The following is a 72,089-nucleotide window of genomic DNA, read 5'->3' on the forward strand; positions in this document are numbered from 1 at the left end:
ATTCTTAAACTGTGGCCCCTTGTTCTGGACTCCCCCAACATTGGGAACATGTTTTCTGCCTCTAACGTGTCCAACCCCTTAATAATCTTATACGTTTCGATAAGATCCCCTCTCATCCTTCTAATTCCCTCTCATTCATCCATTCGGCCCATCGAGTCTACTAATTCAACTCCTATTCTTTATGACCTTATAACCGAGGTTTCCTAGAAGCCTTATAACATTCTGCCATACGGAAGCAGGGAGAAGAAGGAGGAAGTAGAAGACGGAATGGCCAGGGGAGGACACGTCTCTGATTATGTTGGCTGCTTTTCGAGGCAGCACGAAGTGCCTAGATAGGGGATGGATAGTAATAGATTTTTGTCCATAACGGGAGCGTTTAAAACAAGAAGGCATAGATTTAAAGTGAGGATTAAGCGGATTATAGGTTATCTGTGGCGTTCTCTTTATATACAAGTTCACACGCTACAGGAGTAGAATTAGACCATTTGGCCCATCAAGTCCACTCTGCCATTCCATCATGGCTGACCTCTGCTTCCTAATCCCATTTTCCTGCCTTCTCCCCATAACCCTTGACACCCGTTTCAAATCACGAATTTGTCTACCTATGCCTTCAAAATATCCACTGACTTGGCCTCCACAGCCCTCTGTGGCAACGAGTTCCACAGATTAACTACCCTCTGACTAAAGAAGTTTCTCCTCATCTCCTTTCTAAAAGAGCGCCCTTTAATTCTGAGGCTGTGACCTCTGGTCCTCGACTCTCCCACCAGTGGAAACTTGACACATCCACTCTATCCGTGCCTTTCATTATTCTGTAAGTTTCAACGAGGTCCCCCCTCAACCTTCTAAACTCCAGCGAGTACAGGCCCAGTGCAGGCGAATGCTCTCTATCCCGCTCAAAGGCTCGTCAGACGGGTAACCAGGTGGGGGCTGGAGACGGCAGACGTGAGGTAGGAGGGTGAACCAGGGTGATGCCTCCAGCACCTTCAAGGTCAGCTGGGGTAGGAGGCACTGCCGGGGCACAAAGATATCCGGATGGGCTGACCGGACTTTGGACTTTGAATAATGGCGCATGTGTGATTTATGAGAAAAGAATTTCAATGTGCAGTTGCAGGTGTAACAAATAAAGCCCAATTGAACAGAACAACCCGTACATGTTCTCCAAGATGCCTCATCTCCAGTCAGTCCCATTTTCCTGCATTTGGCCCGTGTCCCTCCAAATCTTTCCGATCGATGTTCTTGTCCAAGCGTCTTTTGAAAGTGGTTTTTGGACCTGCCTCAACTACATCCGAAGAGAGACACAAAAAGCTGGAGTAACTCAGTGGGTCAGTGTGGAGAGGATGTTTCCACCAGTGGGAGAGTGTGGGACTAGCGGTCATAGCCTCAGAATTAAAGGCCGTTCTTATAGGAAGGAGATGAGGAGGAATTTTTTCAGTCAGAGGGTGGTGAATCTGTGGAATTCTTTGCCACAGAAGGATGTGGAGGCAAAATCGGTGGATATATTTAAGACAGAGATAGATACTGTAGATTCAAGATTTGTACGGGTGTCAGAGGTTATGGGGAGAAGGCAGGAGAATGGGGTTAGGAGGGAGAGATAGATCAGCCATGATTGAATGGCAGAGTGGACTTGATGGACCGATCTGTTCCTAGCTTTTATGATCTTATGATCTTGTGACTGCATCTCTGGAGAAAAGGAATAGGTGAAGGTTTGGGTCGAGACCCTTCTTTAGCTTCTACATCTGGCAACTCATTCCATATAGTCACAGCCAATCTTCCCTGTCCCGCCTGCAATTGGTCCAAAACGCCGCAGCGAGACTCCTGACGGGTACCCGTAAAAGGGACCACATCACCCCGATTCTGGCCTCTCTCCACTGGCTCTCTGTACGGTACAGAATCAACTTCAAGCTCCTCCTATTCACGTATAAAGCCCGAAATGGACATTCCCCCCCTACATCAAAAATCTTCTAACCCCCCTCTCTAACTCCAGGTCCCTCAGGTCGGCCGACTTGGGGCTACTCACTATCCCGCGGTCTAGGCTTAAGCTCAGGGGTGACCGCGCTTTTGCGGTTGCAGCTCCTAGACTGTGGAACAGCATCCCTCTCCCCATCAGAACTGCCCCCTCCATCGACTCCTTTAAGTCCAGGCTCAAAACCTATTTCTACTCCCTAGCGTTTGAGGCTCATTGAGGAGGCGCTGTGAACTGTTTGCATGCTATTGTATGTTTCATTTTTTTTCCTTAGTACCTAATCAGATGTACAGCACTTTGGTCAACGTGGGTTGTTTTTAAATGTGCTATACAAATAAAATTGACTTGACTTGACTTGACCTCTGAGTGAAAAATCTGGCAATTCCATTTACAATTGTGCCACACAATTTAGAGATCTAATGATAGAGATTCTAATGATGTCATTCAATAGTGCCACCATCATTGTCCACAAAACAGTATCTGTAGGAGTCATCTGTGTTTATTTGTTATTTTAGCATATTATATTATTTTGTATCCTGTTGTATTATTTTTGGACACTTGGGGGTTGTCCTGAGATGAATACTTGGCTTACGTATATTGACTGGGAGGAGCCAGGGGAGGAGTTAGAATATGAGTATAATTCAGCCAGCACTGACGTAATGCTTCAGCCTGCTAAGACATAAGGTTTTAGCAAGCCATACAAGTCACGAGAGGAGCCTGCTAAGATATAAGTTTTTAGCAAGTTAATAACAGGATACAAGAGGAACGTGGTAAGATATAAGGTCTTATCAAGCCACGGAAGCTACGACAGAAGTTATACGACAGGAGATATACTAATCTGTTTGTATTGCTACTTCAATAAGCGACTTACTAAACTGACATGTCGTGAAGATCTCCCTGTTGTTTTGCGTCAAGAAATATCGCTCTACTCCTTCATCAACGGTAAGATTAAGGACTTTATTGGGAAGGACTAAAGTAACCTATTGTCTATTGTCTATTGCCTATAACCACCATATTATGAGAACCAGGGTCTCTGGCTCTGTGAGGCAGCAACTCTATCGCTGTCCGCTGTGCCACCAAACTTGACCATAATACCCAGATGGTTCAAATCCCACAGAGGCAGTAGTGGCATTTATCTATATTCTGTCCTATCAACAAGTCCTATCCATCCTCAACAAGCCGTGTTTCAACTCAGTTGTCTTTCCTTATAAATTATTTCCAAGCTTCATGGAGTCGTAGAGTCAAAGAGAGCGGAAACAGGCCCTTCGGCCCAACATGCCCACACCGACCAACATGTCCCATCTCCAAAAGTCCCACTGGCCTGCGTTTGGCCCATATTCCTCTAAACCTGTCCCATCGATGTACCTTTCTATTTGCTTCTTAAACGTTACGATAGTCCTTGCCTCCATTACTTCCTCCAGCAGCTCATTCCGTACACCCACCACCCTTTGCATGAAGAAGTTATCCCTCAGATTCCTATAAAATCTTTCCCCCTTCACCTTAATCCTATGCCCTCTGGTTCCTGATTCCCCCATCCGGAGCGAGAGACTCTGTGCGTCTACCCGATCTATTCCTCTCATGATTTTGTGCACCTCTATAAGATCACTCCTCATCTTTTTCTTCGCATGGAGTCCCTTCATCGTAGGGTCAGAGGTGATTGCTTTCGATGCATTGGTAAAGGGTAATCTGTGAATCAGAAATACTCAACGCTGAAAATAAAGGCAATGAAAACATATTTCATTTCAGACTTGACACTCATTCCTGGGCAGGAATAACAATATGCAATATAACCAAAAAGGAATCCGCATATAAAACCTACAATGATAAATGTGGAACTGATTGCCCTCCGAGGTGGAACAGTTTTCATAGGAGTTGAAACATCCTGAGGATATTCAATCCATTGCGTTATGATATGCTCAGTGTGACGAAGCTAAATCCATTTCTTGCAAATCTATGCTTGTCTATTTTAATTATCCAAAAAGGTAACCACACAATGGTACAGGACTGTGCTTGTACTATTTATTGGGGCAATTTCATCTGTTATAGCTCTTGCTCACCAGCCCATGATAATGCTGAGAGTCTTTCCTTAAGTGGGAGAAGGCTGAGGCTGATCGAAAGAAATGGAACATGAATCAAAATGGGGCGGCGCAGCGGTAGAGTTGCTGCCTTGCAGCACTTGCAGCGCTGGAGGCCCGGGTTCGATCCTGACCACGGGTGCTGTCTGTACGGAGTTTGTACGTTCTCCCCGTGACCCCATGGGTTTTCTCCGAGATCTTCGGTTTCCTCCCACACTCCAAAGACGTGCAGGTATATAGGTTAATTGGCTTAGTGTATGTGTAAACTTTCCATCGTGTGTGTGTGTGTGTGTGTGTGTGTATATATGTGTGTAGTGTGTGTGTGTGTGTGTGTGTGTGTGTGTGTGTGTGTGTGTGTGTGTGTGTGTGTGTGTGTGTGTGTGTGTGTGTGTGTGTGTGTGTGTGTGTGTGTGTGTGTGTAGTGTGTGTGTGTGTGTGTGTGTGTAAGACAGTGTAAGTGTACGGGGATCGCTGGTCGGCGAGGACTCCGTGGGTCGAAGGGCTTGTTTCCACGCCGTATCTCTAAACAAAACTAAACTAAACAAGCGTTAGTTGAAATGGCAAAGGAGTGGCACGGTGGCGCAGGGGTAGAGTTGCTGCCTTACAGCACCAGAGGCCCAGGTTCAAACCTGGCTACGGGTGCTGTACTGTACGGAGTTTGTACGTTCTCCCCGTGACCTGCATGGGTTTTCTCCGAGATCTTCCGTTTCATCCCACACTCCAAAGACAAACAGGTTTGTAGGTTAACTGGCTTGGTATAAATGTAAATTATCCGTAGTACAAATAATCCCTGTGTAGGATAGTGTTAGTTCAGTTTAATTTATTGTCACATGCACCGAGGTACAGTGAAAAGCTTTTGTTGCGTGCTAACCAGTCAGCGGAAAGGCAATGCATGATTACAATCAAGCCATTACAGTGGATAGACACATGATAAGGGAATTACGTTTAGTGCAAGGTTAAGCCGGCAAAGTCCAATCAAGGATAGACCGAGGGTCACCAATGAGGTAGGGGGATGCGCAGGGATCATTGGTCGGCTCAGACTCGGTGGGCCAAAGGGCCTGTTTCCGGGTTGTCTCTCGAAACTAAACTAAACTAATCTGAGGAAGGTTCTCGACCGGAAACCTCACCCATTCCTTCTCTCCAGAGATGCTGCCTGCCACGCAGTGTTACTCCAGCATTTTCTGTCTACCTTAAACTAATCTCATAGCTTCCTTCTCAAAAGTACAATAGACATCAATAAAGGCACAGGATGTCAGGGAGTGGAGGACCATCTCAATGCTATAGTGTAGGAACAAGGAACTGCAGATGGGGTGGTTAATACACAAAAGGACACAAAATGTTGGAGTAAATCTGTAGGGCCAGGCAGCATCACTGGAGAAAAGGTTCGATCCTGACTACGGGCGCCGTCTGTACGGAGTTTGTACGTTCTCCCCGTGACCTGCGTGGGTTTTCTCCGAGATCTTCGGTTTCCTCCCGCACTCCAAAGACGTACAGGTTTGTAGGTTAATTGACTGGGTAAAATGTAAAAATTGTCCCTAGTGTGTGTAGGATAGTGTTAATGTGCGGGGATCGCTGGGCGGCACGGACTCGTTGGGCCGAAGGGCCTGTTTCCGCGCTGTATCTCTAAATCTAAATCTAAAAAAAAAGGAATAGGTGTCCGCCAACGTAGTCAAAGGCATGTCCTACCCTGGTCATTCCTTCTTCTCCCTGTTCCCATCCGGCAGAAGGTACAGAAGCTTGAAAACGAGCACCATCAGACTGAAGAAGGGTCTCGACCCGAAACGTCACCCATTCCTTTTCTCCAGAGAGGCTGCTTGTCCCGCTGAGTTACTCCAGCATTTTGGGTCACTCTACCTGTAAACCTGCTCCTTCTCAGTCACAGAGGTCACCACTTGAAGAGTGGAAAAATAAATCAAATGCAGACTGTTTCGCTGATCATTTACACTCAGTCCGCCTTGGCCTGCGCGATCTCCCAGTTGTTAAACACCTTAACTCCCCCTCCCATTCCCACACTGACCATTCTGTCCTGGGCCTCCTCCACTGTCAGAGTGAGGCCCAACCCAAATTGGAGGAACAGCACCTCATATTTCGCTTGGGCAGCTTACACCCTAGCGGTATGAATTTGATTTCTCTCATTTCAAGCAACCCTTGCATTTCCTCTCTCCCCATCCCTCCTCCACCCTCTTCGCCCTGCTAGTTTCACTGTTCTTATCTCTTCATTATTATCTCTTCCACAGCCAACAATGGACCATTGTGGACTCCACCTTTCCTGAGGCATCAGTGCCGGCTCTGATCTGTTCTGTACCTTTTCATACCTCTAGTTTCCCTCTCCCCTGAGTCTGCAGAAGGGTCTCGACCCAAATCGTCACCCACTCCTTCTCTCCTGAGATGCTGCCTGTCCAGCTGAGTTACTCCAGCATATTGTGTCTTTCTTCGGTGTAAGCCGGCATCTGCACTTCCTTGTGTAGGAAGGCTGGTTAGACACAAAATGCTGGAGTAACTCGGCGGGACAGGCAGCATCGCAGGATAGAAGGAGTGGGTGACGGCGGCACGGTGGCGCAGCGGTAGAGTGGCTGCCTTACAGAGAATGCAGCGCCGGAGACCCAGGTTCGATCCTGACTACGGGCGCCGTCTGTACGGAGTTTGTACGTTCTCCCCGTGACCTGCGTGGGTTTTCTCCGAGATCTTCGGTTTCCTCCCACACTCCAAAGACGTACAGGTTTGTAGGTTAATTGGCTGGGTAGATGTAAAAATTGTCCCTAGTGTGTGTAGGATAGTGTTAATGTGCGGGGATCGCTGGGCGGCACGGACTTGGTGGGCCGAAGGGCCTGTTTCCGCGCTGTATCTCTAAATCAAAAAAAAACTAGAAGGGACGGGTGGCGAGACCCTTCTTCAGACTGAGAGTCATCGGAGAGGGAGACACAGAGATAAGAGACACAAATAACGTTCTCGACCCGAAACCCCACCCATTCCTTCTCTCCAGAGATGCTGCCTGTCCCGCTGAGTTACTCCAGCATTTTGCATTTATCTTCAGTTCCTACACAAGGAAATGCTGGCAAGGGCCGCAGCTTATTCTGCCAAATGATACCAATGACAGTGATAGAGAGAGTGTTAATAGGGGTGGGGTAGATGCCAATCCAGTGGATTGTCTTGTTGTTGAGGCTGAACTCATCCAGGTAATTGGAGAGTATTCAATCACTTTTCTGACATAATACAAATGATGGGCCTACCCTGCACTGCAATCGAAGCCAAACAGTCCCACCTGATAATTACCTGCAACTAGACACCCATCTATCTTAATATTACCATGCAAAATTTGAAACAATCATAACCAAAATTCAAAATATAAAGAAATGCATCGGCGTCTAGTCTGTCTATCCAACAGCACAAAAACAGGCCATTCGGTCATATCATAAGAAATAGGAGTAGAATTAGGCCATTCGGCCCGTCAAGTCCACTCCGCCATTCAATCATGGCTGATCTGTCTCTTCCTCCTAACCCCATTCTCCTGCCTTCTCCCCATAACCCCTGACACCTGTACTAATCCATAGTCCATAAGTCCATAGTCCATAAGACCCTAGTCCATAAGTCCATAAATCCATAGTCCATAAGTCCATAAGTCCATAGTCCATAAGTCCCTAGTCCATAAATCCATAGTCCATAAGTCCACAGTCCATGTCCGTAGTCCATAAGTCCCTAGTCCATAAGTCCATAGTCCATCAGTCCATGGTCCATAGGTCCCTAGTCCATAAGTCCATGGTCCATAAGTCGCTAGTCCATAAGTCCATAGTCCATAAGTCGCTAGTCCATAAGTCGCTAGTCCATAAGTCCCTAGTCCATAAGTCCCTAGTCCATAAGTTGCTAGTCCATAAGTTGCTAGTCCATAAGTTGCTAGTCCATAAGTCCATAGTCCATAAGTTGCTAGTCCATAAGTTGCTAGTCCATAAGTCCCTAGTCCATAAGTTGCTAGTCCATAAGTCCCTAGTCCATAAGTCGCTAGTCCATAAGTCCATTGTCCATAAGTCGCTAGTCCATAAGTCCATGGTCCATAAGTCGCTAGTCCATAAGTCGCTAGTCCATAAGTCGCTAGTCCATAAGTTGCTAGTCCATAAGTCGCTAGTCCATAAGTCGCTAGTCCATAAGTCGATAGTCCATAAGTCCATGGTCCATAAGTCCCTAGTCCATAAGTCGTAAGAGCAGAATTAGACCATTCGGCCCGTCATGCTGACTCCGCCATTCAATAATCATGGCCGATCTATATTACCCTCTCCACCCCATTCTCCTGCCTTCTCCCCATTACCTTTCACACCCGTATTAATCAAGAATCTATCAGTCTCTGGTCTACAAATACCCAGTGAAGAGTCCCACGTGTGGCAGGGGTCATGCAGGAGTGTCAGAGAAGAAAGTTAAACTGGAGCATTACCATGGGGAAGGAAGGTGAAAATCGATTTGTCGACTAGCTTGACTAACAACAGGGCGGCCTGGTGGCGCAGCGGTAGAGTCGCTGCCTTACCGCCTACAGCGCCAGGGACCCAGGTTCGATCCTGGCTACAGGCGCTGTCTGTACAGAGTTTGTACATTCTCACCGTGACCTGTGTGGGTTTTCTCCGAGATCTTCGGTTTCCTCCCGCACTACAAAGACGTACAGGTTTGTAGGTTAATTGGCATCGGTAAAAGAAATTGTAAACTGTCCCTAGTGTGTAGGGTAGTGCTGGTGTAATCTGACATGTCCCCTGCAACCTCTCACCAACTTCTACAGATGCACCATAAAAAGCATTTTATCAGGATGCATCACAGCTTGGTTTGGGAACAGCTCCATCCAGGACCGCAAGACATTGCAGTGAATTGTGGACGCAGCCCAGACCATCACACAGACCAACCTCCCTTCCATTGACTCCATTTACACCTCACGCTGCCTCGGCAAGGCCAGCAGCACAATCAAGGACGAGTCGCACCCTGGCCACTCCCTCTTCTCCCCTCCCCCATCGGGCAAAAGGTATAGAAATGTGGAAACGCACACCTCCAGATTCTGGGGCAGTTTCTTCCCAGCTGTTATCAGGCAACTGTATCATCCCACCACAACCTGAGAGCAGTGCTGAACTATTATAGAAACATAGAAACATAGAAAATAGGTGCAGGAGGAGGCCATTTGGCCCTTCGAGCCAGCACCGCCATTCATTGTGATCATGGCTGATCATCCACAATCAGTAACCCGTGCCTGCCTTCTCCCCATATCCCTTGATTCCTCTAGCTCCTCGAGCTCTATCTAACTCTCTTTTAAATTCATCCAGTGAATTGGCCTCCACTGCCTTCTGTGGCAGAGAATTCCACAAATTCACAACTCTCTGGGCGAAAAAGTTTTTTTCTCATTTCGGTTTTAAATGGCCTCCGCTTTATTCTTAGACTGTGACCCCTGGTTCTGGACTCCCCCAACATTGGGAACATTTTCCCTGCATCTGGCTTGTCCAGTCGTTTTAGCATTTTATACGTTTCTGTAAGATCCCTTCTCATCCTTCTAAATTCCAGCGAATACAAGCCCAGTCTTTCCAATCTTTCATCATAGGCACTATTTCACCAGGCACTGCAGTGAATGGAGAATTCATGAAAGGATTTCACGTAAACTACCTCTTTGGGGACCCTCGGACTACCCTTGACCGTACTTTGCTGGCTTTACCTTGCACTGAACGTTATTCCCTTATCATGTATCCATAAACTGTAAATGAATCAATTGTGATCATGTATTATCTTTCTGCTGACTGGTAAGCATGCAGACAAAAAGCTTTTCACTGTACCTCGGTACACGTGAGAGTAAACTAAACTGAACTGAACTATATTGGTCAGCGCGGACTCAGTGGGCCGAAGGACCGTTTTCTGCGCTGTATCTCTGAAGCTTAAAGGTAAAGAATTCCTCACGCTGGTGTCCACACATGCTGACGCGTCACTCATTGGCCTCTTATAGACAATAGACAATAGGAAATAGGTGCAGGAGAAGGCCATTCGGCCCTTCAAGCCAGCCCCGCCATTCAATGTGATCATGGCTGATCATTCTCAATCAGTACCCCGATCCTGCCTTCTCCCCATACCCCCTGACTGCGCTATCCTTAAGAGCTCTATCTAGCTCTCTCTTGAATGTATTCAGAGAATTGGCCTCCACTGCCCTCTGAGGCAGAGAATTCCACAGATTCACAACTCTCTGTTCTAAATGGCCTACCCCTTATTCTTAAACTGTGGCCCCTGGTTCTGGACTCCCCCAACATTGGGAACATGTTTCCTGCCTCTAACGTGTCCAACCCCTTAATAATTTTATACGTTTCGATAAGATCCCCTCTCATCCTTCTAAATTCCAGTGTATACAAACCTAGTCGCTCCAGTCTTTCAACATATGACAGTCCCGCCATTCCGGGAATTAACCTAGTAAACCTACGCTGCAAGCTGGTCCCATGCAGTTAATAATGCATCGCTGTGTGCAATCTGTGCCTCCCCTGTGCATTCACAATGAGCAGATAATCTGAGAGAAATCACCAATTACCACAAGATTGATGGCACCGGGCAACCTTTCACACATCATACAAATTTTATGGTGTTCAGTTTCTGAAGACTTTGCTGAAAATTTGAGATGGTGGCCACCCACCGGGCCAGTCAGCTCTGAAACATAATGATGAGATTGGTGGCTTTTTGTTAGCCAGGGTTTCGAAGTCATTGGGTACCTGAGGTTGTTTCTCACGCTGGTCCTCTTGAGCTGTGTTTTAACACCCCCGGGTGAGTTAAAACTATTCAGAGATCTCTGTAAAAAAAAATGGACACAGCGTGTTGGAGTAACTCAACGGGTCAGGCAGCATCTCTGGAGGACATGGATAGGTGATGTTTCAGGTCTGGACAGGGTCCCAACACAGGTTCGATCCCGACTACGGGCGCCGTCTGTACGGAGTTCGTACGTTCTCCCCGTGACCTGCGTGGGTTTTCTCCGAGATCTTCGGTTTCCTCCCACACTCCAAAGACGTACAGTTATGTAGGTTAATTGACTGGGTCATATGTAAAAATTGTCCCTAGTGTGTGTAGGATAGTGTTAGTGTGCGGGGATCGCTGGGCGGCACGGACTCGGTGGGCCGAAGGGCCTGTTTCCGCGCTGTATCTCTAATCTAATCTAATCTAAAAATGTCACCTATTCATGTTCTCCAGAGACGCTACCTGACCCCGCTCAGTTACTCCGGCACTTTGTGTCTTTTTAAAAATAAACCAGCATCTACAGTTCCTTGTGACTCCACAGTTGACTGCATACTGTCTCCCCAAACTCTTTTTAAAAACCTCGTTAAAACTAAGCAAGTACCAAAAATAGAAATAACATATGTGCTAACCATTCAGCGGAAAGACAATACATGATTACAATTGAGCCACTTACAGTGTACAGATACATGATAAAGGGAATAACGTGAATAGTGTTTAGTGCAAGATCAAATAGGCATTACATTCCCTGTAGCATTTCAGGATAGGAATTTTGGTCAATTTTGGTTCACCGTGAATGGATCATTCTTGCCGAAGCTCTCTGTTGAATTGGCCACAGTCAGATACTGAGGATGTCTCCATCCAAACCCACAAGAAATTGCAGAAAATTGTGGACGCAGCCCAGACCGTCACACAAACCAACCTCCCTTCCATTGGCTCCATTTATACCTCACGCTGCCTCGGCAAGGCCAGCAGCATAATCAAGGACGAGTCGCACCCTGGCCACTCCCTCTTCTCCCCTCTCCCATCGGGCAAAAGGTATAGAATCGTGAAAACGCACACCTCCAGATTCAGGGGCAGTTTCTTCCCAGCTGTTATCAAGCAACTGAATAATGGTACCACAACCAGAGAGCAGTGCTGAACTACTATAGAAACATAGACAATAGGTGCAGGAGTAGGCCATTCACCCCTCCGTGCCTGCACCGCCATTCAATATGATCATGGCTGATCATCCAACTCAGTATCCCGTACCTGCCTTCTCTCCATACCCCCTGATCCCTTTAGCCACAAGGGCCACATCTAACTCCCTCTTAAATATAGCCAATGAACTGGCCTCAACTACCTTCTGTGGCAGGGAATTCCACAGATTCACCACTCTCTGTGTGAAAAAAAAGTTCTCATCTCGGTCCTAAAAGACTTCCCCCTTATCCTTAAACTGTGACGCCTTGTTCTGGACTTCCCCAACATCGGGAACAATCTTCCTCCATCTAGCCTGTCTAACCACTTAAGAATTTTGTAAGTTTCTATAAGATCCCCCCCTCAGTCTTCCTCTATCTACCTCTTTGATGACCCTTGGACTGTCCTCGATCGGACTTTGATGGCTTCCCCTTGCACTAAACGTTATTCCCTTATCATGTGTCTATACACTGTAAATGGATCGATTGTAACCGTGTATCGTCTTTCCGCTGACTGGATAGTACACAGCAAAAAGAAAGGGAACAATGAAATTCTCCCAGCGAGTCCGCACCGTCCAGCGATCCCCCTGCGCTAACACCACGGGCAATTTACAATGTTACTGAAGCCAATTAACCTACAAATCTGCACGTCTTTGTAGTGTGGGAGGAAACCGGTGCACACAGAGAAAACCCACGCAGGCCACGGGGAGAACGAACAAACTCCCTATAGACAGTACCCGTGGTCAGGAACAAACCTGGGACTGGCGCTGTAAAGCAGCAACTCTACTGCTGCGCCACCGTGCTGCACGTTCTTCCTGACTCTTGTACTCAATGCCCCCCGATTCATGAAGGCTAGGATTCTTGCTGCATTTTCTGTTTTATTCAGGCTCCGATTGTAATGCTCTCAAGGGAGTTGGAAACACTGATTTGGCTTCGGGTTTCCACTGTCATCCACCAGTTGTCGGTTCACTAACTTGCTTTCGCTATAGGCAACATCAATGAACACCCTTTATAATTCTGACACTGAACAGAAAATAGCGTTTGACTCAGGCTGTTATGTGCATTTTGTCACTGTATGGAGATTGCAAAGGAAAGTAAAATCCAATTAAAGTTGATGATGATCAGAGAGTTTTTATTTAATGCTCTGGTCTGAAGTGCTTGAGGTAATCGAAAAGCCAATTAGTGCATGGGATAGCCAACCTGTCAACTGTGTGAGAAGACGCATCCTTCAGGCAATGTTGTCTTCACATGCTTCTTGTATTCTGTCAACATCTTTGAAAGGAAATACACTGAGGTTGTCCCGGCGGTTGTCAAGGAAGATTAAAACAACAAAGTGCAAACATAAGGCAGGGTGCTGTCATGTCTGCGTGGGACTTCTCTGCAGCTGAATAATAAGTTTGCCTATAAAGAACCTCTCTCATGTGGTAAAAAAAAAACCCATCTCGAAGCACATCGCAAAAGATCTTCCAAACAACATTAAGCATGTAAAGAGGTGTCGATTTTATCGGGATGCATCACAGCTTGGTTTGGCAATGGCTCCATCCAAAACTGCAAGAGATTGCAGGGAATTGTGGATGCAGTCTCATGATCTTATAAACTCTATAAGACCACCTCTCATCCTCCTGCGCTCCAAGGAACAGCGAACCACCCTACTCAACCTTTCCCTAGAGCTCCATTTACACCTCACGCTGCCTCGGCGAGGCCAGCAGCATAATCAAGGACGAGTCGCACCCCGGTCACTGCCTCTTCTCCCCTCTCTCATCGGGCAAAAGGTACAGAAGTCGTGAAAACGCACACCTCCAGATTCGGGGTCAGTTTCTTTCCAGCTGTTATCAGGCAACTGAACCATCCTACCACAACCAGAGAGCAATGCTGAACTACTATCTACCTCATTGGTGACCCTCAGACTATCCTTGGTCGGACTTTACTGGCTTTGCCTTGCACTAAATGTTATTCCCTTATTGGGTACCTATACACTGTAAATGGCTAGATTGCAATCATGTATTGTCTTTCCGCTGACTGGTTAGCATGCAACAATAGCTTTTCACTGTACCTCAGTACACGGGACAATAAACTGAACTGAACTGAACTGTGATCACTGGAAAATCGACATCAAACCAATGTTTCAAATGATGTGCATTTTTTAAAATCAAAGTAGTAGGTTCCAAGGAGCATCTCAAATGAGGAACGAAAGGTTCGAGGGGCTTAAGGATGGAATTCCAAAACTTACAGTAAAACCTTATCTGTTGAAGGCATGGCCAGAGATACTACGAATGCAAGCAAGCACAAGGGAATGGAATTGGAGGAGCACAGAGACCCAAAGGGTTCTAGGGCCTCAGGCAGTGATGCCACAGTCAAGGAACCTTGCGTCGAACACAAAGTGCTGGAGTAACTCAGTGAGTCAAGCAGCATCTCTGAAGAATATGTTTTCCAAGTTAAGGGAGAAGAATTAGGCCATTCGGCCCATCAAGTCTACTCCGCCATTCAATCATGGCTGCTCTATCTCTTCTTCTTTACCCCATTCTCCTCCCTTCTCCCCATAACCCCTGACACCCGTAATAATCAAGTATCTGTCAATCTGTGCAATGACTTCCACAGATTCACTACCCTCTAACTAAAGAGATTCCTCCTCCTCTCGTTTCTAAAGGTGTGTCTTTTTATTCTGAGGCCATGCTCTCTGATCCTAGACGCACCCACTAGTGGAAACATCCTCTCCACATCCACTCCATCCAGGCCTTTCACTATTCGGTACAACGGTTCAATGAGGTCCCCCCTCATCCTTCCAACTGCAGCGAGTACAGGCCCAGTGCCGTCAAATGCTCATCCTATGTTAACCCACTCATTCCTGGGATCATTCTCGTAAACCTCCTCTGGACCCTCTCCATATCTGTAGAACATGTGGGTAGAGCACCCTGAGTTGCTGCCGAACTCGTTGAGTTACTATAGCGCTCTGTGTTCAAAGTCATGGTAAGATTCAATACAATGATTAGCACTATGCAAAATAGTTCATCACGAAGAGTGTAGCTTAGTTTAGTCTAGTTTATTATTATTGTCATGTATAACGAAGTCATAGAGTCATAGAGGCATAGAGTGATACAGAGTGGAAAAAGGCCCTTCGGCCCAACTTGCCCACACCGGCCAACAATGTCTCAGCTCCATGAATCCCACCTGCCTGCGTTTGGTCCATATCCCTCCAAACCTGTCCTATCCATGTACCTGTCCAACTGTTTCTTAAACATTGGGATAGTCCCAGCCTCAACTACCTCCTCTGGCAGCTTGTTCCATACACCCATCACCCTTTGTGTGAAAAAGTTATCCCTCAGTTACCTATTAAATCTTTTCCCCTTCACCTTAAACCTATGTCCTCTGGTCCTCGATTCACCTACTCTGGGCATCAACCCAATCTATTCCTCTCACGATTGTATACACCTCTATAAGATCACCCCTCATCCTCCAGTGCTCCAAGGAACATAGAACCAGCCTACTCAACCTTTCCCTACAACTCAGACCCTCTAGTCCTGGCAACATCCTCGTAAATCTTCTCTGTACCCTTTCCAGCTTGACAACATCTTTCCTGTAACATGGTGCCGAGAACTGAACACTGGATGCGGCCTCACCAACGTCTTATACAACTGCAACATGACCTCCCAAACGTCTATACCCAATACTCTGACTGATGAAGGCAAATAAGCAAAAAGCCTTTTTGACCATCCCATCTACCTGCGACTCGACCTTCAAGGAACTATGCACCTGCACTCATAGATCCCCTCTGCTCTAGAACACTACCCAGAGGCCTATCATCTGTGTAGGTCCTGCCAATATTAGACTTCCAAAAATGCAACACCTCACATTTCCCTGTATTAAATTCCATCAACCATTCCTCAGCCCACCTGGACAACCGAACAAGATCATGCTGCAATTTTTCACAACCATCTTCTCTATCTGCAAAAGCACCCACTTTTGTATCAGCTACAAACTTGATGTAGATGACAAACAGTAACGGGCCCAGCACCGAACCCTGAGGCACACCACTGGGCACAGCAGGTCTCCAGTCGGAGAAACAACTTTGCACCAGTCACTTTGGCTGGTGAGAGGACGGTTCAGTTGGCCTGATGACTACTAGGAAGAAATTGTCCCTGAATCTGGAGGTGTGCTTTTTTAAACTTCTGCACCACTTTCCTGACATAGAAACATAGAAAATAGGTGCAGGAGTAGGCCATTCGGCCCTTCGAGCCTGCACCGCCATTCAATATGATCATGGCTGATCATCCAACTCAGTATCCCGTAGCTGCCTTCTCTCCATACCCCCCTGATCCCTTTAGCCACAAGGGCCACATCTAACTCTGATGGGAGAGGGGAGAAGAGGGAGTGACCGAGGTGATTACGAATGAGGAACACACTTGAACACTCACTTGGGGCAGCACAGTAGCACAACGGTAGAGTTGCTGCCTTGCAGCGCCAGAGACCCGGGTTCGATCCTGACTATGGGTGCTGTCTGTATGGAGTTTGTATGTTCTCCCTGTGTGTCCGGGTGCTGTGGTTTCCTACTACATTCCAAAGATATGCTGTTTGTAGGTTAATTGGATTCTGTAAGTTGTTTCTAGTGTGTAGGATAGAATCAGTGTATGGGTGGTTGCTGGTCGGCACAGACTCAATGGGCCGAAAGGCCTGTTTCCCTACCGTATCTCTAAACTAAACACTGTTTACCCATCTGATAATGATAATGATACTTTATTGTCACCTGTAACTAGGGTGCAGTGAAAGTCTTTGTATTTGCATATAAAGTGCACAAAAATGTCACCACAAAGGGGTTGGACACGTTAGAGGCAGGAAACATGTTCCCGGTGTTGGGGGAGTCCCGAACCGGGGGCCACAGTTTAAGAATAAGGGGTGGGCCATTTAGAACGGAGATGAGCAAAAACCTTTTTCAGTCAGAGAGTTGTGAAGCTGTGGAATTCTCTGCCTCAGAAGGCAGTGGAGGCCAATTCTCCGGATGCTTTCAAATCAGAGTTAGATAGAACTCTTAATGATAGCAGAGTCAAGGGATATGGGGAGAAGGCAGGAACGGGGTACTGATTGAGAATGATCAGCAATTATCACATTGAATGGCGGTGCTGGCTCGAAGGGCCGAATGGCCTCCTCCTGCACCTATTGTCTATTGTCTAAAGGCGCTGACAAAGTTACAAAAAGTGTTCATCGCTTCTTCGTTCCCCCAACGCTGGGGCCTCTTTGGTTCTTGGTGTCACCCTCCCATGCCAGGTCCTCCTTTGTTCTTGGTTGCCCCCCAATGCTGCCCCCCCCCCCCCCCCCTTTCCGGGCAGGTTCTCTTATTATCCTAGGTACTAATGGATGTAACGCTGTGTCATTTTCATCAACTCCAAGTAAATGTGACTTGTAGTCTGAACCCTCTGTGGGTTCTCAGTGGTGACATGAGGAACTGCAGTCGCTGGAATCATGAACAACACGCAAAGTGCTGGAGCAACTCAGCGGGACAGACAGACAGCGTTTGGGGAGGGAACGGACAGGCAGAATCTGAGGTCAGAGACCCTTAGGGTCATGGAGTCATAGAGCTTTACAGCGTGGAAACAGACTCTTCGGCCCAACGTGCCCACACCGATCAACCTGTCCCATCTACACTAGTCCCACCTGCCTGCGTTTGACCCATATCCCTCCAAACCTGTCCTATCCCTGTACCTTCTTCAGACTGATTGTAGTAGGAGGGAGAAAGTTGGAAAATAGACAATAGACAATAGGTGCAGGAGGAGGCCATTCGGCCCTTCGAGCCAACACCGCCATTCAATGTGATCATGGCTGATCATTCTCAATCAGTACCCCGTTCCTGCCTTCTCCCCATACCCCCTGACTCCGCTATCCTTAAGAGCTCTATCTAGCTCTCTCTTGAATGCATTCAGAGAATTGGCCTCCACTGCCTTCTGAGGCAGAGAATTCCACAGATTCACAACTCTCTGACTGAAAAAGTTTTTCCTCATCTCAGTTCTAAATGGCCTACCCCTTATTCTTAAACTGTGGCCCCTTGTTCTGGACTCCCCCAACATTGGGAACATGTTTCCTGCCTCTAACGTGTCCAACCCCTTAATAATCTTATATGTTTCGATAAGATTTCCTCTCATCCTTCTAAATTCCATTGTATACAAGCCTAGTCGCTCCAGTCTTTCAACGTATGACAGTCCCGCCATTCCGGGAATTAACCTAGAGAGGTATGGGGATAAGGGGAAGTGTGGGAAAAGGACTATGTCTTGTTGTGGGTTCTTAGTCTTCAGTGAGACTGTTTACTGCATTAAAGATGTTTCAATAATCCAAATTGGTGTGCTGTAAATTGATCATCCGTAATTTACCACCATAATTTAGCACCCTACTTGCTTTCTATCTGCTCAGTAATATTTGGAAACAATAACACAGCTTTATTACTGAGATATGAATAAGGTAGTATAACAAATCAACCAGTTGTGATTTACAATATTAATGTTTCAGGGTTATGGAGAAAGGCTGCTGCTGGAAATAATTGGATAGATATACTCTTCAAAGAGATGGTGCAGGCATGAAATGTTACTGAGTGCAGTTTTGGGCCCCATATCTCAGAAGAGATGTGTTGGTATTGGAGAGGGTCCAGAGGAGGTTTACGAGAATGATCCCAGGGATGATTGAGTTATGTATGATGAGCATTTGATGGCTCTGGGCCTGTACTCGTTGGAGTTTAGAAGGAAGAGGGAAAATCTCATTGAAACATACCGAAATATAAAAGGCCTGGGAAGAGTGGGGATGGAGAGTCGTGGGCCAGAGGGCACAGTCTAAGAATAAAAGGATGTCTTACAGAAAGGAGATGAGGAGGAATTTCTTTCATCAGCAGGTGGTAAATCTGTGGAATTCATTTCCATAGACAGTTGTGGAGGCCGTCTTTGGGTATTTTTAAAGTGGAGATTGATATGTTCTTGATTAGTAAGGGCGTCAAAGGTTACAGGGAGAAGCCGGTAGAATGGCGTTGAGAGGGAAAGATGGGACTTGTGTAGTCCGGTAGGACTAGTGTAGATGGGACATGTTGGTCGGTGTGGGCAAGTTGGGCAGAAGGGCCTGTTTCCAAGCTGTATGACTCTGTGAGGCTGGAGTAACTCAACAGGCCAGGCCACATCCATGGAGAACATGAGTAGGTGACGTTTAGGCTCGAGACCCCACAAACTGAAGAAGGATCTCGACGCAAAACTCCACCTGTCCATGTTGTCCAGAGATGCTGCCTGACCTGTTGAGATACTCCAGCACTTTGTGTCGGTACGATGTTTGTACGTTCTCCCTGTGACCTGTGTCGGTTTTCTCCGAGATCGTCGGCCTCCTCCCATACTTCAAAGACGTACAGGTAAACTAAACTAAAACTAAGATGCTTCTGCAATTATGGCCTGTAGCATTAAAAAAATATTTTTAGATATTGTCAGGACGGAAACAGGCCCTTCGGCCCACTGAGTCCACACTGACCAGCGATCCCCGCACATTAACACTATCCTATACACACTAGGGGCAATTTACACATACACCAAACCAATTAACCCACATACCTGTACACCAGTCACTGAAAGTTGGCGTGCAGGTACAGCAGGCAGTGAAGAAAGCTAATGGAATGTTGGCCTTCATAACGAGAGGATTTCACTATAGGAGTAAAGAGGTTATTCTGCAGTTGTACAGGGCCCTTGTAAGATCACATCTGGAGTATTGTATACCGTTTTGGTCTCCTAATTTGAGGAAGGACATCCTTGTAATTGAGGCAGTGCAGCGTAGGTTCACGAGATTGATCCCTGGGATGGCGAGACTGACATATGAGGAAAGATTGAAAAGACTAGGCTTGTATTCACTGGAGTTTAGAAGGATGAGAGGGGATCTTATAGAGACATATAAAATTATAAAAGGACTGGACAAGCTTGATGCAGGAAAAATGTTCCCAATGTTGGGGGAGTCCAGAACCAGGGGCCACAGTCTAAGAATAAAGGGGAGGCCATTTAAAACTGAGGTGAGGAAAACTTTTTCACACAGAGAGTTGTGAATTTGTGGAATTCTCTGCCACAGAGGGCAGTGGAAGCCAAATCACTGGATGGATTTAAGAGAGAGTTAGATAGAGCTCCAGGGGCTAGTGGAATCAAGAGATATGGGGAAAAGGCAGGCACGGGTTATTGATTGGGAACAATCAGCCATGGTCACAGCAGTGCTAGCTCGAAGGGCCGAATGGCCTCTTCCTGCACCTATTTTCTATGTTTCTATGTTTCTATGTCTCTGGAGTGGGGGGGAAACGGAAGATCCTGGTGAAAACCCACGCAGGTCACGGGGAGAACATACAAACTCCGCACAGGCAGCACCCGTGGTCAGGATCGAACCCGGGTCTCCGGCGCTGCAAGCGCTGTAAGGCAGCAACTCTACTGCTGCACCACCGTGCCGCCCTATTAAGCAATATATAAAGCACTTTTCCGGAGGTGGTGGAGAGTCTAAAGCAAACCAATGAACTTCAGAACCGGTGAAATAAGTATAATGTGACTTGATCTCTAATATAATGGTTTGGTAGAGTACCCAAGAACATTAGCATCAAATTTATTATTCTATGAAAAACAAAAACGCTAATGTGATATTGTCGTCCCTTTAGAAAATGAATAATTTCAATGCAAATGCCAAGTAGAACGTTAAGTGACAAAACATTTCATCAGTAATAGAAATGATATACTTGACACCATGCCTCCTCCTCCACAAACACAGTCTATTGTCATCCACCACTGACATTTCTGCAGAGGGGCCTGCATGCAGCGGCAAACGCAAATACTTCACGTGAACACCGTATTTCTCAGCGGGACAGGCAGCATCTCTGGAGAGAAGGAATGGGTGACGTTTCGGGGCGAGACCCTTCTTCAGACTGAAAGTCAGGGGAAAGGGAAACGAGAGATATAGACGATGATGTAGAGAGATATAAAATGAATGAACGAGAGAAGGGTCTCGACCCGAAACGTCACCCATTCCTTCTCTCCCGAGATGCTGCCTGACCTGCTGAGTTACTCCAGCATTTTGTGAATAAATACCTTTGATTTGTACCAGCATCTGCAGTTATTTTCTTACTCAACAAAAAGGTAACAATGATAAAGGAAAGTAACAATGGTAAAGGTCGAGACCCTTCATCAGAACTTCTTCGAAACGCTATTCGGCCCTTTGAGCCAGCACCGCCATTCAATGTGACAATGGCTGATCATTCTCAATCAGTACCCCGTTCCTGCCTTCTCCCCATACCCCCTGACTCCGCTACCATTAAAAGCTCTATCCAACTCTCTCTTGAATGCATCCAGAGAATTGGCCTCCACTGCCTTCTGAGGCAGATAGTTCCACAGATTTACAACTCTCTGAGTGAACTCCAGAGATGCTGCCTGTCCCGCTGAGTTACTCCAGCATTTTGTGTCTGTCTTCGGTTTAAACCAGCATCTGCAGTTCCTTCCTACCCAATTTTATATATTCCACGAGCTGTAAAAATTGGATTTCCGTTTTTTGTTTTTTTTTCCTTTGGATCTGAGGCTCATAACGGGATTCACCTTTGGAATAAGATTGTTAGCCGTTTCCATGGCAACGCGAGAAGTTTATTAGGGATATTTCACAAGTGTTCACGTTTCTTTGCCGCAGCCACATCTCCATCTGTTTACTGCACCCACCGAGAGCAAAGGAATACCACTCTTCTCTCAGTAGAAAGAACGAGAGGTAATGCTGCCACTCTGAGATCCGAACATTAAAAAAAGCTGCAGATAGTAAAGCTGGAGTTACTCAGCGGGTCAGGCAGCATCTCTTGAGAAAAGGAATTCACGCAAAGGGTGGCGGGTGCGTGGAACAAGCTGCCAGAGGAGGTAGTTGAGGCTGGGACTATCCCAACGTTTAAGAAACAGTTAGACAGGTACATGGATAGGACAGGTTTGGAGGGATATGGACCAAGCGCAGGCAGGTGGGACTAATGTAGCCGGGACATTGTTGGCCCGTGTGGGCAAGTTGGGCCGAAGGGCCTGTTTCCACACTGTATCACTCTATAACTATGACTCTATGAACAGGTGACGTTTCGGGTCGAGCCCCTTCTTAACAGTCTTCTTGCCCCGAAAAGTCACCTATTCCTTTTCGCAAGAGATGCTGCCTGACCCCCTGAGTTACTCCAGCATTTTGTGTCTATCTTTAGTGCAAACCAGCATCTGCAGTTCCTTCCTAATCAAATCTAAAGCTACAACAGTGCATCGTGTTCATAAATCACTGTGTTGTGGTGTTGTGATTTATTTTTATTAATGATTCTGTTGAAGATGTGTTATTTTGCCCTTAATGCCTTGATCAACTGATAAGTTCATGTTGATTGGAGCAGATTTAGGCCGTTCGGCCCATCAAGTCTACTCCGCCATTCAATCATGGCCGATCTACCTTTCCCGCTCAACCCCATTCTCCTGCCTTGGGGGAGTCCAGAACAAGGGGCCACAGTTTAAGAATAAGGGGTAGGCCATTTAGAACGGAGATGAGGAAAAACTTTTTCAGTCAGAGAGTTGTGAATCTGTGGAATTCTCTGCCTCAGAAGGCAGTGGAGGCCAATTCTCTGAATGCATTCAAGAGAGAGCTAGATAGAGCTCTTAAGGATAGCGGAGTCAGGGGGTATGGGGAGAAGGCAGGAACGGGGTACTGATTGAGAATGATCAGCCATGATCACATTGAATGGCGGTGCTGGCTCGAGGGGCCGAATGGCCTCCTCCTGCACCTATTATCTATTGTCTATAAACAGCCTTTAGTATTTTCAGCTTGCAGTAAGGCCCCATAGCAGAAGCATCCACGTCGCGGGGCTGGAAACTGGGAGTGTCCTGAGCTAATTCTGCTACCACCACCATCTATTGCAACAAGTGATGGCTCCCACTGATTGTCGCCGGAAGCTTGCGCCCTCTTCAGGACGGACGATAACAGCGACGTCAACATTTGAAACGTGGATGATGGTCACGAAAGAAGAAGAAGAAGAAGCTTGCAGTAACAAGAATACATTTTTTGCTGTTAAAAATAACGTTGTATTTGAAAACACCTCATTGTTTCACGGACTGAACGCAAGGTGGTTGGAGCCTTTACAGAGGACAATCGGCTATAACGGACACCATTCCCCCTCTCTGGCCCGTTATAACGAGGGTTTGCTGTGCAGTAGCATCTACAGCTGACTTCAATGGATAGGAAGGACCTGCAGATGCTGGTTTAAATTGAAGGTAGATACAATATGCTAGATGCAGGAAGATTGTTCCCGATGTTGGGGAAGTCCAGAACAAGGGGTCACAGTTTAAGGATAAGGGGGAAGTCTTTTAGGACCGAGATGAGAACGTTTTTTTTCACACAGAGAGTGGTGAATCTGTGGAATTCTCTGCCACAGAAGGTAGTTGAGGCCAGTTCATTGGCTATATTTAAGAGGGAGTTAGATGTGGCCCTTGTGGCTAAAGGGATCAGGGGGTATGGGGAGAAGGCAGGTACAGGATACTGAGTTGGATGATCAGCCATGATCATATTGAATGGCGGTGCAGGCTCGAAGGGCCGAATGGCCTACTCCTGCACCTATTTTCTATGTTTCTATGTTTCTATGAGTAACTCAGCGAGACAGGCACCGTCCCTGGTACAAAATGCTGGAGTAACTCAGCGGGACAGGCAGCATCTCTGGTACAAAATGCTGGAGAAACTCAGCGAGATGGGCACCATCCCTGGTACAAAATGCTGGAGTAACTCAGTGAGACAGGCAGCATCTCTGGTACAAAATGCTGGAGTAACTCAGCGAGACAGCGAGCAACTCTGACAAAAAAATACAGTCTGAAGAAGGGTCCAGATCCGAAATGTCACCCAATCCTCCTCTCCAGAGATGCTGCCTGTCCCGCTGAAATTACTCCAGCATTTAGTGTCTGACTTCAATGGAGCAGAATCTCAGCAGCAGAATGGAATGTGCAGCTGTGGTGAGGACTACTGACAAGGGATGAATTTCCAAACAAATAAATCTTCCAGTAATTATAATGGAGTTAGTGGGACAGATCTGGTTTTCATTTTTTAAAAAGTGAAGCAAGTTCATTGAAATGTATGAAATTCTTAAGTGGTTTGACAAGGTAAATCTGCTCAAGAGTAATGAGGTAGAATCAATAAAAAATGCCATGGTTAAGGGTCCCCCGGGATAGACAAATAGGTTTATTGGGCAAAAGTATGCATACACAAGAAATCTTCAGCTTGCTGCTGCATCACGGGTACATGGACTCAGACAACACACAATGGGCGGCACGGTTGCTGCCTTATAGAGACCTGGGTTCCATCCTGACTACTGCTGCTGTACTGAGTTTATACGTTCACCCTGTGTCCTGCGTGAGTTTTCTCCGAGATCTTCGGTTTCCTCCCTACACTCCAAAGACGTGCAGGTTTGTAGGTTAACCGGCTTGGCATAAATGTAAAATTGTCCCTCGTGTGCGCAGGGTAGTGTTAATGAGCGGGGATCGCTGGTCGGCGCGAACTCGGTGGGCCGAAGGGCCTGTTTCCGTGCTGTATCTCTAAATTAAACTAAACTCACCTCTTTTCGTCAACCCTCCTCCTCTTGGACTCCCCCAGATGGCCTTCCATCTCCCCAGTGGAGCTGTCTGTACGGAGTTTGTCCGTTCTCCCCGTGACCTGCGTGGGTTTTCTCCAGGTGCTCCTGGGTTTCCTCCCGCACTCCAAAGACGTACAGGTTTGTAGGCTAATTGGCTTCGGCAAAATTGTAAATTGTTCCTGGTGTGTGGCACAGGCTCGATGGGCTGAGGGGCCTGTTTTCCTGCTGTATCTCCGAACTAAATTAAACAACACCATTGCATTTATGTAAATTACACATAACTTCGCTTAAATTCTGCCAGACAGTAAAGAGAAGAAAAAAAACTAGACAGAAAATAAAAGACACTAATGCAAAATATGATTAGAAACAAAAGAAATGTCCGTGGTCGTTCAAGAAAAAGAAACTTTGCTCTGATGCTGAGGATGGATTAGGATCGATTCAAGAACCTGATGTTTGATGAGGATGATGATACTTTATTGCCACGTGTACCAATGGTGCAGGGAGATTCTTTGTTTTGCACACAATCCAGTAAAATCACACTTTAGATAAGCACAACCCATGTAGTAAAACTCTCGTTTGTTTGTTGGTTTGTTCCTGAACTACAGCCAAATCGGTACACGACAGCGCGACAATTTTAGGCCCACCTTACTCACCGTCGTCCCTTTGGTGCTAATGAAGAAGTTGCATTGAAATCGGTGTCATATTTTAAAAGTTATTCACATTTTTAAGTTTAAATCTATCTCCTAGGGAGGGAGACAGGGAGGGAGGGGGGTGGAGGGAGGTGAGAAGGAAGGAGGGAGGGGGGAGGAGGGAGGATAAAGGGGGTTGAGGGGGATGGTGGGTGGGAAGGGGAAGGGGGAGGGGAAGGGGGGGAGGGGAAGGGGGAGGGGAGGGGGAGGGAGGGAGGGGGGCAGAGTGGATGGGCGGAGGAGAGGGGTGCTGCACCAATGCAGGAGAGGTTTGGGCCCAACGGGTCCACTTGCTCTAGTCTTAGATAAGATTAAAAGCGCAATGATTGTAATGTATTAGTGGACTTCACTGGGGCAATACACAAAGAACCGTCATGTTTCTAGTGCCCACAAAGTTTCAATGTTTTTCAGAGTGCAGAGTTTTATCTTGGCCTGAACGGCCCGTTGTCCTGGAGGCACCGATCCTCTCCTCCGTCTGCCGCCATCTTGAAATTGGCCCTTTGTCCAGCGTCTGCCACCGCCACCGACCATCTCCACCCTCCTACAACCAGGTCCCGGTCTTCGGAGGCACGCAATTTCACAAGATATAGGAGTAGAATTAGGCCATTCGGCCCATCGAGTCCACTCCGCTATTCAATCACGGCTGATCTCAGCCTCTTAATCCCGTTTTCCTGCCTTCTCCTCATAACCCTTAACACCGGTTCTAATCAAGAACGTGTCTATCTCTGCCTTGAAAATATCCACTGACTTGGCCTCCACAGCCCTCTGTGGCAATGAGTTCCACAGATTAACTACTCTCTGACTAAACAAGTTCCTCCTCACCATCCTTTATTCTGAGGCTACGGCCTCTGGTCCGAGAGTCGAGCAGGAGACGAGCCTCGGGCAACCCCAGGTGGGTTTCTAAGTTCCGGGGCGGGGTTGCCACAACTACCATCCTACCACAACTAGAGAGCAGTCCTGAACTACTATCTACTGGACCTCATTGGAGACAATAGACAATAGACAAAGACAATAGACAAAGACAATAGATGCAGCAGGAGGCCGCTATCATTAAGGTGACCCTCGGACTATCGTTGATCAGACTTTGCTGGCTTTACCTTGCTTTAGTTTGAGAATAAGGGGTAGGCCATTTAGAACGGAGATGAGGAAGAACTTTTTCAGTCAGAGGGTGGTGAAGGTGTGGAATTCTCTGCCTCAGAAGGCAGTGGAGGCCAGTTCGTTGGATGCTTTCAAGAGAGAGCTGGATAGAGCTCTTAAGGATAGCGGAGTGAGGGGGTATGGGGAGAAGGCAGGAACGGGGTACTGATTGAGAGTGATCAGCCATGATCGCATTGAATGGCGGTGCTGGCTCGAAGGGCTGAATGGCCTACTCCTGCACCTATTGTCTATTGTCTATTGTCTATTGTTTAAACGTTATTCACTTATACAACACAATACAATACAATATATCTTTATTGTCATTTTACAGGGGTACAACGAGATTGGAATGCGCCTCCCATACGATGCAATAAATTAATTAGCTAGTCAATATTAATTTAAACAACAACAACCCAACGAAACAAATTGTAACAGTTTTAAAACAGAATAAAGTGCAAGTAGATCTGTGCCGGTTCGCTGTGCGATGTGACCATCCGGCTCAGCAGGACCGGTTCATAGCAGCTATGGCCCTGGGGATGAAGCTGTTCCTGAGTCTGGAGTTGCGGGCGTAGAAGGCCTTGTAGCGTCTGCCCGATGGTAGAAGTTCGAACAGACTGTTGCAGGGGTGTGAGGAGTCTTTGTGGATGCTGGTGGCTTTCAAGCTTGACAATATCTTTCCTGTAACATGGTGCCCAGAACTGAACACAATATCTTTCTTGTAACATGGTGCCCTGAACTGAACACAATATTCTAAATGCGGTCTCACCAACGTCTTATACAACTGCAACATGACCTCCCAACTTCTATACAATACTCTGACTGATAAAGGCCAATGTGTCAAAAGCCTTTTTAACCACCTTATCTACCTGCGACTTGACCTTCAAGGAACCATGCACTTGTACTCCTAGATCCCTCTGCTCGACAACACTACCCAGAGGCCGAACATTCACTGTGTAGGTCCTGCCCTTGTTCGACATCCCAAAATGCAACAGCTCACACTTCTCTGTATTAAATCCCATCAACCATTCCTCCGCCCACCTGGCCAATCGATCCAGATCCTGCTGCAATCGTTCACAACCATCTTCACTATCTGCAAAACCACTCAATAGACAATAGACAATAGACAATAGGAGGAGGCCATTCGGCCCTTCGAACCAGCACCGCCATTCAATGTGATCATGGCTGATCATTCTCAATCAGTACCCCGTTCCTGCCTTCTCCCCATACACCCTGACTCCGCTATTCTTAAGAGCTCTATCTAGCTCTCTCTCGAATGCATTCAGAGAATTGGCCTCCACTGCCTTCTGAGGCAGAGAATTCCACAGATTTACAACTCTCTGACTGAAAAAGTTTGTCCTCATCTCAGTTCTAAATGGCGTACCCCTTATTCTTAAACTGTGGCCCCTTGTTCTGGACTCCCCCAACATTGGGAACGTGTTTCCTGCCTCTAGCGTGTCCAACCCCTTAATAATCTTATACGTTTCGATAAGATCCTTTTGTATCATCAGCAAACTTGCAAATCCTGCCCTGTATGTTCTCATCCGAATCATTGATGTAGATGACAAACAGTAACGGGCCCAGCACCGAACCCTGAGGCACACTACTAGACACAGGCCTCCAGTCTGAGGAGCAACCTTCCACCATCACCCTCGGCTTCGTGTAATCATGCGTTGTCTTTCCGCTGTCTGGTTGGCAAACAACAGAATGCTTTTCGCTGTACCTCGGTACACGTGACAATAAACGAAGCTGAAGTGAGCAGGCCTTCTGTCAAGGTGTGGCCGCGGCTCACTGGGAGGTTCTACTGCCCCCTGTGGCTCGCCGGGAGTTTACGGTATATTTGTAGGGAAGAGTGGCTTTACCTGAAATTGATGGTGTGGGACTTTAGGCTTCTGTACCTCATGCACAAGCACAGCAGTAAGAAGAGGGCATGGTCCGGATTGGGAATCCTTGCAGATAGATGTCGTCTTATGTGGATGTTTTCGATACAGGCACGGTTTGTGGATGAACAACTGCCATCTGCAAACAATGCTGTCAACCTAAATATGCATATTCTCAATACATGTTGCCAACTTCCTCACTCCCAAATACGGGACAAGGTGACGTCACCACCAGCCAGCGGCCACGTGCTCCCGCTCCATCAACGGTGGCCGCCCAGGCCGGGAGGCGGGTTGCTACACAACCTCCGTTAGGCGGCGCCCGGGCCTCCGAGCCTAGACTGTCCGGGGCTAAAATGTCGGAAACCTAGAGTGTCGGGACCTAAACTGTCGGGACCTACAGTGTCGGGGCTAGCAGCGTCCGGGCCTACAGCGCCCCCCCCCCCGGGCCTAATACCGTATTACCTAATACCGGTCCGGGCGGCCACCATTGGTGGAGCGGGCGCAATTGTCCGCTGGCTGGGTGAGGTCACGTGGGGCGCGTGGCGGTGACGTCACCCTTTAACCCTTATTTGCGTGTGAGGAAGTTGGCAACCTTACTAATACGGGACAAGGGCGGTCCCATACGGGACAAACCAATTTAGCTCAAAATACGGGATGTCCTGGGTAATACGGGACAGTTGGCAACCCTACATGTCCACCACCGATTTTTTGGCACCTTGGGTTTCAGAGCCTTTCTGGATTATACGTTCTGACGGACCAACAGAGGTCACAGCCTTGGGGGGGCTGAGATACCGGCCCGCAAAGTCATCCATGGATGTCGGCTATGGGAACGGATCTGCCGGCTCAGGCCGGGCCGGAGTTCCACAGCCCCAGCTGCAGGTGGCAAATTCAACCCGGCGATCGTTACGGTGATCCAGATCAATAGACAATAGGAGCAGGAGGCGGCCATTTGGCCCTTCGAGCCAGCACCGCCATTCAATGAGATCATGGCTGATCATTCTCAATCAGTACCCCGTTCCTGCCTTCTCCCCATACCCCCTGACTCCGCTATCCTTAAGAGCTCCATCTAGCTCTCTCTTGAATGCATTCAGAGAATTGGCCTCCACCGCCCTCTGAGGCAGAGAATTCCACAGATTCACAACTCTCTGACTGAAAAAGTTTTTCCTCATCTCAGTTCTAAATAGCCTACCCCTTATTCTTAAACTGTGGCCCCTGGTTCTGGACTCCCCCAACATTGGGAACATGTTTCCTGCCTCTAACGTGTCCAACCCCTTAATAATCTTATACGTTTCGATAAGATCCCCTCTCATCCCTCTAAATTCCAGTGTATACAAGCCTAGTCGCTCCAGTCTTTCAACATATGACAGTCCCGCCATTCCGGAAATTAACCTAGTAAACCTATGCTGCACGCCCTCAATAGCAAGAATATCCTTCCTCAAATTTAGGGACCAAAACTGCACACAGTACTCCAGGTGCGGTCTCACTAGGGCCCTGTACAACTGCAGAAGGACCTCTTTGCTCCTATCTTTGCTCAGGTTTTGAACGGCCGCCTCACCCGGCACGGGCACCACAATTTCCGGGGGACTTCCAGGGTGGATTTTGTCCGGATTAAAAGGGGGACTGGACCACCAGTTCCTGGAAAATTAGTGGTGGACCTGTAGCACAAAGGTAAAGTTGGCAGGAGAAAATTTGGAAAAGAGAGAGCTGGATAGAGCTCTTAAGGATAGCGGAGTCAGGGGGTATGGGGAGAAGGCAGGAACGAGGTACTGCTTGAGAATGATCAGCCATGATCACATTGAATGGCGGTGCTGGCTCGAAGGGCCGAATGGCCTCCTCCTGCACCTATTGTCTATTGTCTATTGTCTATTGTCTATAAAATCCAAATTTTGCACCGCTATCATTGCAGTCACCATTGGTCAATATAAAAATCCTTGAATGCTTGGTGTGAAGTCCCCTTAAACCCAGGGTATAACCCGTTTTAAAGGTTTCAATAGGAGTCACAAGAAAACTGCTGATGCTGGAATCTGCAGCGAAACGCAAAGTGCCAGAGGAACTCAACGGGTCAGACGGCAACTGTGGAGGGGATGGACGGGTGACTTTTAGGGTCAGGAGAAGAGTTCTCACCCAATGTCCCGCCTGTCCATTCCCTCCAAAGATGCTATTTGACCCGCTGAGATCCTCCAGCACTTTGTGTTTAAGAATTCGGTTACCGTATAGCAGAATGTACAAAACAAAAATTCCACAAGCAGAATTCCTTCCTGCTTCTAAAGTTTGTTGTAAAGTTTGGATAAGAAAGGTTTAGAAGGAAATGGCCAGACGATGGCAGGTGGGACTGGTGTAGATGGGGCACCTTGGTCGGCGTGGGCAAGTTCGTAACTCCGTACAGGTAGCACCCATGGTCGGGCAGCATCTCAGGAGAGAAGGAATGGGTGACGTTTTGGGTCGAGACCCTTCTTCAGACTGATGTCAGGGGGGGAGGGACAAAGGAAGGATATAGGTGGAGACAGGAAGGTAGAGGGAGATCTGGGAAGGAGGAGGGGAAGAGAGGGACAGAGGAACTATCTAAAGTTGGAGAAGTCGATGTTCATACCACTGGGCTGCAAGCTGCCCAGGCGAAATATGAGGTGCTGTTCCTCCAATTTCCGGTGGGCCTCACTATGGCACTGGAGGAGGCCCATGACAGAACAAAATCCTTCCTTTGTCCCGCCCCCCTGACATCAGTCTGAAGAAGGGTCTCGACCCGAAACGTCACCCATTCCTTCTCTCCTGAGATGCTGCCTGACCTGCTGAGTTACTCCAGCATTTTGTGAATAAATACCTTCGATTTGTACCAGCATCTGCAGTTATTTTCTTATAGCACCCATGGTCGGGATCGCACCCAGGTCTCTGGCACTGTAAGGCAGCAACTCTACCACTGTGCCGCCTAACATTAAACAAGGTAAGAAGTTGGCATTGATCATGACCAGAACCTTTCATTTGGTGAGCCTATCATCAGCCATCGAATCAAATGAAGGGAGACACAAAATGCTGGAGTGGCTCAGCGGGTCAGGCAGCATCTCCGGAGCAAAGGAATGGGTGACGTTTCGGGTCGAGACCCTTCATCGGACATCAACCAAATCAATCAGATTTTTCATCAATCAAATGAAGGAATCAGCGTTGGTCATCTATGGTATAAGAAAATAACTGCAGATGCTGGTACAAATCGATTTATTCACAAAATGCTGGAGTAACTCAGCAGGTCAGGCAGCATCTCGGGAGAGAAGGAATGGGTGACAAAGGAAGGTTATAGGTGGAGACCCACCGGAAATTGGAGGAACAGCACCTCATATTTCACCTGGGCAGTTTGCAGCCCAGCGGTATGAACATCGACTTCTCCAACTTTATTTTTGATAAATATTTTTATTAAGCATAAGTACATATTAATAAATTATTATATCTTATACATTTCTATACTTTTTTTTTTTCAAAGAGGAAAAGATAGAGAAAAATAAAATAAAAATAAGAAGTCCAAATTGGAGAAATGAATGGAGTATTAAAAAAGTTATCCATCATTGGAGATATATCGATGATTTACAATTCATAATTCTTCCTCCATTCCATTATTCAGGCCGCGGTCAGGTCCTCGCACCAAGCCATTTTGACCCTTTAAATATACGATAAATGGAGACCATATTCCTCTGAAAAGAATCAACCTGTCCATGAGTACAAGTCTCAATCTTTCCAGATGGAGTGTCTCCGACATTCCTGTAATCCACATTTTAATTGTGGGGGATGTAGGACCTTTCCAAAATTTCAGTATTAATTTTTTCCCAATTATTAAGCTATAATCAATAAAAATTCTTTGATTCGTTGTTGTTAATTGATCTGTTTCTAATATTCCCAGTATTATTAAATTTGAGTCAGGGGTCAGCTTCATATTAATCACATTCGAAATTATTTTAAATATTTCTGTCCAGAATTTAGTGATTTTTTCACAGTTTGTGAATATATGCGTTAAATTAGCTTCCAATTGCTGACATTTATCACAAATGGCAGATATATTTGGAAAAATACTATGTAATTTAGTTTTTGAATAATGTAGTCTATGTAATATTTTAAATTGTATAAGAGAGTGTCTAGCATTTAGCGAACAGTGATGTATGTGTTGTAAACTTTCATCCCATATCTCAGGTCTAATAATTTGACCTAATTCATTTTCCCATGACTGTCTATATATTTCTGTCGTTGGAGCGTCGTTTTCCAGTAAAATATTATAAATATATGATATCAATTTTTCTGTATTTGGGTGTTTATTTAGACATTCATCTAAAATCTCTGTCTTTCTATTTCTAATTTCATATGTGTTTGCTTTTACATAATCTCTAATTTGTAAATATCTAAAGTAATCTTTTGAATGTAATCCATAAATTTGTTGTAATTCTTGAGCAGCATCTCCGGAGCAAAGGAATGGGTGACGTTTCGGGTCGAGACCCTTCATCGGACATCATCGGACATCAACCAAATCAATCAGATTTTTCATCAATCAAATGAAGGAATCAGCGTTGGTCATCTATGGTATAAGAAAATAACTGCAGATGCTGGTACAAATCGATTTATTCACAAAATGCTGGAGTAACTCAGCAGGTCAGGCAGCATCTCGGGAGAGAAGGAATAGGTGACAAAGGAATGTTATAGGTGGAGACCCACCGGAAATTGGAGGAACAGCACCTCATATTTCACCTGGGCAGTTTGCAGCCCAGCGGTATGAACATCGACTTCTCCAACTTTAGATAGTTCCTCTGTCCCTCCCTTCCCCTCCTCCTTCCCAGTTCTCCCTCTATCTTCCTGTCTCCACCTATATCCTTCCTTAGTCCCGCCCCCCTGACATCAGTCTGAAGAAGGGTCTCGACCCGAAACGTCACCCATTCCTTCTCTCCCGAGATGCTGCCTGACCTGCTGAGTTACTCCAGCATTTTGTGAATAAATTGGTCATCTATGGGCCAGGTACATGGGGCTGAAACTCCCATTAAGGCATGTGGTGGATATTAATCACAGGCTGAAAGGAGTCAGTCTTTGTGGTCAACCCAATGAATCCTAGTCAATTGAATCTGGGAGAATTGATTCAGCTAGCGAGTCAACATCAATCAAGGTATAGACCACCTGTCGGGCCAAGCAATCAATAAATGCCAAAATAATTTTCAAAGCAATTGGAATTAATTGGCCCTTTAAAATCAAGGTGGCAATGAGCTGAAGAAGACTGTCACTCTGCAATTATCCATCAGGTGCTTTGGCAGCACAGTGGAGCAGCGTTAGAGTTGCTGCCTTACAGTGCCAGAGTTCGATCCTGACTACAGATGCTGCCTGTATGGCCTTTTACATTCTTCCCTGTGACCGCGTGGGTTTCTCCGGGTGCTCCGGTTTTCTACCACACTCAAAAGACATGCGGGTTCGTAGGGTAATCGACTTCTGTAAATTGGTCCCTAGTGTGTAAGATGCAAAAATTGGATGACACAAAATGTGCCAAAAACCTTTTTGACTACCCTATCTACCTGTGACTCCATCTGTAAGGAACTATGCACCTGCACTCCTGGATCCCTCTGCTCTACAACATTCCCCAGAGGCCTACCATTCACTGTGTAGACACAAAATGCTGGAGTAACTCAGCGGTTCAGGCAGCATCTTGGGGGAGAAGGAATGGGTGACGTTTCGAGTTGAGACCCTTCTTCAGACTGATGTCAGGGGAGGGGGCGGGACATGGTTTAAGAAGCAGTTAGATTGATACATGGATAGTACTGGTTTGGAGGGATATGGGCCAAACGCAAGCCAAACCGGGACTGGTGTGGATGGGATATGTTGGTTGGTGTGGGCATGTTTCTACGCTGTCTGACTCTATGACCCTGTGACTCTCTTCATTAAGTGGTGGAGATAGCCCTTTTGTCAATGTGGCTCATTTTGTTCTTATTACTTGGGTACCTGATATCTTGCATAGTGCAGCATAGGTTTACTAGGTTAATTCCTGGAAAGGCGGGACTGTCATATGTTGAAAGACTGGAGCGACTAGGCTTGTATACACTGGAATTTAGAAGGATGAGAGGGGATCTTATCGAAACGTATAAGATTATTAAGGGGTTGGACATGTTAGAGGCAGGAAACATGTTCCCAATGTTGGGGGAGTCCAGAACAAGGGGCCACAGTTGAAGAATAAGGGGTAGGCCGTTTAGAACTGAGATGAGGAAAAACTTTTTCAGTCAGAGAGTTGTGAATCTGTGGAATTCTCTGCCTCAGAAGGCAGTGGAGGCCAATTCTCTGAATGCATTCAAGAGAGAGCTAGATAGAGCTCTTAAGGATAGCGGAGTCAAGGGGTATGGGGAGAAGGCAGGAATGGGGTACTGATTGAGAATGATCAGCCATGATCACATTGAATGGCGGTGCTGGCTCGAAGGGCCGAATGGCCTCCTTCTGCACCTATTGTCTATTGTCTATTGATACCTTGTAAAATGTCGAATCAAGCATGTAAAATCATTTGAGTTCTGGCGAAGGTGGAAGGGACAGAGGCGATGAAACACATCGGAACAGCTGAGGCAGTGTATTGTTCGTCCGGTGTAAAGGGAACTTTACAATGTGTTGAATGCTAATATTGACTATAACGCAGAGAAAGTTTCAGCGTCCAAGCATTTTAATGAGCGAAACTGACCCCCAAAAAATTGCAATGAAGGAATGAAAGGTTTCTTCAAGATCACTTCCAAATGAAATGAAATGATGCTCCGGAGATTGATTAGTAGGACTGGCTGTTACAATCCCTAAGATTTGCACTACAATTGACTTGCACGGTGTTGTTCTTGGGGGTGACCATTAGGTGATGTTGCTACCATTCAGACACATCTTCAGTTGTGTACCTCAACGTCACTGGGTGTTTCGGCCTTTTATCACAAGACACCCTCAGTCGAGGCAGGCCCACCGCTGGGTGATCAGCCCTGGGTGTGTGTCTTATGGTTAGCCTCTAGATGGTCACATGGCAGCCCAGACAGCATCTCTTCTTTTCAGCCACAGCCAGTGACTGCTCCGTTCGGCGGCATTTGCAAGTTCTTTGATCGCCCTCCTTTGGGCCTGCCCTCTGATTCCTACTTCCCTCAGGAGCCTTGCAGTGGAACTGGCTACAAAGCCCCTGCACCCTACCTCCACTGGACGCACCCTTACACTCCAACCTCGCTCCTCTGTCAATGTGGCTTATTTTGTCAATGTGGCTTATTTTGTTCTGATTACTTGTGTACCTGATACCTTGATATCTTGTAAAATGTCAAATCAAGCATGTCAAATCATTTGAGTTCTGGCGAAGGTGGAAGGGACAGAGGCGATGAAACACATCGGAACAGCTGAGGCAGCGGATTGTTCGTCCGGTGTAAAGGGAACTTTACAATGTGTTGAATGGTAATATTGACTATAATGCAGAGAAAGTTTCAGCGTCCAAGCATTTTAATGAGCGAAACTGACCCCCAAAAAATTGCAATGAAAGAATGAAAGGATTCTTCAAGGTCACTTCCAAATGAAATGAAATGATGCTCCGGAGAATTCATTTCCTCTCTTGTTCTTGGAGGTCTGCTTAATTATTGATGGAATAATAATACAGTGATTGGAAATAAACTTTGGAGTTCTGGTACTTGAGGGGATTCATTAGCGTGAGGTCGCAAAACCTTTACTGATGGGGGTTGCAGGAGCTCATCTTTAGAAACATAGAAACTTTAAAAAATAGTTGCAGGAGTAGGCCATCTGGCCCTTCGAGCCAGCACCGCCATTCATAGACATAGACGTAGACATAGAAAATAGGTGCAGGAGGAGGCCATTCGGCCCTTCGAGCCAGCACCGCCATTCATTGTGATCATGGCTGAACGTCCCCAATCAATAACCCGTGCCTGCCTTCTCCCCATATCCCTTGATTCCACTAGCCCCTAGAGCTCTATCTAACGCTCTCTTAAATCCATCCAGTGAGTTGGCTTCCACTTCCCTCTGTGGCAGAAAATTCCACAAATTCACAACGCTCTGGGTGAAAAAGGTTTTTCTCACCTCGATTTTAAATGGCCTCCCCTTTATTCTAAGACTGTGGCCCCTGGTTCTCGACTCGCCCAACATTGGGAACATTTTTCCTGCATCCAGTCCTTTTATAATTTTATATGTTTCTATAAGATCCCCTCTCATCAATATGATCATGGCTGATCATTGAAAATCAGTACCCCTTTCCTGCTTTTACCCCAGATCCCTTGATTCCTTCAGCCCCGAGAGCTAAATCTAACTCTCTCTCGAAAACATCCAGTGAATTAGCCTCCACTGCCATAGTTCCCAGCATTTTCCCTGCAGCCCTTCTTGAAGAGAGGCTCACAACATTTGCCACCCTCCACTCTTCCGGCTGTAAATGTAAATTGTCCCGAGTGTGTGTAGGATAGTGTTGGTGTGCGGGGATCGCTGGTCATAGAAACATAGAAAATAGGTGCTGGAGTAGGCCATTCGGCCCTTCGAGCCTGCACCGCCATTCAATATGATCATGGCTGATCATCCAACTCAGTATCCTGTACCTGCCTTCTCTCCATACCCCCTGATCCCTTTAGCCACAAGGGCCACATCTAACTCCCTCTAAAATATAGCCAATGAACTGGCCTCAACTACCTTCTGTGGCAGAGAATTCCACAGATTCACCACTCTCTGTGTGAAGAAAAACTTTCTCATCTCTAAGACTTCCCCCTTATCCTTAAACTGTGACCCCTTGTTCTGGACTTCCCCAACATCGGGAACAATCTTCCTGCATCTAGCCTGTCCAACCCTTTAAGTATTTTGTAAGTCGATGCAGACTCAGTGGTCCCAAAGGCCTGTTTCCGCGCTGTATCTCTAAAGTCAACTAAACTAAACAGAAATTGTGGGCCGAAAGGCCTGTCCCTACACTTATTAAGAGGTTGGACACGTTAGAGGCAGGAAACATGTTCCCAATGTTGGGGGAGTCCAGAACAAGGGGCCACAGTTAATTGGCTGGGTAAATGTAAAAATTGTCCCTAGTGGGTGTAGGATAGTGTTAATGTACGGGGATCGCTGGGCGGCACGGACTTGGTGGGCCGAAAAGGCCTGTTTCCGGCTGTATATATTTGATATGATAATAAGGGGCAGTCCATTTAGAACTGAGATGAGGAAAAACTTTTTCAGTCAGAGAGTTGTGAATCTGTGGAATTCTCTGCCTCAGAAGGCAGTGGAGGCCAATTTTCTGAATGCATTCAAGAGAGAGCTAGTTAGAGCTCTTAAGGATAGTGGAGTCAGGGGTTATGGGGAGAAGGCAGGAACGGGGTACTGATTGAGAATGATCAGCCATGATCACATTGAATGGCGGTGCTGGCTCGAAGGGCCGAATGGCCTCCTCCTGCACCTATTGTCTAGTGTCTACACTGTACTGTCAATGCATCCCTGCTGGACTGGTTTCAATTAAATCAGCACAAATTGAAGAAACTTATCTATCTTACAAATGTAATAGTGCCACTGTTAGAAATGAAGAAGGAAAGATTTTGAAAACAACACATAAGTGGTATGATTTTCAGTTTGCCGTGATCTTAAGGCAGTGGGCCCAACCTCTGAGGAGCAATATCGTCACAAGGCCACGATCTAGAAGATAGACCATCATTAGCCAGCACAATAGAAATAATTTTCTTTCCGAAGCAGCCTCTGTAATTGATTCACGTTCATATCCACTCCTCTTAATTCCTTCCACATAAAGAGACTCTATGATTATAACAAGCCCATGAAAGCAATATCCTGCCCGACATCTCACTGCTAATCTTTCCTGAGAGACAAAAAGTAGTCATTTAACGAAAAATCATGAGCTGAGAAGAAGCTGGACTTTCATTAAATATTTCAAGGCAATCCGCTGGGACATTCTGTAAACCGGTGATAAGCAGAAGAAGCATATGGACAAGGCTATGAATAATGTATCATGTAACAAGTTTAATTTTCCAGAATCATAATCTAATGAATTTTTATTTTGTTAATTTCTGATACTTATTTCTAAAGGCTTTTGCATGGTTCCACATGAAAGCGCTCTAACTGAAATCCAATTCCTTCACCTATATTTCATGCCTTTCTCTGAACGCAGGGGAAGTGGAAAGAGATAAGTTGGGATAAAATAGTCTCATAAGCCCCTTTTGAATGAATCTAAAATTGTTGGTTTGTTGTGCACGGTTCTGTCGGCCAAATCGACCCAGGTTAACAGCAATTGATTTTTTTTTCCTTTTTCCCTCCATCAGCTCCATCTTCGTGACAAGGGACTGCAATACAATAAATTCACACCTCACCCCGCGATGCCTTAAAACAAAGCTTGCCCGGGGGAATAGCAACATTCTTGCTGATGTCCAGGAAGGATTTTCTTTCTAAATGACGTGTCGGGGGCCTTTGAAGCCCTTGTAATAAATATCAAACGCAGAGTGAAATCATAAACTAAACACACATATCCTCGGAAACGTAGAGATTCCACCAGCGTTTTGAACGTGGTGGGGAAGTGTTCCGAGTCGTGAAGTCAGCGATTCGGTTCAAGTCAAAGGCAACTCCACATGCTCAAAATCAACACCTGTAGCTTCCTGGAGGATTGCAGAATGCACGGTGGTGCAGCGGAAGAGCTGCTGCCTTACAGCGCCGGAGGCCCGGGTTCGATCCTGACTACGGGTGCTGCCTGCACGGAGTTTGCACTAGACGTTATTCCACTTTATCCTGCGGACAGCTTGATTGTAATCATGTGCAGCTGACTGGGTAGCACGCAACATGCTATCGGACTTTACTGGCTTTACCTTGGGCTTTACCTTGGGCTATGAATGGCTCGATTGTAAGCACGTATTGTCTTTCCACGGACTGGTTAGCACGCAACATAAGCTATTCACTGTACCCGGGGAAACGTGACAATAAACGAAACTAAACGAAACTGAAGTAAACTAAACTAATAGCCAACTCTTTTCATGCAGAGTGCGGTTGGTCGATAGAATGAGCCGCCAGAGGGGACCTTGAATCTGTCAACCAAGCCCCCTCTCACCGGTATCCACCTATCGAAACGTATACGATTATTAAGGGGTTGGACACGTTAGAGGCAGGAAACATGTTCCCAATGTTGGGGGAGTCCAGAACAAGGGACCACAGTTTAAGAATAAGGGGTAGCCCATTTAGAACGGAGATGAGGAAAAACGTTTTCAGTCAGAGAGTTGTGAATCTGTGGAATTCTCTGCCTCAGAAGGCAGTGGAGGCCAATTCTTTGAATGCATTCAAGAGAGAGCTAGATAGAGCTCTTAAGGATAGCGGAGTCAGGGGGTATGGGGAGAAGGCAGGAATGGGGTACTGATTGAGAATGATCAGCCATGATCACATTGAATTGCGGTGCTGGCTCGATGGGCTGAATGGCCTCCTCCTGCGCCTATTGTCTATTGTCTATCACTTGCCAGGCTTTGTCCTGCCCCCGCCCCTGCCTCTATTTTTCTGCATTCTGCTATCTGTGTCTTCCCCTTTGTCCTATCTACTGTACTCAAGTTTGATTGCATCTATCAATGGTATATCTGATCTGTTTGGACGGCATGCAAAACAAAGCTCTTCACTGTACCTCGAAACACATGACAATAATAAACTAACACAAACTAAACGTGCATTCTCCCTGTGACTGTGTGGGTTTTCTCCGGGTGCTCCAATTTCATTTTTTTATTTAGAGATACAGCGCGGAAACAGGCCCTTCGGCCCACCGAGTCCGCGCCGCCCAGCGATCCCCGCACATTAACACTATCCTACACACAAACTAGGGACAATTTTTTTTTACATTTACCCAGTCAATTAACCTACATACCTGTACGTCTTTGGAGTGTGGGAGGAAACTGAAGATCTCGGAGAAAACCCACGCAGGTCACGGGGATAACGTACAAACTCCGTACAGACGGCGCCCGTAGTCAGGATCGAACCCGAGTCTCCGGCGCTGCATTCGCTGTAAGGCAGCAACTCTACCGCTGCGCCACCGTGCCGCCCAATTCCAAAGACGTGCAAGTTTGTAGGATAATTGGCGTCTGTAAATTGTCCCAAGTGTTTAGGATAGAACTAGTCCATGGGTGATCGCTGGTTGGTGCAGACACGGTGGGCCGAAGGACCAGTTTCCACGTTGTATCTCTAATCTTATCTAAAATAATACAAAGGACGACTTGCCTACCTGATTGTTATCTCCACATTTCACGAATGTCACGCTGTCTTTGCTGTTTTTCTTCATTCATATTGGAGTAAACCCACCTGCCATCAGTCTGAAGAAGGGCCTCGACCCGAAACGTCACCCCATTCCTTCTCTCCAGAGATGCTGCCTGTCCCGCTGAGTTACTCCGGCATCTGCTGTTCCTTCCTACATGTGCCACCCTACTCCTGCATTTGTCACGGTAGAAAGCTAGAGCTGTATAGCAGAGAACCAGGCCCTTCGGCCCGCTCTGTCTTTTCTGTCCATCATGCCTATCGATATCCATCTCACTTGGCTGCATTAATTCCCTATCCCTCTCTGCTGATATAATGGTGGCACAACGGTAGAGTTGCTGCCTTACAGCACCAGAGACCCGGGTTCGATCCTGACTCTGGGTGCTGTCTGAACGGAGTTTGCACGTTCTTCCTGGAACCACGTGGGTTTCTCCCGAGTGCACCGGTTTCCTCCCACACTCCAAAGACGTACAGCACATGTGTCAAACTCAAGGGCCGAATCCGGCCCGCCACGTCATTTTATGTGGCCAGCGAGAGATTAATTATCATTGGTCGAATATCTTTTAAGTTACAGACATTTCTAACTTTCAAACTTTCATTTCTAAACACATTTTCCAAAGTGCTGTGCGTCTGACGGCCTCTCCTCACTCGCACACACAAGATGGACGCCGTTAGCGGAGCCGCCCGCCCGCAATCACCGACTCCACTCCCCTCACTCCCCTCGCTCTCCCACACCCGGGGGACACTCCCGAGCAGGAGGGAGATGGTCGGACTGATGGTCCTTATCCTTCCCTTCCGGCCCTTCAACCCACGCCACGGCGTCCTCGAGTCCCCCCTCCAGCCCGGGCCCAGCGCCCCGCACCGTCACCGCACACAGGCCGCAGCGCCGCTGCCACCGACGGCCCCGTCGTGACTTCACAAAGATGTCGGACTCCTCACGCCCCGCCATTTTGTGCACGCCTCCCGCCACGCCTCGCTCCTCTCTCCCCTCCCGACGCTCCCAGATCCGCCGCCGCCCGCCTCAAGTAGTCCCACCTCCGCAGCCCGACTCGAGTAGTCCGGAGCTCCCTCCTCCTCCCTGCACGCTCGGTAAGTGTCTTTCGCCGCCAACGGCTCCATGGAGGGGAGGGGACGTGGGGGGCGAGTGGGTGGAGGGAAGGAGGGGGGTAGGAGAGAGTAGGGGGAAAGGGGGTGGTGGGGAAAGGGGGGGAAAGTGAGAGCGGGTGAGGAGAGAGTAGGGTGGGACTGGGGAGGGGGACAGCAGGGGTGGGCGGTGGTTGGGGGAAGAGAGAGTGGGGGTGGGGGGAAGGGGAACAGTGGGGGTCAGAGAAGAGGGGAGAGTGGGGGGAAGGGTGGGAGGAGCAGCGAGTGGGAGGGAGAGTGGGACTGGGGAGGGGGGTGGTGGTGGGGGGAAGAGAGAGTGGGGGTGGGGGGAAAAGGGACAGTGGGGGTCAGGGAAGAGTGGGGGGAAAAGAAAGGGGGGAAGGTGGGTGGGGGTAGGAGAGAGGGGGGTTGAGAGGGAAGGGGGACCGTGAGGGTCAGGGAAGAGGGGAGAGTGGGGGGAGGGAGTGGGGGAGGGAGGAAAAGGTGGGTGAGGGGGAAGGGGACAGTGAGAGTGAAAGGAGGGGGAGTGTGGGGGGAGGAGAGAGGGAGTGTGGGGGAAGGGGGTGGTGGTGGGGGGAAGAGAGTGGGGGGTAGGGGGGAAGGGGGAGAGTGAGGGGGAGGGGCACGGTGAGAATGCAGGTGGGGCAAGTGGGTGGAGGGGAGGGTAGGGGTGGGAGGGGGGTGAGGGGAGGAGAGAGTGGGGGAGGCGGGGGTGGGTGAGGAGGGGTGGAGGAGAGAGTGGGGCTGGGGGAGGAGAGGGGGTGGGGGGGAGGAGAGAGTGGGGAAAGGGGGGGTGGGGGAGAGTGAGAGTGGGGTTGGGGGAGGAGAGAATGGGGGGTGGGGGGGAGGAGAGAGTGGTGGAAAGGGGGATGGTGGGGAATGGGGGGGTGGAGGAGAGTAGGGGTGGGGGGGAGCGTGCTACTGGGGAGGAGGGTGGGGTGGGGAGGAGGGAAGAGGGGGTGGGGAGGAGGGGTGGGGGGGAAGGGAACAGCAGGGGTGGGGGGGAGGAGGGGATGGTGGTGGGGGGGATGAGAGAGTGGGGGTGGGGGAGAAGGGGGACAGTGGGGTCAGGGAAGATGGGAGAGTGGGGGGTAGGGATAAGGAGGATTGAGTAGGGGGTTGAGGGTGCTACACCAATACAGGAGAGGCTTTGGGTCCAAGGCTCCTCGGTCACACCCTCTCCCCTTCCCTGTACCGCCTTTCATTGCGCTCCCCCTCCCCTGGAGGAGCACGGCACCATAGTGAAGGAGAAAGAAGATGGCCGCTGGCAGGACGGTGTCAGAGGCTCCTCTCCCCTTTCCCCTCCCCTCACCCCCCCCCCCCCCTCCCCCCATTGAGATTCTTTTCTTTTTTTTTTAAGAGACAATTTATTTTAAAGAAAATGCGATTTCCCCAGGTCGCAATGGAAACCCTACGAGGAACGGGCCCAACTTGTCAATGTGCTTACATATATTTTTACATTTATGTTAATGCATGTACAATATTTGTACATTTCAATAAATAATAATCAAATGCAGAGACAGTTATTTAACAATATGTTAAGGATTAGTTACATTTATACAGTCTTACAGTTACAACCGGCCCTTTGAGGGCAACCATAATGCTGATGCGGCCCGGGGTGAAAATGAGTTTGACACCCCTGACGTACAGGATTGTAGACGAATAGGGATCGGTAAAGATTGTAAATTGTCCCTAGTGTGTGTAGGACAGTGCTAGTGTACGAGGATCGCTGGTCGGCGCAGACTTGGTGGGCTGAAGGGCCAGTTTCCGCACTGTACCTCTGAACAGGGGATGTGGGGAGATGCCAGGAACGGGGTACTGATTGAGAATGATCTCCCATGATCACATTGAATGGCGGTGCTGGCTCGAAGGACCGAATGGCCTCCTCCTGCACCTATTGTCTATTGTCTATAACTAATGCTGTGTTTATCGCAACCAAAAGGCTTTTCGCTGTACCTCGGTACACGCAACAATAAACTGAACTAAACTAGAGCTCAGTCATCTTCAGCTGAATCATCAATAACCTTCCATCCAGTGTAAGGAAACAAGTGAGGATATTCCAAGTGAGGAAGTTGATGATTACACCATGTTCAGTTCCATTCACAACTCTTAACCAGTAAGGCATCTATCCCAATCTCCCATTTCTTCCTTCTCTATTCCATTTGCTCTGATGTTGAGACTTCACATCTGGAATGTCTTCATACGTTCCTGAGCAGAATGAGTCAATTCGGCCCATCAAGTTGTAGAGTCATAGTCATAGAATGATACAGTGTGGAAACAGGCCCTTTAGCCCAACTTGCCCACACCGGCCAACTTGTCCCAGCTACACTAGTCCCACTTGCCTGCGCTTGATCCATATCCCTCCAAACCTGTCCAATCCATGTACCTGTCTAATTACTTCTTAAACGATGGGCTAGTCCCAGCCTCAACTACCTCCTCTGGTAGCTTACCCCTCAGTTTCCTATTAAATCTTTTCCCCTTCACCTTTAACCTATGTCCTTTGGTCCTCGATTCCCCTACTCTGGGCAAGAGACTCTGTGCATCTACCTGATCTAATCCTCTCATGATTTTATGTACCTCTATGAGATCACCCTCATCCTCCTGTGCTCCAAGGAAGAGAGACTCGGCCTACTCAACCTCTCCCTATAGCTCACACCCTCTAGTCCTGGCAACCCCCTCATAAATCTTCTCTGACCCCTTTAAAGCGTGACAATATCTTTCCTATCTCTCCACCATCATTCAGTCATAGCTGATCCAACTTTCCCTCTCAACCCTTCTCCTGCCTTCTTCCCAAAACCCCTGACCCCCGTATCGACCAAGAGTCTGACAATCTCCGCCTTAAAATTTTCCATTGACTTGGCCTCCACAGCCGTCTGTGGCAATGGATTCCACAGATTCACCACCCTCTGACGAAAGAAATTCCTCCTCATCTCCTTCCTCTTAAACCTTGCCTTCTCCTTCACCACCCTTAACTGGCCTTTGACTGCATCCTATCCATTTCCCACGTCTCTGCTTTCAACCCTTGTCCACTTGGACAGAACAAGGAAAGAGATTCCCTGGGCCTCACCTTCCACCCGATCAGGCCTCTAAATTCAATCAACCGTAATCTGCGTCTTCCACCACCTTCAAAGGGATTTCCCCTCCCTCTGACGTACCTTCCAATTTCCTCCCTTGTCAACATTTCCCTGGGGTCATTCCCCTCATGAATCCCAGCTCCCCTCTTCCATTTCCACCAACATCCCGTGTAGGAAGAACCTCCAGATGCTGGTTTGCACCGAAGATAGACAATAGACAATAGGTGCAGGAGGAGGCCATTCAGCCCTTCGAGCCAGCACCGCCATTCAGTGTGATCATGGCTGATCATTCTCAATCAGTACCCCGTTCCTGCCTTCTCCCCATACCCCCTGACTCCGCTATCCTTAAGAGCTCTATCTAGCTCTCTCTTGAATGCATTCAGAGAATTGGCCTCCACTGCCTTCTGAGGCGGTGAATTCCACAGAATTCTCAACTCTCTGACTGAAAAAGTTTTTCCTCGTCTCAGTTCTAAATGGACTACCCCTTATTCTTAAACTGTGGCCCCTTGTTCTGGACTCCCCCAACATTGGGAACATGTTTCCTGCCTCTAACGTGTCCAACCCCTATCCAAGTGCTGGAGACACGAAGTGCTGGAAGAACTCAACAGGTCCGGCAGCATCTCTGAAGAAGGGTTCCGACCCCGGAACGTCACCTGTTCCTTTCCTCCAGAGATGCTGCCTGACCCGCAGAGTTGCTCCAGCACTTTGTGTCTTTTCAACAACAACCTTTCTACTCAAGGAACTTTCCCTGGCAGTCTGCAGGCAATGCAATAATTGTCCTTTCATTAAAAGAGATGTGCATTTCACATTATTTTTACACAGAGGGTGGTGGACATGTGGAACACGCTGCCTGGAGTGGTGGTGGAGGCATGAGATGAGATACAATTGTACCATTTACGAAGCTTTTAGATCGGCACATGGATATGCAGAGAATTGAAAGTCCATGTGCATGCAGATAGATTTATTTTTCTCAACAGCTTGCACGGTACAGACATAATGGGCCGATCGGCCTGTTCCTGTGCTGCACTGCTCTGTTCTATGCACTTCTTCTCTTCATACCATCCAGAGATCCAAGCTGTATTTCAAGGTATTTAAGAGACTTTTGGATAGGCACATGGATATGCAGGGAATGGAGGGAGATGGATTATATGCAGGCAGATAAGAGTTGGCACCATGTTCGGCACAGACAGTGTGGGCCGAAGGGCCTGTTCTTGTGCTGTACTGTTCCTTGCTATATATTCTGGGTGAAGCAGTATTTCATTCCCACTTCCTCAAATCTGGCGTGCTGCATTAAGTGTTCACAATGCTGTCTGCTCAACAAATGGGGAAAACAAAGGCAGATCGAGTATTATTGTTTGTTTGTTTGTTTTTGATGTGTATGTACGCGTGTGTATATAGGAAGGAATGGTTCAATCTGCAAAAGAGATGGGTCTTGTAAATAATGAAACATAAAATATACTTTTGAAAAGATCAGGGGTTAAATAGTTCAGGATGTTGGTGGTTACGAGAGAGAGAGAGAGAGAGAGAGAGAGAGAGAGAGAGAGAGGGAGAGAGAGAGGGAGAGAGAGAGGGTGTGTGAGAGAGAGACAGACAGGCAGAGGGTGTGTGAGAAAGAAAGAATGGGGAGAGAGAGCAAGAGAGAGAGAGAGAGGGGGGGGGAGAGAGAGAGAGACAGACAGACAGACAGACAGACAGACAGACAGACAGACAGACAGAGTGTGTGTGAGAGAGAGACAGACAGGCAGAGAGTGTGTGTGTGAGAAAGTGAAAATGGGGAGAGAGAGCAAGAGATGAGGAAGAACTTTTTCAGTCAGAGAGTGGTGAAGGTGTGGAATTCTCTGCCTCAGAAGGCAGTGGAGGCCAGTTCGTTGGATGCTTTCAAGAGAGAGCTGGATAGAGCTCTTAAGGATAGCGGAGTGAGGGGGTATGGGGAGAAGGCAGGAACGGGGTACTGATTGAGAGTGATCAGCCATGATCGCATTGAATGGCGGTGCTGGCTCGAAGGGCTGAATGGCCTACTCCTGCACCTATTGTCTATTGTCTATTGTCTATTGAGTGCGAGAGTGAAGGGAGAGAGAGAGAGGGAGAGAGAGAGAGAGAGAGAGAGAATAAATAAACCAAAGGACAAGAGCCTTCAGTCGACAGGACACAGCGGGAGGAATAGAGAATGCACCACAATTATTCAGATGCCAAACTGTGACTGTTGTCTTTGTTGCTTAGTAATGGATGTAAATCAGTCAATAAATCACATTGTGTTCATAACCAATTCGCCTCCTCCATTAGCGTCCAGTTGCAGTCCTGAACTGTACAATCCATACAATCATTGCATCTGCACGTATGTATGCATGAAGAAAGCTAGCGTCATTTTGGGAAATGAAAATAGAAATGAAAATAATTGTGCACCGAGTGACTGCAGATGTTGGATACTTGTGGAGAAAAAAACAGTGCGAGGAACTCAAGTAAGTCAGACGACATCCGTGGAAGGAAATTAACCGATGACGCTTCAGGCCAGGATCCTCCAAAGATGTTGATGGACTTGCTGAGTTCCCACAGAGTAAACCAGCAGCTGCAGCTCCTTCTTGCACAGAGTCCCCAGAGCACTTTGCTTTTTTTTCAAGAGAGGATAGGTTTCAAATTTATTAAATTCAGTCTTATACGTTTATAAGATCTAGGAACAGAATTAGGCTGTTCAATAGACAATAGACAATAGACAATAGACAAGAGACAAGAGACAATAGACAATAGACAATAGACAATAGACAATAGACAATAGACAATAGACAATAGACAATAGACAATAGACAAGAGACAAGAGACAATAGACAATAGACAATAGACAAGAGACAAGAGACAAGAGACAAGAGACAAGAGACAATAGACAATAGACAATAGACAATAGACAATAGACAATAGACAAGAGACAATAGACAATAGACAATAGACAATAGACAATAGATAATAGACAATAGACAATAGACAAGAGACAATAGACAATAGACAATAGACAATAGACAAGAGACAAGAGACAAGAGACAAGGGGGTCATAAGATCATAAGATCATGTGATAGACAATAGACAATAGGTGCAGGAGGAGGCCATTCGGCCCTTCGAGCCAGCACCGCCATTCAATGTGATCATGGCTGATCATTCTCAATTAGTACCCCGTTCCTGCCTTCTCCCCATACCCCCTGACTCCGCTATCTTTAAGAGCTCTATCCAGCTCTCTCAGAGAATTGGCCTCCACTGCCTTCTGAGGCAGAGAATTCCACAGATTCACAACTCTCTGACTGAAAAAGTTTTTCCTCATCTCTGTTCTAAATGGCCTACCCCTTATTCTTAAACTGTGGCACCTGGTTCTGGACTCCCCCAACATTGGGAACATGTTTCCTGCCTCTAACGTGTCCAATCCCTTAATAATCTTATACGTTTCAATAAGATCCCCTCTCATCCTTCTAAACTCCAGAGTATACAAGCCTAGTCGCTCCAGTCTTCCGACATACGACAGTCCCGCCATTCCGGGAATTAACCTAGTGAACCTATGCTGCCCGCCCTCAATAGCAAGAATATCCTTCCTCAATTTTGGAGACCTAAATTGCACACAGTACTCCAGGTGTGGTCTCACTAGGGCCCTGTACAACTGCAGAAGGACCTCTTTTCTCCTATACTCATCTCCTCTTGTTATGAAGGCCAACATTCCATTCGACCAATCAAGTCTACTCCGCCATTTAATCATGGCTGATCTATCTTCCCCATCTAACCCCATTCTCCTGCCTTCTCCCTATAACCCTTGATACCCATACTAATCAAGGATCTGTCAATGTGTGCCTTAGAAATGTCCATTGTCGGACTACAGAATTCTACAGATTCACCACCCTCTGATGAAAGAAATATTTCCTCATCTACTTTCTAAAGGCTATGGCCTCTGGTCCTCATGTTGGGGGAGTCCAGAACCAGGGGGTCACAGTTTAAGAATAAGGGGTAGGCCATTTAGGACTGAGGTGAGGAAAATTTTTCAGCCAGAGAGTTGTAAATCTGTGGAATTATCTGCCACTGAAGGCAGTGGAGGCCAATTCTCTGAATGCTTTCCAGAGAGAGTTAGATAGAGCTCTTAGGGCGAATGGAATCACGGGATATGGGTAGAAAGCAGGAACGGGGTACTGATTCTGGATGATCAGCCATGATCGTATTGAATGGTGGTGCTGGCTTGAAGGGCCGAATGGCCTCCTCCTGCACCTATTTTCTATGTTTCTATGGTCCTAGACTCTCCCACTGGTGGAAACATCCGCTCCAAATCCACTCTATCCAGGCCTTTCTTAACATGTTTGGGCCAAGGTTCCCGAATATTCCCCACTGGAGACCAAATAGGTAGTGTTAAGGGATATTATGTAGGGACATACGGATTAGCGGGGGGTCTTGAACCTTCGGTTGGGCTAACGAGTCACGGGATGCGGGAGCGCGAGGTATAGTAGTGTCTGGCGCCCAGCTGGAGAGATGAGATTAGATTGTATTGGCTAGTTAAGTAGTATGTGTCCAAAGTAAGCAGTTGCAGTTTGTTACGGTTACCTATGAATAAAGACCTTTGAACAATAACGCTCGTTTTGGACTCACTACAATTAATACTGAGGTGGAAATATTAACAGGTGGAAATTTACTCTGCTGCAAATGGTAAATGGTATAATGTTATGATATATATCCTCAGGTGGAAATGCCAAAGACTAGAGGGAATAGCTTTAAGGTGAGAGGGGCAAAGTTATTTGGAGTATTGCATGCAGTACGGTCACCCCATTACAGAAAGGATGTGGAGGTTTTAGAAAAAGTGCAGAGGAAGCTTACCAGAATGCCTGGATTTGAGGGTTTCAGATACAGAGGGCAGATGTTCAGACTTGGATTGGTTTCTCTAGTGAACATTGCAGGTTGGGGGAAGACTTGATAGAGGTATACAAAATTTATGTGAGGCATAGACAAGGTAGACAGTCAGAACCTTTTTCCCCAGGGTGGAAATGTCCAACAGTAGGGGGCATAGCTATAAGGTGAGAGAGGAACAGTTTAATGGGGATGTGCAGGGCAGGTTTTTACACAGAGGGTGGTGGGGGCCAGGAATGCAGTCAGAAGAAGGGTCTCGACCCGAAACGTCACCCATTTCCTCTCTCCAGAGATGCTGCCTGACCCGCTGAGTTACTCCAGCATTTTGTGATACCTAGCTAGGGGTGGCAGGTACTATAGGGCTTTATACTGTAAGACTTATAGCTTTACAAGACCTTAGTTAGGCTGCATTTAGAGTATTGCATGCAGTTGGCTGCTCGCCCCATTATGGGAAGGATATGGTGGATTTGAAAAGAGGGTGCAGAGGAGGTTTACCAGGATGCCGCCTGGATTGGACATTTTCAGCTGCAAGGGGAGGTTGGATAAGCTTGGAATGTAATAGCAAGGAACAGCAGATGCTGGTTTATGCCAAAGATAGACACAAAATGCTGGACTAACACAGCGAGTCAGGCAGTATCTCTGGAGAACATAATAGGTGACGTTTTGGATTGGGACCTTTCTTTAGACTATCTTTGGATTAACAATCCAAGTTTGTCCAACTTCTCCTTTCAGCTGATATTTAGCTGATACACTGGAATTTAGAAGGATGAGATGGGATCTTATCGATAAGATTATAAAGCGGTTGGAAACGTTAGAGGCAGGAAACATGTTCCCAATGTTGGCGGAGTCCAGAACAAGGGGCCACACTTTAAGAATAAGGGGTAGGACATTTAGAACGGAGATGAGGAAAAACTTTTGCAGTCAGAGAGTTGTGAATCTGTGGAATTCTCTGCCTCAGAAGGCAGTGGAGGCCAATTCTCTGAAAGCATTCAAGAGAGAGCTGGATAGAGCTCTTAAGGATAGTGGAGTCAGGGGGGTATGGGGAGAAGGCAGGAACGGGGTACTGATTGAGAATGATCAGCCATGATCACATTGAATGGCGGTGCTGGCTCGAAGGGCCGAATGGCCTCCTCCTGCACCTATTGTCTATTGTCTATATCTCCTAATCCAGACAGCCTTCTGATAAACCACTATTGCATCCTCTCCAAAGCCTCCACGTTATAAGGGCGGCATAGTGTCGCAGTGGTAGAGACACTGCCTTACAGCACCAAAGACCCGGGGCCGATCCTGACCACGGGTGCTGCCTGTACAGGATATGTACGTTCTCCCCGTGACCACGTGGGTTTTCTCCGGGTGCTCCAGTTTCCTTCCACATTCCAAAGACATACAGGTTTGTAGGGTAATTGGCTTTGGTAAATTGTTCCCAGTGTGCGGGGATCGCTGTTCGGCACGGACTTGGCGGGCCTCTGGAGAGAAGGAATGGGTGACATTTCGAGTCGAGACCCTTGTTTGGACTGAGAGTCAGGGGAGATGGAGGCACAGAGATCAGGAAGGGTAAAGTGTGAAACTTTCCTCTCCTTTGATTCTCAGTCTGAAGAAAGGTCTCGACCCAAAACGTCACCCATTCCTTCTCTCCAGGGATGCTGCCTGTCCCATTGAGTTACTCCAGCATTTTCTGTCTATCTTAGTTTAGTTTAGTTTATTGTCACATGTACCGAGGCACAGTGAAAGGCTTGCTCCATGAATCACCATGAATCCACAGAAACCTAAATCTTCTTAATCTTCTGGATCAGCCTACCATGGGGGACTTTGAAAAAACCCATGATTGAGCAAGTTAGGACTCTAGTCCTTGGAGTGCAGGAGGATGAGGGGTGATCTTATTGAGGTGTATAAAATCATGAGAGGAATAGATCAGATAGACGCACAGAATCTCTTGCCCAGAGTAGGGAAATTGAGAACCAGCGGACATAGGTTTAAGGTGAGGGGTGAAAGATTTAATAAGAATCTGAGGGGTAACCTTTTCACACAAAACGTGGTATGTGTATGGAATAAGCTGTCGGAGGAGGTATTTAAGGCTGGGACTATCGCAACGTTTAAGAAACTCAGACCAAGTACATGGATAGGACAGCTTTAGAGGGATATGGGCTAAATGCAGGCAGGTGGGACCAGTGTGGATGGGGCATGTTGGCCGGTGTGGGCATGTTGGGCCAAAGGGCTTGTTTCCACACTGTAAGACACTGTGACTCTCTAAAACAGCCGTATTTTTGAACTCCAACCGTTTGTGTTTAAAAAACAAAATGCTGTTTTTCCTCCTAAATTGCTTGTCAAACACATATATGCTTCCGGGAATTAACATTCAATCGTCAATGTCTCATTGCATTGTGACTTGTTAAAGCATTCGACCCCTGCTTCAGCTGCCTGTAGGTGCCACACATCGCTTTGTAGAGATGCCTTGCTCGATCGAAAGATGGACTAAAGACAATCCAGAAACAGTTGGTGGGCAGCTGTCAGGGGAAGAGAAGCACTTGTTTCTTGGTCGCCGCATGGAATATCCAAGCAAATGGGTGTTACGGTGGTGCAGTGGTAGAGTTGCTGCCTTACAGCGCCAGAGGCCCGGGTTCCATCCTGACCACAGTTGCTTATCTCAACGGAATTTGCACGTTCTCCCCGTGACCACATGGTATTGGAGGTAGGGTACTGACATGGATAGAAAATTGGTTGACGGACAGAAAGCAAAGAGTGGGGATAAATGGGTCCCTTTTAGAATGGCAGGCAGTGACTAGTGGGGTACTGCAAGGCTCGGTGTTGGGACTGCAGCTATTTACAATATACATCAATGACTTGGATGAAGGGATTAAAAGTACCATTAGCAAATTTGCAGATGATACAAAGCTGGGTGGTAGTGTGAACTGTGAGGAAGATGCGTTGAGGTTGCAGGGTGACTTGGACAGGTTGTGTGAGTGGGCGGATGCATGGCAGATGCAGTCTAATGTGGATAAGTGTGATGTTATCCACTTTGGTGGTAAGAATAGGAAGGAAGATTATTATCTGAATGGTGTCAAGTTAGGAAAAGGGGACGTACAACGTGATCTGGGTGTCCTAGTGCATCAGTCGCTGAAAGGAAGCATGCAGGTACAGCAGGCAGTGAAGAAAGCCAATGGAATGTTGGCCTTCATAACAAGAGGAGTTGAGTATAGGAGCAAAGAGGTCCTCTTGCAGTTGTACAGGGCCCTAGTGAGACCGCACCTGGAGTACTGTGTGCAGTTTTGGTCTCCAAATTTGAGGAAGGATATTCTTGCTATTGAGAGCGTGCAGCGTAGGTTTACTAGGTTAATTCCCGGAATGGCGGGACTGTCGTATGTTGAAAGACTGGAGCGACTAGGCTTGTATACACTGGAATTTAGAAGGATGAGAGGGGATCTTATCGAAACGTATAAGATTATTAAGGGGTTGGACACGTTAGAGGCAGGAAACATGTTCCAAATGTTGGGGGAGTCCAGAACAAGGGGCCACAGTTTAAGAATAAGGGGTAGGCCATTTAGAACTGAGATGAGGAAAAACTTTTTTCAGTCAGAGAGTCGTATATCTGTGGAATTCTCCGCCTCAGAAGGCAGTGGAGGCCAATTCTCTGAATGCATTCAAGAGAGAGCTAGATAGAGCTCTTAAGGATAGCGGAGTCAGGGGGTATGGGGAGAAGGCAGGAACGGGGAACTGATTGAGAATGATCAGCCATGATCACATTGAATGGCGGTTCTGGCTCGAAGGGCCGAATGGCCTCCTCCTGCACCTATTGTCTATTGTCTATTGTCTATTGTGACCTGCGTGGGTTTTCTCCGAGACCTTCGGTTTTCCTCCCACACTCCAAAGACGTACAGGTTTGCAGGTCCCGAGTATGTTCGCTCCCGAGTATATTCCTCGCAAACCTATGCTCTCTCAACATCAAAGTGGACGAACTGCAACTCCTGTGCCACACTAACAAGGACTTCTCTCGAGCCGCTGCCCTGCGCTTCACTGAGACCTGGCTGCGTGAGCCGACCTCGGACAGCGCGCTGCAACTGGCTGGCTTTCGACTACGCAGAGCGGACCGCCACGCAGAGGCAGCGGGGAAATCAAGAGGAGGTGGAATATGCTTCTACCCTAACCAGGACTGGTGCAGTCACATCACGTTACTGTGTAACCTCTGTTCACCCAATCTAGAATCTTTCTTTATCATCTGCAAACCCTTTTATTCTCCGAGGGAATTTACCTCTTTTATTCTCGCTGGAGTTTACATCCCCGCCCCCCAAGCCTGCGTACGTGAAGCGCAAACGCAACTCGCTGACCAGGTATTGAGCGTAGGGAGTGACCTCCCGGACTCCATGGTCATTGCTTTGGGGGACTTTAACAAGGCCAACCTCAGTCGTGAGCTCCCAAAGTACAGACTTCACGTTACCTGCCCCACCAGAGGGGAGAGGACACTTGATCACTGCTACCCTTCAATCAGGAACGCATATCGCTCTGTTCCTCGGGGGGCTCTGAGTCTCTCCGATCATTGTTTAGTTCACCTTATTCCGACCTACAGGCAGAAACTAAAATCTGCTAAGCCTGTGGTCAGAACAACGGAAAGGTGGACAAGCGAGGGCATTGAAAACCTACAGCCCTGCTTTGAGTTCACTGATTGGAATGTGTTCAGAGAAGCAACCACAAGCCTCGATGAGTACACAGACGATGTGACATCCTATGTCAGCTTTTGTGAGGACAGTTGCATTCCCACTAAGACCCGGATCTAGTTCAACAAAAAACCCTGGTTCACAGCAGAACTCAGACAGACCGCTCCGCCAGACTAAAGATGAGGCCTACAGGAGCGGGGATGCAGACCTCTACAGGCAGGCCAAGTACAAGCTGAGAAGACGAATCAGAGCTGCCAAGGAAAGGTACTCTGAGAAGTTGAGGAGCAAGTTCTCAGCTAATGACTCCTCTTCAGTTTGGAAGGGCTTGCAGGAAATCACCAGGTACAAGAGGAAAACCCCACACTCCTTGGACAAACGTCAGCTGACCAACGACCTGAACAGGTTTTACTGCACAGTTCTATCTAACTAACCCCCAGAGCTCTATCTAACTCTCTTTTAAATTCATGCAGTGAATTGGCCTCCACTGCCCTCTGTGGCAGAGAATTCCACAAACTCACAACTCTCTGGGTAAAAATGTTTTTTTCTCACCTCAGTTGTAAATGGCCTCCCCTTTATTCTTAGACTGTGGCCCCTGGTTCTGGACTCCCCCGACATTGGGAACATTTTTCCTGCATCTAGCTTGTCCAGTCGTTTCATAATTTTGTACGTCTCTATAAGATCCCTTCTCATCCTTCTAGACTCCAGTGAATACAAGCCCAGTCTTTCCAATCTTTCCTCATATGACAGTCCCGCCATCCCGGGGATTAACCTCGTGAACCTACACTGCACTGCCTCAATAGCAAGGACGTCCTTCCTCAAATTAGGAGACCAAAACTGCACGCAATACTCCAGATGTGGTCTCACCAGGGCCCTGTGCAACTGCAGAAGGACCCCTTTGCTACTACGCTGAAATCCTCTCGTTATGAAGGCCAACATGCCACTAGCTTTCTTCACTGCCTGCTGTACCTGCACGATTACTAGTTAAAAGAGAACTTCAGGTTCTTTTAGTCCTGGAAGCTGTCATTCAGATTGACAGAGTCTGTGTTTTCGCTGCTGCTGCGAGGAAATCTAAGGCCTCAAGTAATCGCTCTCCCACTCATTGTGTCAGGGTTCTTGGCAACCTTTCTCAATTGCTCCTCCACTTTTCCAACTCGTGGCAGGGCATCAAACAAAAGTAAGGACAGAAAAAAACCCGGTGCCCTGAAACTAATTGGTATCCCATGCATTGAATTTCTGCATCTCGCTTCACAACCTGGAGCGCACTTGAAGTTTCCCACATCGTAAAGTTGCAGTAAAATCGGGTATGTGGCCGTTATCATTATGCATAAGTGTCAAGTCTTTCCACCAACTGTTGTCAACGTTCGTAAGCTCCTCAGTCGTAGAAGCAGCATTATGGTATGAAACATGGAAACGTAGAAACGTAGAAAATAGGTGCAGGAGGAGGCCATTTGGCCCTTTGAGCCAGCACCGCCATTCATTGTAATCATGGCTGATCATCCACAATCAGTAACCTGTGCCTGCCTTCTCCCCATATCCCTTGATTCCGCTAGCCCCTAGAGCTCTACCTAGCTCTCTTTTAAATTCATGGTATGGTATGGTATTTATTTGTCACATGTACTGAGGTACAGTGAAATTATATTTTATGTATAGTCCAGTACAAGTATCACTGTACATAAGCACTATGCATTCAGACTGAAGGTCTGAAGAAGGGTCTCGACCCGAAACGTCATCCATTCTTTCTCTCCAGAGTTGTTGCCTGTCCCGCTGAGTTACTCCAGCATCTTGTGTCTATCGTTTGTTGAAATAATATATCTCTTGTCGCCATCTGGCAGATAATAACTTGGACAGGCAGTTATGAGAAAAGACCATTGGTGTTGTAAGTATTTATCTACAATTCCAACAAAACACCACTTCCACTCTCAATATATTCTCCCACTGTCTTCCTGTCTCCAACTACATCCTATCTTTGTCCCACCCCCTCCCCTGACATCAGTCTGAAGAAAGGTCTCGACCCGAAACGTCACCCATTCCTTCTCTCCAGAGATGCTGCCTGACCCGCTGAGTTACTCCAGCATTTTGGGTCTACCTTCCTAATGACTGACATGGTCTTACAAAAGCAGCGGATCACAGAGTCCTCCCCTGTGTCTACATCTTCTCATATCTGATCGGTGTCCGGGAGTTTGTCGGCAATCACACAGGACACTTCAAGAATATGTGGATATGGAGAGGACATGTTTGGAGGGATCACAAAAGAGGATAGGAGCAGAATGAGGCCATTCGGCCCATCAAGTCTACTCCACCATTCAATCATGGCTGTTCTATCTCTCCCTCGTAACCCCATTCTCCTGCCTTCTCCCCATAACCTCTGACACATGTACTAATCAAGAATCTATCTGTCTCTGCCTTAAATGTATCCACTTATTTTGCCTCCACAGCCTTCTGTGGCAAAGAATTCCACAGATTCACCACCCTACCCTCTAACTAAAGAAATTACCTCATTCTCTCCTTTGTAAAAGATTGTCCTTTAATTCTTAGGCTATGACCTCTGGTCCTAGACTCTCCCACTAGTGGAAACATCACATCCACTCTATCCAAGCCTTTCACTATTCTGTATGTTTCAATGAGGTCCCCCCTCATTCTTCTAAACTCCAGCGAGTACAGGCCCAGTGCCAACAAACGCTCATCATAGGTTAACCCACTCATTGCTGGGAGCCGAGACCCTTCTTCATACTGAGATTCGGGGGGAAGAGAGATATAGACAATACATAGAAATGAATGGAAGATATTCAAAAAGCAACAACAATCAAGGAAATGCGGGTCACACAATAGGCTATTGATGGCTGTGGGATAGGTGATAGTGAGTATACAGACAGAGGAACACAACAGGACGACAGTAAAACTAGCATGACCACTAGGGTGGGGGAGGGACGGAGAGTGAGGGCATGCAAGGCGGTACTTGGTTAGAGAAATCAATATTGAATTGTAAGTTGTAGGTTGTAAGCTGCCCAAGCAAAATATGAACTGCTGTTCCCCCAATTTACGTTTGGCCTTACTCTAACAATGGAGGAGGCCCAGGACAGACAGGTCAGTGTGGGACTACTGATCACGCAGTTTAACTGGGTGGCATGTTCAGCATGGATATTGCGGAGTGAAGGAACTGTTCCTGTGCTGTACAGTTTTCTGTGCTTTATTTTAGTTTTCAACTAGACCAGGTGGACCCGTTAGGCCCAAACCTCTCCTACATTGGTGCAGCACTCTCCCCCCCCTCCCCTCTCTCTCCCCTCCCCTCCCTCTCCCCTCCTCCATCCACTCCCTCTCCCCTCCCCATCCCCTTTCCACTCCATCCCCCCCAATCCCCTTTATCCTCCCTCCTCCCCCTCCCTCTCCCCTCCCCCCTTTCAACTCTATCCCCCTCAACCTCCCTTATCCTACCCCTCCCTCCCTCCACCCCATCCCCTCTCCTCGCCTCCGCCCTCCCCCATCCACTCGCTCGCCCCTCCCCCTTGCCCTTTCGACTCCATCCCCCTCAACTTCCCTTATCCACCCCCCTCCCTCCCTCCACCCACTCCCCTTCACCTCTCCTCCCCTCCCCCTCCCCACTCCCCCTACCCCTCCCCCTCCTCCCCGCTCCACTCCATCTCCCCTCCCCACTCCCGGGTCAGGAGGTCAGCGGGTCAGGCAGCATCTCAGGAGAGAAGGAATGGGTTTATTCACAAAATGCTGGAGTAACTCAGCAGGTCAGGCAGCATCTCGGGAGAGAAGGAATGGGTGACGTTTCGGGTCGAGACCCTTCTTCAGACTGATGTCGGGGGTGGGACAAATGAAGGATATAGGTGGGGACAGGAAGATAGAGGGAGATTTGGGAAGGAGGAGGGGAAGGGAGGGACAGAGGAGCTATCTGAAGTTGGAGAAGTCGATGTTCATACCACCGGGCCGCAAACTGCCCAGGCGAAATATGAGGTGCTGCTCCTCCAATTTCCGGCGGGCCTCACTATGGCACTGGAGGAGGCCCATGACAGAGAGGTCAGACTGGGAATGGGAGGGGGAGTTAAAGTGCTGGGCCACCGGGAGATCAGTTTTGTTAATGCGGACCGAGCGCAGGTGTTCAGCGAAGCGATCGCCGAGCCTGCGCTTGGTTTCGCCGATATGAATAAGTTGACATCTAGAGCAGCGGATGCAATAGATGAGGTTGGAGGAGGTGCAGGTGAACCTCTGTCTCACCTGGAAAGACTGTTTGGGTCCTTTGATGGAGTTGAGGGGGGAGGTAAAGGGACAGGTGTTGCATCTCGTGCGGTTGCAAGGGAAAGTGCCCGGGGTTGGGGTGGTTTGGGTAGGAAGGGACGAGTGGACCAGGGAGTTACGGAGGGAACGGTCTCTGCGGAACGCAGAGAGGGGAGGGGATGGGAAGATATGGCCAGTGGTGGGGTCCCGTTGTAGGTGACGGAAATGTTGGTGGATGATATGTTGGATCCGCTGGCTGGTGGGGTGGAAAGTGAGAACGAGGGGGATCCTGTCCTTGTTGCGAGTGGGGGGATGGGGAGCAAGAGCGGAGCTGCGGGGTGTAGAAGAGACCCTAGTGAGAGCCTCATCTATAATGGAGGAGGGGAAGCCCCGTTTTCTGAAGAACGAGGACATCTCGGAAGCCCTAGTCTGAAACACCTCATCCCGGGCACAGATGCGGCGTAGACGGAGGAATTGGGAGTAGGGGATAGACTTTTTGCAGGGGACCGGGTGGGAAGAAGTGTAGTCCAGATAGCTGTGCGAGTCGGTGGGCTTGTAGTAAATGTCCGTCACTAGTCTGTTTCCTGTGGGTGACGTTTCGGGTCGTGACCCTTCTTCTGACCTTTCTGTCATGGGCCTCCTCCAGTGTCATAATGAGGCCCACTGCAAGTTGGAGGAACAGCACCTCATATTTCGCTTGGGCAGTTTGCAGCCCAGCGGTATGAACATTGACTTCTCCAACTTTAGATAGTTCCTCTGTCCCTCTCTTCCCCTCCCCCTTCCAAGTTCTCCCACTGTCTTGCTGTCTCCACCTATATCCTTTCTTTGTCCCGCCCCCTGACATCAGTCTGAAGAAGGGTCTCGACCCGAAACGTCACCCATTTCTTCTCTCCTGAGATGCTGCCTGACCTGCTGCGTTACTCCAGCATTTTGTGATACCTTCGATTTGTACCAGCATCTGCAATTATTTTCCTACACTCTTTGCCTGAGCATCATTTGACTAGATTCACGAGGATAATGGCGGAAGAACCATATCGAAACGTATAAGATTATTAGGGGGTTGGACACGTTAGAGGCAGGAAACATGTTCCCAATGTTGGGGGAGTCCAGAACAAGGGGCCACAGTTTAAGAATAAGGGGTAGGCCATTTAGAACTGAGATGAGAAAAAACTTTTTCAGTCAGAGAGTTGTGAATCTGTGGAATTCTCTGCCTCAGAAAGCAGTGGAGGCCAATTCTCTGAATGCATTCAAGAGAGAGCTAGATAGAGCTCTTAAGGATAGCGGAGTCAGGGGGTATGGGGAGAAGGCAGGAACGGGTACTGATTGAGAATGATCAGCCATGATCACATTGAATGGCAGTGCTGGCTCGAAGGGCCGAATGGCCTCCTCCTGCACCTATTGTCTAAGAGCGACCACACTCCCCGCCGTTGTGGCTTGAGATGCAGGGAGTGCTACCAATTGATCCGCACGCCCTGGGGTTGCTTCCTAAATAACGTGTCAACCAGCCTCCCTGTTAATCACAAGCCCTCTACAGAGCTGCAGGTTACAAATCACCAGTTGCAGAGGCAGCCAGATCCAGCTCATGTAAGCAATGAAACTGATACAATCACAATCCCTGTGGCATACACTGCACTGCCAATTCATTACCTCCTTATCACCCTTGCCCGCAGCAAGACCTTATGGATCTGGGGAGGCAGCCTCATGCGAGAAGTGTCTGTCAGTGTTTGCTTTTGTGAGGGACACCATAAACCCAAGCGTCTCTCACACAGAGAGTGGTGAATCTGTGGAATTCTCTGCCACCGAAGGTAGTTGAGGCCAGTTCATTGGCTAAATTTAAGAGGGAGTTAGATGTGGCCCTTGTGGCTAAAGGGATCACGGGGTATGGAGAGAAGGCAGGTACGGGATACTGAGTTGGATGATCAGCCATGATCATATTGAATGGCGGTGCAGGCTCGAAGGGCCGAATGGCCTACTCCTGCACCAATTTTCTATGTTTCTATGTTTCTATGTCTCTCACAAAAACGACAGATGCACAGTTCCTCCGAGGAAGAGGTGGGTGGCAGGAGAATTTCAGGGCTCTCCTTTTGTATTTGAAACCTTGGAGCCCACCTGTAATTCTGAGCGAGGCACAAAATGCTGGAGTAACTCAGCGGGACGGGCAGCATCTCTGGAGAGAAGGAATGGGTGACGTTTCGGGTCGATGCCCTTCTTCAGTCTGATCAGGGCCTGAACTCTTTCATTAGGGTTGCCAACTATCTCACTCCCGAACAAGGGACACTGGACAATAATACACTTGACAATAATCCTTTAGAAGGATGAGAGGAGATCTTATCGAAACGTATAAGATTATTAAGGGGTTGGACACGTTAGAGGCAGGAAACATGTTCCCAATGTTGGGGGAGTCCAGAACAAGGGGCCACAGTTTAAGAATAAGGGGTAGGCCATTTAAAACTGAGATGAGGAAAAACTTTTTCAATCAGAGAGTTGTGAATCTGTGGAATTCTCTGCCTCAGAAGGCAGTGGAGGCAAATTCTCTGAATGCATTCAAGAAAGAGCTAGATAGAGCTCTTCCTCTGCCGTCTTCTCCCGCGGTCAGGCTGTTGAAGTTGCCATGTTCCAGGCCGCGCCGGAGAGTGAAAGGTCCGCGGCGGGCCGACCCAAGCCCCACGATTCGGGGCGGGCGAAGACGCTGCCGTTGCCGCTGCACGTCGGGGCGGTCGTGGCTCCCGACATTGAAGGCCCCGCCGGGCTGATGAGATCAGTTTAACTTGGCATATTGTTTGGCATGGACATTATTGGTCAAAGGGCCTGTTCCTGCGCTGTGTTGTTCTATTTAGTTTAGTTTAGAAATACAGCACGAAAACAGGCCCTTCGGCCCACCGATTCCACACCGACCAGCTATGTCCGTTACACTAGCGCGCACTGCACACCAGGGACAAATTACAATTTTTACCAAAGCCAATTAACCTACTACCTTGTACGTCTTGGTGTGTGGGAGGAAACCGGAGCACCTGGAGAAAACCCACGCGGTACCTGGTCACCCTCTAGATTTGGCCCATTTGGTCCTTCCTAAAAGAACATTTTTTAATTCTGAGGCTATGACCTCTAGTCCAAGACTCTCTCCCACTAGTGGAAACATCCTCTCCACATCCACTTTATCCAAGCCATTTAAAAGCTATCTTAATCTTTGTCAGTGCAGCTTCCACAGTCTCAGCCACCTAATGCACTTCACCTCTCTATGGTACATTGACCTTCCTTATTCTAATGTCATCAATAAACAATAGACAATAGGTGCAGGAGGAGGCCACTCAGCCCTTCGAGCCAGCACCGCCATTCAATGTGATCATGGCTGATCATTCTCAATCAGTACCCCGTTCCTGCCTTCTCCCCGTACCCCCTGACTCCGCTATCCTTAAGAGCCCTATCTAGCTCTCTCTTGAATGCATTCAGAGAATTGGCCTCCACTGCCTTCTGAGGCAGAGAATTCCACAGATAATGAGACATGGCTTGAAGTTTCAATGCATGTCCCAAGAATCTGATTTAGAACCCAATTAACCTGGCCTTGTGATGGACACAAAAAGCTGGAGTAACTCAGCGGGTCAGGACAGCATCCCTGGTCACGGTGGCGCAACGGTAGAGTTGCTGCCTTAGAGCGAATGCAGCGCCGGAGTCCCGGTTTCGATCCTGACTACAGGTGTTGTCTGTACGGAGTTTGTACGTTCTCCCCATGACCTGCGTGGTTTTTCTCTGAGATCTTCGGTTTCCTCCCACACTCCAGAGACGTACAGGTTTGTAGGTTAATTGGCTGGGTAAATGTAAAAAAATTGTCCCTAGTGTGTGTAGGATAGTGTTAATGTGCGGGGATCGCTGGGCGGCACGGATCCGATGGGCCGAAGGGCCTGTTTCCGCGCTGTATCTCTAAATTCTAAACTAAAACTAAGAAAAGGAATAGGTGACATTTTGGGTCGAGACCCTTCTTCAGATCTTGTGTCTTACTTCGGTTTAAACCAACATCTGCAATTCCTTCCGGCACCTTTAACTTGGTCTTTTGTCGAGCTGCTTCGGCCTAATATCAATAGTCAATAGTCAATAGTCGTTTATTTGTCACATACACATAAATGTGTATTGAAATGAAACATTATAAACATAGACATAGAAACATAGAAAATAGGTGCAGGCGGAGGCCATTCGGCCCTTTCAGCCAGCACCGCCATTCATTGTGATCATGGCTGATCATCCACAATCAGTAACCTGTGCCTGCCTTCTCCCCATATCCCTTGATTCCACTAACCCCTAGAGCTCTATCTAACTCTCTCTTAAATTCATCCAGTGATTTGGCCTCCACTGCCCCCTGTGGCAGAGAATTCCACAAATTCACAACTCTCTGAGTGAAAAAGTTCCTTCTCACCTCAGTTTAAAATGGCCTCCCCTTTATTCTAAGACTGTGGCCCCTGGTTCTGGACTCGCCCAACATTGGGAACATTTTTCCTGCATCTAGCTTGTCCAGTCCTTTTATAATTTTATATGCCTCTATAAGATCCCCTCTCATCCTTCTAAACTCCAGTGAATACAAGCCTAGTCTTTTCAATCTTTCCTCATATGACAGTCCCGCCATCCCAGGGGTAAATCTCGTGAACCTACGCTGCACTGCCTCAATTACAAGGATGTCCTTCCTCAAATTAGGAGACCAAAACTGTACACAATACTCCAGATGCGGTCTCACCAGGGCCCTGTACAACTGCAGAAGAATCTCTTTACTCCCATACTGAAAAACTTCTCGTTATGAAGGCCAACATGCCATTAGCTTTCTTCGCTGCGTGCTGTACCTGCACGCCAACTATCAGTGACTGGTGTACAAGGACACCCAGGTCTCGCTGCACTTCCCCCTTAGCTAACCTAACACCATTGAGATAATAATCTGCCTCCTTGTTTTTGCCGCCAATGTGGACAACCTCACATTTATCTATATTATACTGCATCTGCCACGCATCTGCCCACTCACTCAACCTGTCCAGGTCACCCTGCAACCTCCTAACATCCTCTTCGCAGTTTACACTGCCACCCAGCTTTGTGTCATCTGCAAACCTGCTAGTGTTACTTCTAATTCCCTCTTCCAAATCATTAATATATATGGTAAACAGTTGCGGCCCCAACACCGAGCCTTGCGGCACTCCACTCGCCACTGCCTGCCATTCTGAAAAGGACCCGTTTACTCCTACACTTTGCTTCCTGTCTGCCAACCAATTCTCTATCCATGTCAACACCCTACCCCCAATACCATGTGCTCTAATGTTGCTCACCAATCTCCCATGTGGAACCTTATCAAAGGCTTTCTGGAAGTCTAGATACACTACATCCACTGGCTCCCCTTCATTCATTTTACTTGTCACATCCTCAAAAAATTCCAGAAGATTAGTCAAGCATGATTTCCCTTTCATAAATCCATGCTGACTTGGACTTATCCTTTTACTGGAATTAGGTGAAGGTGTGGAATTCTCTGCCTCAGAAGGCAGTGGAGGCCAGTTCGTTGGATGCTTTCAAGAGAGAGCTGGATAGAGCTCTTAAGGATAGCGGAGTGAGGGGGTATGGGGAGAAGGCAGTAACGGGGTACTGATTGAGAGTGATCAGCCATGATCGCATTGAATGGCGGTGCTGGCTCGAAGGGCACCTATTGTCTATTGTCTATTGTCTATTGTCTACTGCTATCCAAATACAAGTATTGTATGCCCTGTAAACGTAGACAGCGTGCCAGAGCTCCTCATGGCCATGTCACATTTGTTCTGTCCTAATATTGAGCAAGTATATCTGAAAAGACCTGTATAAATATGGTGATCTCTTTCTGAACCACTTATGTCAAGTGACTGCATGTTATCTTTGTTTGAACAGCTGTAATTCTAATTTCAAACCCAATCACTGTTGGTAAATATCAATAAATGAAGTGGGACTTGTTCGAAGGCTGGATTTTGCTTTTGTCATTTGCTTCCTATATTAACTAGATATATACACAATGTGTCTCTATTTATTTTCCATGTCCAGTTTATTCACAAATTTAAGTTGTACGATTATAATTTACCTTCTCCTGATTTACAAACTACCACAGATATTTATTTTTGTTTGTGCTTTTCAATTCCTTGAAGCATTTTTATAATCTTTTACTTTTTCATTCCGGATGAGAAATAGAGCGTACACATCCTTTCTAAAGGAACGGCCTTTAATTCCCTAAGCTGTGACCTCTGGTCCTAGACTCTCCCACCAGTGGAAACATCCTTTCCACATCCACTCTATCTATGCCTTTCAATATTCTGTAAGTTGCTGCCTCACAGCCTCAGCGACCCGGGTCCGATCCTGACCACGGTGCTGTCTGTGTGGAGTTTGCATGTCCTCCCTGTGTCCTTGTGGGATTCTTCCCGGTGCGCTGGTATCCTCCCATGTTCGAACGATGCGTGGCGTTAATTGACATCTGTAAATTGCCCTCAGTGTGTAGGGATGTAAGCAAAAATGGGATAACATTGAACTAGTGTGAACGGGCGATCGATGGTTGCAGTGGATTCGGTGGGCTACAGGTCTGGTTTCCATGTTGTATAGAGTCATAGAGTCATAGAGTCATAGAGCATAAGTGATACAGGCTTGTATACACTGGAATTTAGAAGGATGAGAGGGGATCTTATCGAAACATATAAGATTATTAAGGGGTTGGACATGTTAGAGGCAGGAAACATGTTCCCAATGTTGGGGGAGTCCAGAACCAGGGGCCACGGTTTAAGAATAAGGGGTAGGCCATTTAGAACGGAGATGAGGAAAAACTTTTTCAGTCAGAGAGTTGTGAATCTGTGGAATTCTCTGCCTCAGAAGGCAGTGGAGGCCAATTCTCTGAATGCATTCAAGAGAGAGCTAGATAGAGCTCTTAAGGATAGTGGAGTCAGGGGGTATGGGGAGAAGGCAGGAACGGGATACTGATTGAGAATGATCAGCCATGATCACATTGAATGGCGGTGCTGGCTCGAAGGGCTGAATGGCCTACTACTGCACCCATTGTCTATTGTACTATCTTGCACACGAGGGACAATTTACAATCTTTACCAAAGCCAATTAACCTACAAACCTGTCCGTCTTTGGAGTGTGGGGGGGGGGAAGCAGAGTAGCCGGAGAAAACCCACGCAGGTCACGAGGAGAACGTACAAACTCCGTGCAGACAATCACCCGTAGTCAGGATAGAACCCGTGTCTCTGGCGCTGTGAGGCAGCAACTCTACCGCTGCGCCACCGTGCGGTCCCTGACCCTTATGCTATTTGCCAGGAACACATTTTCACCAATCTCTGGGAAAACAATTACCTGTACATTAACGAGTTACATTTCGGTCCCACACAAAAGCCAAAATGACATTCCAAGGTGCAACTGAGTCAAGGTGTAATGGAAGCGTTTGTTATCGTGGGTAAAGATCTCGCCATTTATCTCCATTGAAACAGGCAGCTATTAAGAATTTGAAAAACTCTGTCAATTTCACTCTCAGCGACGGACAGACAAAACTTAATTAATGAGGTCGCTTGAAGATTGTATTATGTAAGCTGTGACTGATGGATGAGTCCTTTTTGCTAATGGGGCACTTTGCCTTTGAGGGACATTACGCTGCTGCAAGGCAGTTGCTGAACTATAAACTCATAATGTTTTGAGCACAACGACAATAAAATTAAAAATAAACTAACAAATGGCCCACTGAATCTTCAGGATCACTCTGTATCATCTAATTTGCTTTGCCTCATTAGGTCGTGCTTAGTAAAGACAACAAGGAATTAGGGCTAATTTCAGTGTGACCGTTTAAGGAGATCCAGGCTTTTAATTGTAGGAAAAAAAAACTGCAGATGCTAGTCTAAATCGAAGGTAGACACAAAATGCCGGAGCAACTCAACGGGTCAGGCAGCATCTCGGGAGAGAAGGAATGGGCGACGTTTCGGGTCGAGACCCTTCTTTCGGACCCGAAACGCCACCCATTCCTTCTCTCCCGAGATGCTGCCTGACCCGCTGAGCCTTGCTTGTCCAGTGGCTCTGGTCAACAGACAATAGACAATAGGTGCAGGAGGACGCCATTTGGCCCTTCGAGCCGGCACCGCCATTCGATGCGATCATGGCTGATCATTCGTGGTGATCACCATGGCTGGTCACCTGGGTGCTGAGGCATACCCTCGGTAAAGATGTGTAGGAAGGAACAGTGGATGTCACCCATTCAGCGTTTTAACATATGATGAGGATTTGATGAGACTGGGGCTCTACGAGCTGGAGTTTAGAAGAATGAGGGGCGACCTCATTGAAACATACAGAGAAGTGAAAGGTTTTTATTCACAAAATGCTGGAGTAACTCAGCAGGTCAGGCAGCATCTCGGGAGAGAAGGAATGGGTGACGTTTCGGGTCGAGACCCTTAAGTGAAAGGCCTGGGTAGAGTGGATGTGGAGAGGATGTTTCCGCAAGTGGGAGAGTCTAGGACCAGAGGTCATAGCCTCAGAATTAAAGCACGTTCCTTGTGGAAGGAGATGAGGAGGAATTTCCTTAGACAGAGGGTGAGGAATCGGTGGAATTCTTTGCCACAAAAGGCTATGGAGTTGAAGTCGATGGATATTGTTACGGCGTAGATAGATAGATTCTTGATTAGTACGGGTCTCAGAGGTTATGGGGAGAAGGCAGGGGACTGGGGTTAGCAAGGAGAGATAGATGAGCCATGATATAATAATAATAATAATAATAATAATAATAATAATAATAATAATAATAATAATAATAATAATAATAATAATAATAATAATAATAATAATAATAATAATAATAATAATAATAATAATAATAATAATAATAATAATAATAATAATAATAATAATAATAATAATAATAATAATAATCCTTTATTCGCCCCACAATGGGGACATTTGCAGGGTTACAGCAGCAAAGTAGATAGCAAAAATAGATAAGCATTCGTTATAAATAAAATTACTGTAATTATCTTTATTTACTGGTCTGCCGGGAGCAGTGCTGGTTGTGCAGTCTGATGGCAGCAGGAAGGAAGGACCTCCTATATCTCTCTTCCACACACTTGGGGTGAAGGAGTCTGTCACTGAAGGAGCTGCTCAGCGCAGTGACAGAGTCCTGCATGGGGTGGGAGTCGTTGATCCAGCAGCAATGTTAGCTTTGCCATCATCCTCCCCTCTCCCACCGCCTGCACTGAGTCGAGGGGGCATCCCAGGACAGAGCTGGACTTCCTGACCAGTTTATCCAGTTACTTCCTGTCAGGATTCAGGATATCTGTATTTGTAATAAGTTTTTTGGACGAGATTTCGTCACCCACAGTCCAACAATAAAAGCAATAAAATAAGCAAATTACACAACCCCAACCAACACAAAAAAAAAGAAACATCCATCACAGTGAGTCTCCTCCAGTCCCCTCCTCACTGTGATGGAAGGCCACAATGTCTATTCTCTTCCCCTGCCGTCTTCTCCCGCGGTCAGGCTGTTGCCGTTGCCACGTTCCAGGCCGCGCCGGACGGTGAAATGTCCGCGGCGGGCCGACCCAAGCCCCGCGATCCGGGGCGGGCGAACACGCTGCCGCTGCCGCTGCCGCTGCCGGAGCCCCCGATGTCGGCCTCCACGCGGCCCGAGCCTAAGGCGAGTCGCAGCTGCTCCGGCAGCCTCCGAGGACGGCCGGCTCCGCTGATGGTAAGTCCGGTCCGCGGGCTCTGCGAACCAGAGGCCTGGAGGCCGCCAGCTCCAGGAGTTGGGCCGATGGTAGGCCGCAGCAGGAACGGAGACACGACCCAGAACACAAAGGTCGGGTCTCCGTTCGGAAGGGACACATATTACAATTTTACAGTTCCCCCCCTCCCCCCCACACCCACACATAGTACACAAACACAAAAACACCACATCACATCGACAATTAAGACAAAAAAAACAACAAAACACAAAGACAAACGGACCGCAGGTAAGCCGCAGCTGCTAGGGCAGCGCCGCCATTTTGGGCGGTTGAGATGCCGTTGGTCCAGCAGACTCAAAATGGCCGATGCCACCACAGTGTCAAAGAAGGTCCTCAGGAATGCCCCCTGCACTCCAAAGGACCTGAGTCTCCTCAGCAGGTACAGTCTGCTCTGGCCTTTCTTATACAATGCTTTTGATGTTAGCAGTCCAGTCCAGTTTATTGTTCAGGTAGACACCCAGGTACTTACAAGAATCCACCCTTTCGATGTCCATTCCCTGGATGTTCGCCGGTGTCGGGGGTCCTGGCTGTGCCTGCGGAAATCCACCACCATCTCCCTGGTTTTCCCCGCGTTGATCCGGAGGCGGTTCCGCTGGCACCAGTCCACAAAGTCCTGGGTCAGTTCTCTGTACGCCCTGTCATCGTCATCTTGGGCGGCACGGTGGCGCAGCGGTAGAGTTGCTGCCTTACAGCAAATGCAGCGCCGGAGACTCGGGTTCGAGTACGGGCTGACTACGGGCGCCGTCTGTACGGAGTTTGTACGTTCTCCCCGTGACCTGCGTGGGTTTTCTCCGAGATCTTCGGTTTCCTCCCACACTCCAAATACGTACAGGTATGTAGGTTAATTGACTGGGTAAAATGTTTTAAAAAATGTCCCTAGTGTGTGTAGGATAGTGTTAATGTGCGGGGATCGCTGGGCGGCACGGACTCGGTGGGCCGAAGGGCCTGTTTCTAAAATCTGTGACGAGGCCGACGATGGCAGAGTCGTCAGAGAGCTTTTGCAAATAGCAGTTGGCTGAACTGTGCCTGAATCCTGCAGTGTACAGGGTGAGCAGGAACGGAGCCAAAGCTGTTCCCTGCGGAGCCCCTGTGCTGCGGACCACCATGTCAGAAATACAATTCCTTGTCCCCACAAACCGTGGGCGGAGTAGACAGAGTCATAGAGTCATAGAGCGATACAGTGTGGAAACAGGCTCTTCGGTCCAACTCGCCCACACCGGCCAACAATGTCCCAGCTACATTAGTTCCACTTGCCTGTGCTTGGTCCATATCCCTCCAAACCTGACCTATCCATGTACCTGTCTAACTGTTTCTTAAACGATGGGATAGTCCCAGCCTCAACTACCTCCTCTGGCAGCTTGTTCCATACACCCACCACCCTCTGTGTGGAAAAGTTACCCCCCGGATTCCTATTAAATCTTTTCCCCTTCACCCTGAACCTATGTCCTCTGGTCCTCAATTCCCCGACTCTGGGCAAAATACTCTGTGCATCTACCTGATCTATTCCTCTCATGATCTTATACACCTCTATAAGATCACCCCTTATCCTCCTGCACTTCATGGAATAGAGACCCAGCCTACTCAACCTCTCCCTATAGCTCACACCCTCTAGTCCTGGCAACATCCTCGTAAATCTTTTTTGAACCCTTTCAAGCTTGACAATATCTTTCCTATAACATGGTGCCCAGAACTGAACGCAATATTCTAAATGCGGTCTCACCAACGTCTTGAACAACTGCAACATGACCTCCCAACTTCTATATAATACTCTGACTGATGAAGGCCAAGGTGCCAAAAGCCTTTTTGACCACCTTATCTACCTGCGACTTGACCTTCAAGGAACCATGCACCTGTACTCCTAGATCCTTCTGCTCTACAACACTACCCAGAGGCCTACCATTTACTGCGAATGTCCCGCCCTTGTTCGATGTCCCAAAATGCAACACCTCACACTTCTTTGTATCAAATTCCATCAACCATTCCTCCGCCCACCTGGCCAATCGATCAAGATCCTGCCGCAATCTTTCACAACCATCTTCACTATCTCCAAAATCACTCACTTTTGTATCATCAGGAAACTTGCTAATCTTGCCCTGCATGTTCTCATCCAAATCATTGATGTAGATGACAAACAGTAACAGGCCCAGCACCGAACCCTGAGACACACCACTAGTCACAGGCCTCCAGTCTGAGAAGCAACCTTCCACCATTCCCCTCTGCTTCCTTCCATGGAGCCAATTTGCTATCCATTCAGCTATCTCTCCTTGGATCCCATGCGATCTAACCTTCCAGAGCAGCCTACCATGAGGAACCTTGTCGAACACCTGTCAGTCTCGCCATCCCAGGAATTAACCTGGTGAACCTATGCTGCACACAATACTCCAAGTGCGGTCTCACCAGGGCCCTGCACAACTGCAGTAGGACCTCCTTGCTCCTAAACTTAAATCCTCTCGGAATGAAGGCCAACATGTCATTAGCTTTCTTCACTGCCTGCTGTACCTGCATGCTTCATTTCAGTGCCTGATGTACAAGCGCACCCAGGTCTCGTTTTACCTTCCCTTTTCATAATCTGACACCATTCAGATAATAATCTGCCTTCCTGTTCTTGCCCCCAAAGTGGATAACCTCACATTTATCCACATTATACTGCATCTGCCATGCATCTGCCCACTCACCCAATCTATCCAAGTCACCGTGCAGCATCATAGCATCCTCCTCGCAGCTCACACTGCCACCCAGCTTTGTGTCATCCGCAAACTTGGAGATGTCACATTTAATTCCCTCATCTAAATCGTTAATATAAATTCTAAATAACTGGGGTCCCAACACCGAGCCTTGCGGCACCCCACTAGTCACTGCCTGCCATTCTGAAAAGGACCAGCTAATTCCTACTGTTTGCTTCCTGTCTGCCAATCAGTTCTCTATCCATGTCAATACCCTACCCCCAATAATATGTGCTCTAATTTTGCTCACCAATCTCTTGTGTGAAACCTTGTCAAAGGCTTTTTGAAAGTCCACCACATCCACTGGCTCTCCCTTATCTATTCTACTTGTTGGAGAAGATTAGTCAAGCATGATTTTCCCTTCATAAATCCATGCTGACTTTGACCGATCCTCTCACTGCTTTCCAAATGTGCTGCTATTACATCTTTAATAATTGACTCAAGCATCTTCCCCACCACCGATGTAAGGCTCACTGGTCTATAATTCACTGTTTTCTCCCTCCCTCCTTTCTTAAAAAGTGGAGTTACATTGGCTACCCTCTGTTAACCCATTTGTCCTCCTCTGTTGAGTTCTAAATTTCTCCCAGTCCTCCAGTTTGCTGTTTCCTCTGGCTAATTTATATGTCTCTTCCTTGGATCTAACACTATCCTTGATTTCCCTCGTTAGCCATGGTTTCCAGTTTTATTTTTTCGCCAGACAGGGATCAACAATGTTTGGAGTTCATCCATGCGGTCTTTAAATCTTCGCCATTGCATCTCCACCGTCAACCCTGTAAGGATCATTTGCCAGTCTATCCTAGCCAATTCCCTTTCCATACCTTCAAAGTCTCCTTTCTGTAAGTTCAGGACCCTACTCTGAATTAACCGTCCGAAGACGTCTGAAGATCAATCTGAAGAAGGGTCTCAACCCGAAAATTCACCCCTTCCTTCTCTCCAGAGATGCTGCCTGGCCTGTTGAGTTTCTCCAGCATTTTTTGTCTAGCTTCTGAATTAACCGTGTCACTCTCCATCCTAATGCAGAGTTCCACCATATTACGGTTACTGTTGACCATGGGGGCTCTGCACAACAAGATCGCTAACTAACTAATCCTTCCTCAATACACAATACCCAGTCTAGGATGGCCTGTCCTCTAGTTGGTTCCTCTACATATTGGTTTAAAAAACCATCCCTTATAGAGTCCTATCCTGCTCATCATCTCCCCATAGCTCAGGCCCTCGAATCCTGGCAACATGCTCGTAAAATCTATGGACCGAATGGCCTAATTCTGCCCCTATAACATAACGTA

The sequence above is a fragment of the Rhinoraja longicauda genome, chromosome 1, assembly GCF_053455715.1.
Source record: "Rhinoraja longicauda isolate Sanriku21f chromosome 1, sRhiLon1.1, whole genome shotgun sequence".
Lineage (NCBI taxonomy): Eukaryota > Metazoa > Chordata > Chondrichthyes > Rajiformes > Arhynchobatidae > Rhinoraja > Rhinoraja longicauda.